The sequence below is a fragment of the Myotis yumanensis genome, unplaced genomic scaffold (assembly GCF_028538775.1).
Source record: "Myotis yumanensis isolate MYYU_CA2020_CCGP unplaced genomic scaffold, mMyoYum1.0.hap1 SCAF_3, whole genome shotgun sequence".
NCBI classification, from domain to species: domain Eukaryota; kingdom Metazoa; phylum Chordata; class Mammalia; order Chiroptera; family Vespertilionidae; genus Myotis; species Myotis yumanensis.
The window spans coordinates 190,618,136-190,689,695 of NW_027223754.1; the positions used below are offsets into that span (position 1 = coordinate 190,618,136).

Here is a 71,560-nt window from a genome sequence, read left to right on the forward strand (position 1 = left end):
TGGGGAAGTAGAGTGGGAGGTTACATAATATAGAGCTTCTACCAGTTCATCTGGCTTTTATTAATCAATTATGACATAAACGATGGGGAGAACAATTGACTGATGAGACTTCATCATTTAAAAAAAATTGAGGCAAAATTTATATAACAGAAAAGTAACCAATCACCATGTTAATTGTACAATTCAATGACATTTAGAACAGTTCATCCCGTTTTAAAAGAGCTTTAACTGAAATAAATATTTTGACAGAGAAGACTAGAGGACTGAAGTACCTGAGTCTCTACATACTCCCCATTACGGTGTACCCTAACTCTTTCTCTTCTAGTGGATGCTCCTTTCTGCTTGGTATGCTATCAATGCTGAATCAAGTTACCAATGACCTGTATTTCTTAAATTGAACTTGTTTTAGGTGTTAATATCTAACTTGGAATGCCTTCTTCTTTTTTTTTTTTTCTTTAGTGTTTCCTGTGATGGTAAATTCTATGTGGGCAGGTAACGTAACTACCGTGCTCACCTCTGCATCCCCTCGTACGGAGAGTTTTTCAAAAGCATATGTTAATGACGAGTTACCTAATTCTGGGATTTTTATTTCCAGTTATTCCTCATCGATTCCCTCATGCCATAGCAGTGGTCAGACTATTTGGTACACCCAGCAAAAACTCGGTTGCGATTGTCCCCGATGGGCCTAATCGAGCTGAACCTCAAATCCTGACCATTTTCAGCACCTACGAAGGCAGCTGCGTTGGGGGCGGACTTGCGGTGGCACTGTTGCGCTTTATCAGGATTTAGCAGTTTCACGTGGACGGAGGTTTGCTTTTATACCTATCAGTCAATCAAAGGGAAGGAAATGCGTCTGGAGGTCAGCAACAAGGCCAGCTTTCACAGTTTGAGCAGAGGTGTCCCGCAGGCTGGTGTGTGGTGAGCCCCAGAAGCCGCAGTGCCCACAGACTTCCCTCGTGGGAAGCCCGCCCAAACTCCATCCTTCGCCGGCAGCCACGCCCCACGGGGAAGGAGGGACTGAAAAGCATTTCCTTGAGGCTGGCACACCTTGCCCTACCCAAACCGGTCATGTTCTTTTTCTTTCTTTCTTCCTGGCTGGGCCAGTTCATCTGAAACCAGAGTGACCGGAGGAGGGACACGGTAGAGAATAGGGGTTGGGGGGTACAAGGGTGGGGGGTGGAGGAAGCAGTGATGCAGGTAGGGGTGGACTTTGGCATTCGGAAAGAAAAAGAGGGAGGAGGCCAGAGTGGGATGGTTGTGAGCGGCTGCATTGCATGTGAGCAAACAATAATCACCAGGTGAATGAATCTGTATTTCTTTGGGACAAGCATCTTGCGGGTTTTGCTTTCAATGTTTTTATGACAAGAGACTAAACTTGCCTTAGCGATTTTGGCAAAGAGCAGCAGCAGCCAGAAAGCCCAGTGATGAGGGGCCTCCGTGTATTCCTGGAGAGGGGGAGTCAGAAAGGGGAGGTAGAAAGAAGCAGGGCATGGGAATTACTTGTCACAGGACTATATAGCCACTCAAGTGTGGCCTTGGGCAAACCGCTCTCAGCTTCAGCTTTCTCATGTAAAGTAGGGTCATTGTGATGATTACTGTGAGATAATACCTCTGCAGTGTGATAGGCTGTTCCCTGTTGACTGAATTTCTGTTTTCTCTTCATCTTCCTTCTCTTTCTCTATCTCTTTCCTTTTTCATCACCAGTCCTTCAACCTCAGCCCCATTTTGTCTCCTTTCTTCCCCTTTAATTTCTTTGATTGTGGCCTCTTTCTGCTGCGAATCCTTTCCCCATCAGAGTTTCTCCTATATTTCAGCCCACGCTTCCTTCCCACTAAGTGAGAGCCATCAGGGGTTGTGCAAATAAAGGCTACAGTAACGTGTAGCACACCGACCCTGCAGCTGGAAACAGGGCTCTGTGCTGCCCCCCTCATTCACCCTCAGTACAGCAGGCTCTCCACTCACTGCCAGCGAGGGGCCATCCCAGTCTTTCAAAGAGACCTGACAAAGTATTTGCTTCAGTGAGCATCATATACTCTGTTGAGCCGCTTAAACAATGGAAATTTATCTCACAGTTATAGAGGCGAGAAGCCCTTGATCAAGGTTTTGTCAGGGTTGTGAGGGAAGGATCTGCCTCAGGCCTCTTTCATTAGTTTGTTGAGGACTATTTTTATGTTCAGCTGGTATGTGTCTATCTTCGTATTTCCCCCCCTTTTCAAGGACACCAGTCATATTAGATGAAGGCCCACCCTGATGAAGTAGTTATGATGACCTCCATTATCTCCCAATTAACAACGAGGTCCCATTCGGAGGTACTGGAAGCTAGGACTTCCAACATATGAATTTTGGGTCAGCACGTTTCAACCCATAACAATGCCTCGTTCTCTAATTATGCTCATGCTGAAAGTTAGTTGAACATCACATCGATTTGAGTTTTCTTCTGCAGAAACTTGGTTTTCCCACCTTTTGCAACTCTTCCCAACCAGCTGCTGCCAGTACGTGCTCCAAACTCCTACCGGGAGTTACATGATTCTGCAGCTCTGTTTTACTCTAACCCGAGGGAGCTATTTTCCTGTTCTTGCGTTAACAAATTACCACAAACGTGATGGCTTCCAACAATACCGATTTTGTCTTACATTTCCGGAGGTCAGAAGTCTGAGAGGGGTAGGCAGGTCTGTGTTCCTTCTGGAGGCTGGAGGGGAGAATCTGAAGCTGCCTGCATTCCTTGGTTCATGATTCCCTTCCTCCATCTTCAAGCCACATCAAGTCTTTCTCACATCCCTATGCTGACACCAACACTTCTGCCTTCTTCCGCATTTCAGGATCCTTGTGGTGACATTGGACTCAATGGGGAATCCAGGATAACCTTCCTATTTTAAGGCCAGTTCATGAATCCATCTGCAATCTGAATTTCCCGGTGCTAGTTTAACACTATTAAAAACTAATGGATTCACAGTTCTGAAGATTTGGACATCTTTGGGGGCCATTATCTGCCTGTCACACGGAGCTGTCAATGACTAGGTTTTCTTTGTTGGGTTTATTGTTCCGTTTTCACTCTGAGGAGTCACTATTTTGCTTGCTATATGTAGTAAAAAACTTTATATTCTTTTTATAGAGAAAAATAGCATCCGGCCTAATGGTAGAACTAAAAATGTTTCCCCACTGAGCAGAAACCTGGGTCCATGATCTTCCCATGTAACACTTCAAAATTACTCCCCAACCCCACTTGTACTTTTAGCAATACCTAATGAATTTGTATACGTTATTTTCTGATAAAATTTATTTTATTTTTTATTTATTTAATTTTTTGAGGACAACTAAGCAGTTTAAGCTGAAATATTGAGGAAGGAGGAAAAATCTAAAGATTAGAACAGTAAAATTCTTTTTTTCCTAACTTCTTTTTTTCTTTATTAAGGCATTACATATATGTCCTTATCCCCTCATTGCCCCCCCCCATCATGCCCTCATCCTCACCCCCTGTTGTCTGTGTCCATTGGTTATACTTATATGCAATGCATATAAGTCCTTTGGTTGATCTCTCCCCCTTACCCCCACCCTCCCCTACCTTCCCTCTGAGGTTTGAGCATCTGATTGATGTTTCTATGTCTCTGGATCTATTTTTGTTCATCAGTTTATGTTGTCCATTATAATCCACAAATGAGTGAGATCATGTGATATTTGTCTTTCTCTGACGGACTTATTTCACTTAGCATAATGCTCTCCAGCTCCATCTATGCTGTTGCAAATGGTTATTTTAGATCCAATGCTATTTTATAGGTGAATTTAGTGATTTATTTATTGAACAAGCATATGAATATTTTTAAAAAATATGTTTTTATTGATTTCAGAGAGGTAGGGAGAGGGAGAGAGAGGTAGAAACATCAATGACGAAAGAGAATCTTTGATTGGCTGTCTCCTGCACGCCCCCTACTGGGGATCGAGCCCTGACCAGGAATCCAACCAGGACCTCCTGGTTCATAGGTCGATGCTCAACCACTGAGGCACACAGGCCAGGTAAGCGTATGAATCTTGATATGTGCCTGACACTAGTCACCCTAGGTGCTAGGGGATATAGCAATGAGTAAAGAATACAGTGATGAAGAAAATAGCCTAAGTCCCTAAATTCTTTTTTTTTTTAAGTTCCTAAATTCTTGTTGTCATGAAGGTTTCATGCTTTTTCTTCTAACTCTGTCACTTCATTTTGTTTACCCTACCAACCTAGATTGAGTGGTTTAGTTTCCCAAAATGCCATGACTTTAGATGTGGCAATTGCTCTATGCCTACTTCTTGGCTCTGCTCATAAAGAACCTAAAGAAGCTGACTGGGCAAAAGGAAATTACTGTCTGGTTGGGAAGAAACAGATAATAAAAGACAAACTAATTAAGTGCAGATTAAATAGGCTGGGTATTCAATGATTACCCTAGCATATCATTTCTTGGGCAAAGTTCCTAACTGGGGAAAATGAAAGTTGAAGGGAATGAATGTACACAAAGAAAAAACAGCTAATTGCACAGACATCGGTGTAGAGTGAAAGAGTCCTGTCTTGAGTCCAAGGGCCCGCATTCTGTTTTAAGCTCTGACTCTTTCTATGAGCAAAGAACAAGGCACTTACCTCAGTGTTCTGAGTTTTGTTTTTTTAAAAACGTGTTTTTATTGATTTTAGAGAGGAAAAGAGGGAGGGAGGGAGGGAGGGAGGGAGGGAGGGAGGGAGGGGGAGAGAGAGAAACATCATCAATGAGAGAGTAGCGTTGATTATGCCCCTATTGGGAATGAGCCCACTACCTGGGCATGTTCCCTGACCAGGAATTTAACCAGTGACCTCTTGGTGCATGGCAATCCACTTGATGCTCAATCCACTAGTCACACCAGCTGGGCCTGAGTTAGTTTATTCTTATTATTTTCTTCTCTCAGAAAATGAAGGGTTGAGGTAGATTGGGAAATCTCAGGGGGTTCTTTCAGGCTTAAGAAAGACACAAAAAAATTCTTTTAATTTTTAACTTCTCATAATGTCTCTGAATTTCCTAAGCAGAATAGTCGTGAGGAGATAGGTTAGAGTTTAATCACTTCTGGATATGGGAAGGGAAAATGGGGTGGAGTGAAGGAGTTCCTGTCCATCCCTTGACTTGAGCTTTTCCTGAATTTACTCTTACCCTCTTAGCTCACTATCCATCTCCACTACTTTCCCTTCCTGTAACTCCAGCTGAATTGGGCAGTGCAGATTCCAGCTTTATTATGCTGTGAATACCACTCCCTAAGGCAGTGGTTCTCAACCTTCCTAATGCCACGACCGCTTTAATACAGTTCCTCATGTTGTGGTGATCCCCAACCATAAAATTATTTTTGTTGCTACTTCATAACTATAATTTTGCTACTGTTATGAATCATAATGTAAATATCTGATATGCAGGATATATTTTCATTGTTACAAATTGAACATAATTAAAGCATAGTGATTAATCACAAAAACAATATGTAATTATATATGTGTTTTCTGATGGTCTTAGGCGACCCCTGTGGAAGGGTCATTCAACCCCCCAAAGGGGTCGCGACCCACAGGTTGGCGACCCACAGGTTGAGAACCGCTGCCCTAAGGGTTAGTCTTCAGGCAACAGAATGATTTCCTGATGTTTCCACTTTCTGTAGCCCTCAGCTACATCTCAGCTTCTAAGCATTGTCTGCCTTTCAACTCAACCTGTTTTCTCATGTATAATAATAAGCCTTCTAGCCACTGCAGTAGCAAGGTATATGGACAGCCAATTGCTAACAATGCCATGGTCAAAGCAACTTGAAAATAATGATTGCTTTTTTTTTTTTAATCCTCATCCAAGGATATTTTTCCATTCATTTTTAGAATCAATTGGTTGCCTCCTGCACGAGCCCTGACCAGGACCTGGGCCAGAGAGAAGCTTGCAAATGAGGTACGTGCCCTTGACTGGAATCGAACCCGGGACCCTTCGGGTCAGCAGGTCGACGCTCTATCCACTGAGCTAAACCAGCTATGGTGTGATTGCATTTTTCAGTCTTTCTCTTTCATGCTTTTGTGGACTAAATTACTGGCAAGTATTATAAATGAAAAGGAAACCCATTTTAATGTTTCATTCTACAGCAGTTAACATGTTATAGCCTCAGCTACAGTAAACAGGCCCATCTTTATATATTTAACAGTGATTCTTGAAGTTGTCTGGTAACAAAATACATAGAAATATGGTGCTATTTTTAGAACACTGATCTAAATGAAAATTATCATATGTATACACTAGTAACTTTAGGCTGTGTGAGAATTCTACTAAGAACAAATTGTAGCAGATGCTAAAGGTTAAGGGGAAACATATGTGTTTCAAAAGGTACATTGTGGCCACAAGAAAATCTCAATAATACACATATAATACTCAGAATTTAAGCCAGGTAGCTTTCTGGAGAAAGCTTCAAAATTATTAGTTTTTGTCTTATAATCAGTTGTTGAATGATTTAACCAGATATACTATATTATTAGGTAAATGCAGGGTATTATGTTGAGTGACTCCAGGAGATATAATTTATGTTATATTCATATGCTAGCAACTGAATGACGAAAAATATTTGCCCAAGATGATAATTTGGAGTTCAGAGAAGATGATCCTACGCACCTTTTTTTTCTGATAATAATCAGCTATGAGAACCAAATGTATGTTGAAGCCATGCCTAGAGAAGTGTGTGTCATTAGAATCAACTTCTTCAGAGTCCCTTTTAAGGCAGCTGGGCCTGGCGGGGCCCAGACAGGAAAGCTCCTGTTGATCCTTGTCTCAGTGCTCACTGATGCCCCTTCCACCGGGCTCCAAATTAGTGCTGCCTCTGGCCAGTTAGAGGGAAGGACTTGCTTATCTGAATCGTGGAAGTCACAGGCTTGACTTATTTCAAGGAAGGAGAGGGATGGCGGTGGGGGGATGAAGGGAATGCTGACAGTCTATCTGGCCTATCTGGTTTTCCTTCAGATTTATAAGCAGATGCAGCAAATCTAGTCAGTTTGATCTGAACCTGCCCTGCCTCTTACATCTGTGATTTTTCCGTCTATCTCACTGACAGACCCCTTTAGTGTTCTTTGGGGATGATATCTGACTATGAGTCAAAATGAGTTCTGATGGAGGAAGAAGAATGAAGCAGAGTAGTCACTCGAATATTCTTAAAGCCCTGCAATGCCACCAGTGAATATACAACTGGAATGTATACTAGTAGTCTCTGGTCTTCAACCCTGGAGGTATGTGGGGAAGATTTCCAGAGGCTAGTCCAGACGCATTTACAGCCCAAAGGCCCGGCAGGCAGAAGAAGCTATGAAAATCTATGCACATGAGAAATTTCAAGAGCTGGGGTCTTCCTCCTTATCCTCACACCCACAAAACGTAACTGAATAAAAAGAAATCAAATATCCAGTCAAATATCCTGAGTGATGGAAAATGATAGTGAAAGAGCATAAGATGGCCATTCAAGACACACAATACTAGTCTCAGCTTAGGTGCTAATTAGCTGTTGGAAGACACCTAAATTCTGTGGCCGTTGTCTCAGTAGGTTATGGAGGTTAGGTATTTTGGTTGCTTTCAAAGGGCTCTCTGGTTGTGCACATTCAGAATTCTATGGAATCTGTGGAACACGCATTGCATTCCATAGTGTGCCTGCCAGGCAGAATAAGAAATGGAGCCAGGGTTGCTGTTTTTATTGTTTCTTTAGCAGGGAGATATGACTACAGTGGCACAGAAGATATAGCTACTTCATATAGAGTGTGGGGAAAAAAATTGATTTTTTTTCTGGAAGGCCATTAACTTTATTGATCTAAAAAACTTTATATGGACAGTGACTGTTTTGCCAAAAGAGAAGCCAAATGTCATTAAACAGACCAGAGGTGAGAGTGGGGGTGAGGGAAGGGGCCAGAAATCCATTCAGAAAAGCTGTTTATTGGCCTGAACCTGGCAGGGGAAAGAGAAAGGGAGATGCATGCAAGAGTGAGAATTCCAAAAAAGTTGAAATGGTGAGGGGAGAGAACTCCCCCCAAAGACCCAGAGGACACTGGTGGTGAGTAGACAGCAATCATTTCCTTTGTAGAGGACAAGGGAGTAGCCCCCACTCAGCTGCAAACTCTGAGGACTCAAGGCTGGCGTTAGGGATGGGGGTTCCCCAGGGAGCATCACAAGAAGGCGTCACACCTCTCTCAAAGGCACCCAAAGCAGTCCTGGGATTGCTTGGCATTGGGGCCACATGTGTTCTTTAGCCATTCCTGGAAGAGTTCTTTGTCTTTCTTCAGCACCAGAAACTGGCCAAGGACCACATAAGCCTTGTCAAAGCCCCTTTCCTCCAGCTTCTTGCCCAGGACGTCACCAATCCCGGCCAGGCTCCCCACTGGCTTTCCCCCCATGGGCTCTGCCACGAAGTCTCCGTGCTTTTGGGAGGTTGTCATCTTGATCAGGATTAATCGGCAGTTCCAGCTCCCATAATGGCCCCTTCAAACAATGGCTTTTTGACACTAAGTTGAACTTGCTGTCTTTGCATGCCTTCTTGGAGCCCAAGCAGTTTCCATAATGCCAAGTGTCCTCAATTTCACTCCCTCTCTTTCATGTCCTCACCCATGTTCTACTCTTAAGATGAATGGATTCATAATCAGGAGGTCCCACATCTGATTAGATCTCTGATTTATTTTCCTGACCCAAGGCCCAGTCACCTTTTCACTTAGATCTTAGTTTCACATGCAATATGAGGTTGTTAAAGCAGTCATCAATTATTCTGAAGTGGCTTTCTATTATAAATTTGAAGATACCAGTAGCTTTGAAGGCTAATTCAATTTTTGTGGGATTAAGAAAAAAAGAAATGTAAATGAACCAAATGTGATTTTATTTTATTTTTTCAAAAGTGATTTCATAATGATCTGTAAATCACCTCCTCTTCACCATCACCACTTTTATCTTTCTAAGTCTACTCTTCATGGGCTGATATTAAAATTGATTATTTTTGATTCACTGAGTTAACATTGATTGAGAAACAGAGATACACTGACTTAAAAATGAAAGTATGAGCTTAGGTTATCTACAAACTGATTAGCAATAAAGATTTGATAATATCAGCAAGGCCACAGGTTGTGAGTTCATAGATATTCAGATCATGTGTGAGATAAATCACTCACAAAAAGAAGTTCAGTGAACCCTGGATAGATCTGTCTGTGCCAGCTGGAAATCCCCATATCTTCATATCTGAGTTACGGGGTTCAAAAATGATATTGGGGACTGCACCTTTATGGCTTTTATTTAAACCTCAATCAAACATATTTTGGGTACCCAGAGAGCAGTGTTCTCTGAAGGTTAGATATGTAGAAGCATTTATGTTGATAGGAATTTAGAGATGTGATAATTTGGATATTCTCTCTAGTTCCACCATTTCATGGCAACCTGAGATATGTAGACCAACTCAAGGCTATCAAAGTAAATAAACTAGGTCTGACAGTCAGAGCTACAAAATGTAGGGCTCTGTGTACTTAATCGGATATGAGAAGATCAGTGGTGGCCTTATATTATGCCGTGGTGCTAGATAAAGATGGCATGTCTGGCCAGTAATTAGGAAGCATGTGCTGCCCAATCTGATCTAGAACTGATTTTCTTGGAGACAGGACAGTCCTTGGTATCACCAAATTGCACACAAATTCTTGTTTAATCTTTAGAGGACATGGAACTGTAAATGTTATCATCAACAACAAATGAGACTTGTACACTTGAAACTGCAAACTATCATGGAAAAAAATTAAAGAAAATCTAAATAACTGGAAAGGCAATCTGTGTTCTTATGTAGAAAGACAATATTTGTAAGATGGCAGTACTCCCAGAATTTATATATATATATAACTGCCAAAATTCCAGATGGATTTTTTTTTTCTGGGAAAGGTCAAGCTGATTATAACATTCACATAGGGAACAAAAGGGACTTAGGCTATCTAAAACAGTCTTCAAAAAGAGAACAAAGTTGGAAGACTTATACTGAACGATTTTAAAACTTACTGCAAGCTCAGTAATTAAGGCTGTGCTCTTGGCATAAGGATACACATATGGACCAACAGAATAGAATTGAGAGTCCTGAAATAAACCCATACGCCTATGGCTGTTTGATTTTTGACAGGGTGCCAAAATAATTCATTAGGGGAAGAAGTGTCTTTTGACAAACTGTGCTAAAACAACTGGATATCCACATGCAAAAGAATGATGGTGAATCCCTGCCTCACACCATATGCAGAAATTAAGTCAAAATTGATCAAAGACCTACATCTATAAGTTTCTTAAGAAAACATAGGTATAAATCTTCATGATTTAAGTTAAGCAAGTTTCTTAGCTATGACACCAAAAGCACAAGCAACCCCCCAAAAACAGATAAATTGGACTTTATCAAAATTAGAAATTATTGTGCTTCAAAGGACACTATCAAAAGTAAACAAACAAACCCAAAACACACAAACAGACAAAATGGGAGAAAATATTGCAAATCATATATCACATAATGGTTTAGTATTCAGAATATATAAAGAACACTTACAGCTCAACAATAATAGACAAATAGCCCAATTTAATAATGGGCAAAGGATTTGAATAGACATTTCTCCAAAGTATATATATAAATGGCCAATGAGTACATTAAAGGATGCTCAGTATTATTAATCATCAGGGAAATGCAAATCAAAACCACAGTGAGATACCCATTTCACATCAGTTAGGGTGGCTATTATAAAAAAGAAGTTTTAAATAGGACAAAAAGGCAACCTGTGATGTCCATCTTTAAAATATATATCTATATATCTATATATCTATGTGTCTATATGTCTATATATCTACATATCTATATACCTATATATCTATAGCTATATATCTATATCTAACTATCTATTATATATATATATATATATATATATATATATATAGAGAGAGAGAGAGAGAGAGAGAGAGAGAGGCTTTAGAGAAGAAGGGAGAGGGGGAGAGAGAGATAGAAACATCAATGATGAGAGAGAATTATTGATGGATTGCCTCCTGCACTCCCCACACTGGAAATCAAGCCCACAACCTATGTATATGCCCTGACTGGGAATTGAACTGTGGCCTCCTGGTTCATAGGTTGACACTTTACCACTGAGCCTTGCTGGCCAAGTGTGATGTCCATCTTTATTTCCGTCTAACATTGGAGCCCCTGTTTCTTTGACCTTCTGACTTTAGGACTTAAATAGTCACCCCTGGTTCTCAGACCTTCAACCTCGGACTGAATTATGCCACCTGTTTTCTTGGTTTGGCAGATAATGGGACATCTTGGCCTCCAGAAACTTATGAGCCAATCCCTATGTATATCCTATTGGTTGGGTTTCTCTAGAGAACCCTTACTAACACAATAGATGAATCTTGAAAACAGGTGAATGTGAAAGAAGATATAAAAGGCCACAAATTATGTGATTCAATTTATATGAAATGTCCAAAATAGGCAAATCCATAAAGACAGAAAATAAAGTAGTGATTGCCAGAGGTTGGGCATTGGGGAGTGATTGCTATTGGTACTAGTTTCTTTTTGGGGCTGAAGAAAATATTCTAAAATTAGATAGGAGTGATGGTTAAAAAACTTTGTGAATATACTACAAATCACCAAATTGTACATTTTAAAAGGGTGAATTAAAGATAATTCTAATTAAAAAGAAAAGTTTATGAGAATCTACCTGGGAAGCAGATTTTAAAGCTACAGGACCTGGTTGAAGATCCGAATCCCTGTTTACTAGCTCTAGGATCTGGAGCAAGTTACTTCTCTGTGACCCAGTTTCTTATATGTGAAGTGCTTAGAACAGTGCCTAACACATGGTGAGTGTTATATAAATGGTTGTCACTTTAACTATATGCCATAAAATGTGCTAAACCATAGTGGAAAGCAAAATCCAGTATCAAGGAAGCAGGGCTGGGCATAAATGTCAGTTAAGGAGGAGCAGAGCAAGGGTGGAGCTTAACACTCCATTTGATTTATTGCCTGAACTCTGCCCCATCTGACGCATGGAATAACAGTTGCAGTTTCTTTTATGTATTTAAAATTTCGTGGAGGTGGAGGAAGACAAATCAGGGATTAGTTTATAGGATAGTTAATAAGACTATGTTCTCTCTTGAGTGTGGTTATTTCAATAGTGTATTAACTCAGATGCATAGAAACAATGGACAAAGCTTGCTTAAGGCAAAGATAAACTTTTTTACTAAAGAAGTTATGTGCCTGGGCATGCATGACTACCTACCATTACTTGACTAGTTAGGGATTATGATCAGATTACCCTGTGAGGTTACTTTCCATAGAACTGCCCCACCCCCAACCACCACTTTTTTTCATTCAGTTCCATTTTTTTTTTTGGTCATAAATCAACCTAAAGGATGCATTTAAATTCAAAAACTCTGAAGTAATTTATTGAAAAAAGAACAGGGTAGTTGAAAATTTAAGATTTGAAAGAAGCAGATACTTTACAGAGGCAAATGAGAAAATTACAGTAGAAGCCCAGGTAAGATTTACTATAAGGATGCATTAATCTTAGATCTCAGGAAATAACTATCTTATTCCTATGTGATATGCAGACATATGAGTATCTTAATTATGGTATTATGTCATCATATTTATGCTGCATAGTATGAAGTTCTTATCCAAAAAAAAGGAGAGGTCATTTGAAGATGTCATAATTAGAAAAGGGATAATAATAATTATTACAGGAATATTTTTATTCCTATACTTATAGAAATAATTACTATGCACTAGCTATTGTTCTAAGTATCATTTACTTTTTACACCAACTCTTCATGAGATAATATTGTAAACCCAGTTGAACGGATGAGAAAACTGAGGTTTAGGAGAGCTGAATTTGCTCAAGAGTACACAGCTAATTAGTAGTAGAGATGGGTTTACTGGATTTCAGAAATGGACTGGGCTATGCTTCTGAAACTGGTAATAAAAATGAAAGTGAACTGGGTCCTACAAATATGCCCTTTGGCCTTTATTGTGGAAGATGTACTAGTAAAAAGACCGTAAGGAAAGAAGTGCCTGAAAACAGCATCTTATGCATACACTAGTAAGCTCAGGAGCAGAGAAGTAGGGATTAAGGCAGATGGCTGAGGGTGGCAGCTGTTGGGCTGCAGTGTGGTTAATAAAAGTGTAACATGCAAATTTACCAAACGGCCAAACAGCAGAATGACCTTCCAGATGACCTTATGGACGAAGCTGAGGCTGCGAGGGCCTACCCTTACACAAATTTGGTGCATTGGCCTCTAGTATGAAGATAAGAAGTCAGTTATAGTAGAATTGCAATTTTCTACTTAAGAAAATACCTGCTTACACACCTCACACACCCACATCCACATCCATGCACATTCACACTGGCTCTGAACTTTTAGCTCATTGAATTTGTTTTCCAACTATTCTCTCAATATTTAGCTAGTCCTTTGGCACTTTCATTGCATTACACCAATATTAAGAGGCAAGAGATTTTACCCACATTTATGCCAATGCTTTGCTGGAAAGCCACATCCCCCCGGAGACCATTGTGGTGGGGCAGTCATAGTTAAAGTTAGAGAACCTCCAGTACAACATAATATTCAGAAACACTAAGGTGAAACCTTTGGTCTGAAAAGTAATTATGGTACACTAATGAATTCTTTCTAGAATAGAGATATGTAACTGTTAGCACTGAAAAATACACTTACTTTCTCATTAATTCTCAATAGAATCCTTTCAGGTAAGTGAGCATAATTATCTTAGTTGTAAAAATTAGGAAACTAAGGCTTTACAAGATTAAGATACATCCATCCCACATCTCTGACACTGGTCCCTATGTTTTCTCTACCACAGTTTCCTGGAGGTGATACACTAACTTTGTTCCTGGAAGTTCCAACTTGGCTCTTTCCCAGGTAGGAAGGATAATGCCTTTATCAAGCAACAGGAAGAACTTAACTCCAGGTCTTCACCTTGACTTTAGGACAACAGAGCCTTCTAAGAAGCCACAAATCTTGATTTAGTGCTTCTCCCTCATCTTTAATTCTGATCACTAGGTCTTTGGGAAGATTCCCTCCCCGACCTTCTGTGTTTTCTGTCACCCTCAGCCAATTTTCTTCTTTGATGTCTCTACTTTCAAACACTGAGTTGGAGCCCTTGGTCTGAAAAGTAATTAGGGTACACAAATGAATCTTGCTAGAACAGAAACATGTTCCTGTTCTGCCTTCCAGCCTTTCTACCTTCCCATTTCATTATTATGAAATAATTAAGACTTAATTCAACCATTCCTGACTGGTACAGCTATATGACTGCCTCTCAGTATAGGGAGATAGGTGAAGAAGGGAGGGAGGATGGGAGAGACTGGTGCATATTGATTGTAATGGGCCTGGCACTGTGTTAGGTACTTTACATGAATTATCCTATATAACTTTTGTAGATTAAAAAAAGGGGGGTGTTCTATGCAAAGCAACCTTACAGGGTGATTTGATCATAAATTCCTGACTGAGCAGGTCATGAGGAGTAATTATGCCCCAGGTAAAACTTTTTAGTAAAAGGTTTATCTTTGCCTCAATCAAGCCCTCTCCATTGTTTTTGTGGATCTAGGTTAACACACTTTTGAAATAACCTCCCGCAGGAGAGCCCATAATCTTAACTATTTTGTAATCCAACCCCTGCTTTGCTTTCTCCCTTCTCCTTCATTTCAAATGCATAAAAGAAACGGCAAAACTGTTATTTCCTGGAGCGTGTTAGACCTTGCTCCCTGGCATGGGACCCATATAAGCTCATAACAGTTCTCTATAGGTTTGGACTTTTTTTACGTCAACACCTTTAACAGTCTTGGATGGTGGATTTTTTGTTGTTGTTAATCCTCACATGAGGATCTTTTTATCATTGCCTTTCAGAGAGAGTGGAAGGGAGAGAGGGGGAGAGAAACAGAAATGTGAGAGACACATTGACTGGTTGCCTCCCACAGGCGCCCCAACTAAAGGCGGGAAGCAAACCCATAGCAAAGGTACGTGCCCTTAACCAGGAGTCAAACCTGCGACCCTTTGAGCAACACTCTAACCACTAAGCTACACTTGCCAGGGCTTGAATGGTAGATATTCTTGTCTCCACTTTACAGAGGCTCAGACAGTTAGAATACCTCGTACACAGTCATGATGGCTGGTAGAACTCAGCTTTCAAATAGAAGCCCAACTCCAGAGCTCCTTCTCTTACCACTACCCCTACAGTGGTTCTCAACCTTCTGGCCCTTTAATTACAGTTTCTCATGTTGTGACCCAACCATAAAATTATTTTCGTTGCTACTTCATAACTGTAATGTTGCTACTGTTATGAATCGTAATGTCAATATCTGATAGGCAGGATGGTCTTAGGCGACCCCTGTGAAAGGGTCGTTCGACCATCAAAGGGGTCGTGACCCACAGGTTGGGAACCGCTGCAAATTATAGGCAGAGTAGGAATAGGAACAAAAACTTGTGAGATTCTGGGGCTGCCATGACATGGATAGGAAGATGAGGAATTTGAGAGCAGCAAGGTGGAATAACTGGTTGAGGGGCCTTGTTGGTTGGCCAGCCCTGTTCGGTGTGATTCACTTCCTGCTGCCCTCTGATGCTTCCTCACTGCCCGCAGGAGTGCCCTGGTCGTTAAACTAGGAAGGGAAGGAATGGCGAGGTCAGGCCTCCAGACATTCAATGAATTACTTACCAAACCAGAACTAGAACTCTGAACCTCCGACTCGGTTATCTTAGCACCAGGTCAGCTCCCAGAGGCACCCAGCTCTGAAGCAAGCACACCCACTCCCGAGAGGGCATCAGCTGTTTGTTCCTGGCTGTGCAGAATGAGCTGGTTAAGTGTTCCCAGAAGTGTCTTTTTTTTTATCTTACCAGGTATTTGTTTTTGTTTACCTGGGATTACATTTCATGTTTGGAATCTTTACAGTGACACACCCTGTTTGACACCAGACTGAGTTAAACAGCAGCTGAGTGGATTTCCTCATTGTGAAATCCCCTGGCCATTTGTGCCTCTGCCTGCCTGGGTCTGGGATGCATTTATCAGAGAATGAGAAACTGTGTGCACGCACTGTGGGACACGTGCCTGTGAGTGTGTGTAAGTGTGAGTGTGAGTGTGTGTGTGTGAGTGTGTGTGTGTGTGTGTGTGTGTGTTCCTGAAATCATTTGCAGGCTGTCTTCCCTCCTCCTCAGCTGGGGCCTCCTCTCTGCCAGAGGGCAGTGTGCTAGAACAGGCTGGAGTAGAGGCCAGAAAACAGAATTGGTCTCCTTACTTAAGAGGGGAAACACCAAAAGATTTCGAATGTACCAGAAATCCTCCTTTTAGGAGGAAAAGCCGAGCGGGATGCGTTGCAAAGAGGGAGGCTGATCCCTGAAAATACAATGTGACCGACAACGGTAGGAACAAGGTGTCTGAAAGAAACCAGGAGAGCAGCACATGCAGGTGTCTTCTGGAGAGTTATTCAGGTAGGAGGAAGGAGACACAGATGGGTCAGGGGCAAATCTTTGTTTAGAGGGGGGTGCTCTTTGTGTGTTCTTGACTTTTCCCTCTTTTTAAAAAAAATATTTTTATTAATTTCAGAGAGGGAGGGAGAGGGAGAGGGAGAAATAGAAAAATCAATGATGAGAGAGAATCATTATCAGCTGCCTCCTGATCATGCCCCACACTGGAGGATCGAGCTGCAACCCGGGCATGTGCCCTGACTGGGAGTCAAACCATGACCTCTTGGTTCATAGGACGATACTCAACCACTGAACCACACCTGTCGGGCTTCCCTCTTCTTTCTTTAAATTTATTTTTATTGTTGAGAGTATTACAGGTGTCCCCCTTTTCCTCCCCTTTGCTCCCCTCCACCTGGCTCCTACCTCACCCCAGGCCTTCACCTCACTATTGTACGTGCCCATGGGCTATGCATACGTGTATATAGGTTCTTTGGTTAATCTCTTCCTGTTGCCTCTCCCACCTTCCCTCTGAGATCTGTCAGTTCCATGTTTCTATGTCTCTGGATCTATTTTGTTTGTCAGTTTATTTTATTCTTTAGATTCCACATATAAGTGAGATCAAGTGATAGTTGTCTTTCTCTGACTGGCTTATTTCGCTTAGAATAATACTCTCCAGGTCCATCCATGAGGTCTCAAGGAGATCCTTCATTTTTGCAGCTGCATAGTATTCCACAGTATAAATGTACCACAGCTTTTTTATCCACTCATCTACTGAAGAGTACTTGGGCTCTTTCCAGATCTTAGATATTGTAAATAATGCTGCTATGAACATATGGGTGCATATATTCTTTCTGATTGGTATTTGGGATTCTTAAGATATATTCACAGAAGTGGAATCACTGGCTCAAAAGGCAGTTCCATTTTTAATTTTTTTTAGAAACTCCATACTGTTCTCCCCACCCCCCACTGTGGCTGCACCAGTCTGCATTCCCAACAGCAGTACATTAGGGTTTCCTTTTCTTCATATCCTCTCCAGCCCTTGTTATGTGTTGGTTTATTGACGGTAGTCATTCTGGCAGGTGCTGAGCATTTTTTTCATATGTCTATTGTCTATCTATATGTCATCTTTGGAGAAGTGTCCATTTTTTAAAAATTGGATTGTTTGTCTTCTTCTTGTTGAGTTGTACGAGTTCTTTATATTTTTTTAAATTAACCCTTATTAGGTGTATCATTGACAAATATGTTTTCCCACACCTGGATTCCCTTCGCATTTTAAGGATGGTTTCTTTTGCTGTGGAGAAGCTTTTTGACTTTTTCTTCTTCTGGACATCCCTTATTCTGGGCTGGGGAAATTGCTATAGATTAGTAATCCTAGGAATAGAAAATAATCAGAGGGCAAATGTCTAATTTAAGATATATTATTTCTGAGTCAGAGAAAGACAAATCCCATCTGATTTCCTTATATGCAGAATCTAAGAAAACAAAATAAAAGAACATAATACCTGGCATATATATATATATTGTAGTTGTTCAGTATATGTTTGTTGGATCTGAAAAAAGGAAGGCCAGCTGACCTTCAGAATGTTGGAGATAATTCTGGAATCCTCTAGATCTGAGCAGTTCTCTATTTTCCCCCCAATTTAATATGTTCATTCCACTAGAGTTTTTCGCTTGTTGTTTCTTTTGCTAGATAGCTCACGGGTAGGGATGAAAAGGGGAGGAAAAGAGAAGACGGAGTGACTGAGCTAGAAGGCAGACTCTTAGTCTGGGGGCTGCTATCTCCATATATTTTACCTCCCCTCACTTTAGGTCTTTGTGTCCTTTGCCCCATAGCCCATAGCTATTAACACTCTGGTGTGGGGTGAATTTCCCGCCAAAATATAAGATGGCGCGGGCAATTATTTAGGTTTCCCGCGCAAAATCAGGGATTTTTATGATACCTATTACCCCAATGGGTATGAAACGGTTCGCATACGCAGGTAGGTATCTTTGTGAACGGCAAACAAACAAATATTTGGTAATACGCAGTTACAATCGGCCCGAGTTTACACGTTTCCCGCACTCCACCGCAAATCTATATGAACCGAGTTAAGACGGCTCCCGCGGAGTACGCGCAATTCACGCGAGCCGACTTAACTCGTTTCCCCCACTCCAAGTGTTAATAACTACCTTAACCCAGGGTGGCATCCATCCAGAAAGGTCAGCCACTTATCTAGGTAAAAAGATATGGCTGGCAGATCTACTTGTGTGGATATGCAGGCAGTAAGGTTGAGGGTGAGGTCAGCATAACAGATTTAATCACACATTATGGGGAGGCGACCCGATGTTATACAGTGGTCAGTCAAGGGATTTCTCACAACACATAGGCAGATAGTGTACAGGAGAATGGATCATTTTTTAAAGTTTTATCTGTAGGTATATTTTGGTAAGAAGAATTTCTTCTGGACACTCATGAGTAAACTGTTGATTATGTCTGGGAGACTGGATGTGCTAACTGAGGAGAAATGTCACTATGAGAATTGTGTTATAGTTGCAGATAAAAAACGCTCTGTGTATGTAAAACAAGATAGAGATGCATTGTAGCATTGTGCTGGCATTGTGAGCAGGTGTAAGAGTTTGGAGAGTTAATATTACTATTTAGCTCAATTCTAGTTATAATTATTAACTTCTATGGTCTCCAGACTATATGTTTGCAAAGATTTGGGGTGAATTTCACTTCCCATTTTACTCTTATTCTCTTCTTATTAAATTTATCTTAGTAAATTTTGAGTTAGCCAGGGTTAAGAAAAAAAGCAAGTAAATGGCAGAGCAAGGTTCCATATTCTTAAAAAATATATATTTTTTGATTTTTTTACATAGAGGAAGGGAGAGGGATAGAGAGTTAGAAACATGGATCAGCTGCCTCCTGCACACTCCTTATTGGGTATGTGCCTGCAACCAAGGTACATGCCCTTGGCCGGAATTGAACCTGGGACCCTTGAGTCCACAGGCTGATGCTCTATCTACTGAGCCAAATTAGTTAGGGTGCAAGGTTTCATATTCCAGTCATTTAACTACAAACCCAATACTCCCTAAACTACTACACACACGTCCTTGTCACTCAGATGGACAAGATCAGTAGTGTCAGAAAGAATTTGTGTCAGAATCCAAAAGAACCATGGAAACCATAATGTTGAAACCAAACTTCATCAATGAAAATGCCATAAATTGGAAAGAACAGATGAGTCAAGTCTGCCTGCAAGTCATAGGGGGGCAGATGATGTCTGCATGTCTGCCTTCAAAATGTATTCTGAAGATAAGGGTGGAATCAGAAATTTTCCCCAGTACTCACTAGATTATGGAATCTCACATCATTTTCTTCACTCACTTCCCTGGTTCTGATGCCAATTCTATTTCTAACTTCTGCTTTTTGAAGGGAAAAGCCTCGTTTCTAGGACTAGCAATGTTTTGCTGTGAGCCTGAAGGGTGGGAAGGGGCCAGAACACCTGGAGGATGAAGCATTGGCCTAAGAATCAGGGTCTCCATGCTGGATCACACAGTGGCCCAGGCTCAACCTTCCCAAGGAAGCAAACTTGTGAGACGAAGAATGAATGGAAGAGCACTCAGAAGAGGTGACCTTCTTTAAATCCAGAGAATCAGACTTGTGTAGATAACTTGCTTTATGCCTGGTGATATCTCCTATTTGCATGAGGCAAAAAGGGAGGTGATGCCGAAACCGGTTTGGCTCAGTGGATAGAGCGTCGGCCTGCGGACTGAGGGGTCCCGGGTTCGATTCCGGTCAAGGGCATGTACCTGGGTTGCGGGCACATCCCCAGTGGGAGATGTGCAGGAGGCAGCTGATTGATGTTTCTCTCCCATCGATGTTTCTAACTATCTATCTCTCTCCCTTCCTCTCTGTAAAAAGTCAATAAAATATATTTAAAAAAAAAAAAAAAAAGGGAGGTGATTACCCAGAGTGATTGTTCTAATCTCCACCCTCCCCTATTTTCCCAGGGACCCCAGCCCTGAAATGCGCTTTGAACAGGTTGGAAAACAAGCTCTCCCATGGTGGTTGGAATCCTGACGCTGTTCAAAGAGATCTTTTGACACTAAGACTGAGCGTCATCATCTTTTCTTGCTTCTTATTGTTAGCTGTCTGCAGGCTTTCCTGAAGCAAAGGTGATATACAGGACAGATGAGGAAGACTAATTTGTATCTTGGTTCCTCCTGAAAAGTTGGGTCTGTAAAGGAGCAGAGTGATTGCAAGACACGCAGGCCCCATAACATAAAAGTGCAGTGCCCACGAATGCTACAAGTCACCTACGATTTTAAGTATGATCACATAGATGAACACACTTTATTTCCTTTGAAGTGTTACACAAATTTAAGACACGTATTTGTTTTTAAGCATATTTTTATTGATTTCAGAGAGGAAGGGAGAAGAAGAGAGAGACAGAAACATCAATGATGAGAGATAATCATTGTCAGGCCACCTCCTGCACACCGCACACTGAGGATCGGGCTTTTGACATAGACCAGCAAGGAAAAAAAAAAAAAGTCCAAACTACTAGGGGAGACTAGCATAGGGTCTCTGGCGGGGTCCTTAGAATGAACAGATCCAACTGTAAACTGCAGGGACCTGGCAGGTGGGGGTGGGTGGGCTAGCTTCAGATCCTAGACCAGTGATGGCGAACCTTTTGAGCTCGGTGTGTCAGCATTTTGAAAAACCCTAACTTAACTCTGGTGCCGTGTCACATACAGAAATTTTTTGATATTTGCAACCATAGTAAAACAAAGACTTATATTTTTGATATTTATTTTATATATTTAAATGCCATTTAACAAAGAAAAATCAACCAAAAAAATGAGTTCGTGTGTCACCTCTGACACGCGTGTCATAGATTCACCATCACTGTCCTAGACCTATGCCCCCAGTCTCCCAAGCTCTATCTCTGGCAAAGTATGAACTACAGCTTGGTTTGACTATTACCTATTGGATGCTGCTATGTTGCTAATATCGTGTGTCTCCTTGGCTGTGATTTTGATGGCTTGTTGAGGAATCTCTTTTCAGTATAGTTTTTGGCTAAAGCATTTTGTCAATAACCACAGCCTTTGCATTGCTCCTTTGGTGGATGTTCTATGAGGAAGATGCTGATGTTCCGCTCTCTGTAATTGTGAAATCTGAACCTAACCTCTGGATTAGAATACCAGTTGTCAAGTTTAAATACTGGAATTGTAGCTAAGTATGTGGTGACTGGGCTGCTTTTCTGGATCATACAAACATCATTCTGGAAATTAAAGAAATTTAACCACAAATTTTTTTTTTAAAAAGGACTAACCTCTTTAAACTACCTATGCACAAACAAAAGGGAGGTTGAGAATGTTTTTCAGTAAATGCATATTGTATCCAAAGGTGGGTGCTCTGTAATGAGTGTGCTCCAGGTGCAGGGGTAGAAACATTCGTGTGAGACTTTGGGTGTAGGTATGTTGGGCCATGTGCCTGTAGTTGAGGGTGGCCCACCATGAGCAGTTCCATGTGGAGATGTGTGTGCACACTGGGCTTTAAATAACTTCCTTCAGTATGTGTTAGTGGGTGTGTAGTTTGGTTTCTGGGCAGAGTACATGAGTTTGAACTGGCTGCTGACTGACCTATCTTTCGCTTGTACTCGGGTAAGGCAGATTATGCTCACAAAAGCTATTCCTCAGAGAGCCAGACTCACTAAACTGGCTGCTCCCTGAATGAAAATAATTACTTTTGATAATGCACTGAAAAGGAAGTAAGAGGCAAGGGAAATAAGAATGAGAATGGCAGTGAGAAATTTTCAAATAGCTTTTGAATTCTCCTGGTTGAACATGTTCATTTTTAAGACCTTTTTCATTTCATCCTCACAAGGCTCTCTATTTTTTGCCCTATTTTTAAAAATATATATTTTATTGATATTTTACAGAGAGGAAGGGAGAGGAATAGAGAGCTAGAAACATCGATAAGAGAGAAACATCAATCAGCTGCCTCTTGCACACCCCCTACTGGGGATGTGCCCGCAACCAAGGTACATGCCCTCAACCGGAATCGAACCTGGGACCCTTCAGTCCGCAGGCTGACGCTCCATCCACTGAGCCAAACCAGTTTCAGCATTTTGCCCTATTTTTTATATTTTTCTTTCCATGTGGTCTTAAGGAATTGTGGAAACTTTCTCAACTACCTTTCACCTTGCCTTTTTGGCTTACAGACTCAATGAGATGGACTTTGCTGTCTTATTACTCATTGACTTCACAGATCCCTTGTTATGTACAAACCCACAGATAAGAATTTACTTTTCTTCTCTGCCAATTTTCTTCTGTGGGTTACTCCTCTGTTTACCTGGGCTTCTGTCAACCAGCTACACACCTGTCTGTCTTATAAGTTATAAGGAAATTGTTTAACTGTCATCCCCCCATACAAGGTCACGGGGCTGCAGGAATAGTGAAAAGGTGGTTTGGCTGGAGCTGAGAAACTTCTTTACCTAAAAGACTGCCTCAGTAGATAGCACTGTGGTTATTAATATCAATAATAAAACACAACATGTAATTAGGCTAATGTAACATGTATCATATCATATAAGCTACAATTCTAGTTTTTTAAAAATATATTTTATTGATTTTTTACAGAGAAGAGGGGAGAGGGATAGAGAGTTAGAAACATCGATGAGAGAGAAACATCGATCAGCTGCCTCCTGCACACCCCCCACTGGGGATGTGCCCACAACCAAGGTACATGCCCTTGACCGGAATCGAACCTGGGACCCTTCAGTCCGCAGGCCAACACTCTATCCACTGAGCCAAACCAGTTAGGGCTACAATTCTAGTTTTTAAAATTCTGCCTTGTTATCAAATGACTATAAAAGTAGACCACACACTTAGGATTACCTAAACAGTGGAAAATAAGCATATTTTCTTTCAGATCAATCAGAATTAAATAAGTAGGCTTTGCCGACCATAGAGCCAGGGGAGATTCTTGTTAATAAAAATAAAGTTTGTAGATATATGGAAGGGTGGTAACTGCCAGTTCTTTTCAGAAAGAAAGATCCAGGATACTGGAGGAGTCATTTCAAATACATACTTGTTATACAGAATTAAAAAGTGATTCAAATGAAGAATCTCTATTGTAACTACAATGTACTTGAAGGAGAACTGCGAACTGTACAAATGGAGAAGGATGAGTTGAGAGAAAGATTTTTATGTTATATTATTTTATATTTTTACTTTTGAACAATTGAGATATATTTCCTTTTTGTTTAAAAGGGAGGGAGAGAAAGAGAAGTTGGCTTCGTACTGACACTCTCTTGAATCTATATACGGGTAAGAATGAGTGTCTGTGTTTATCTGTATATGGTGGGCAGGGGAAGCTCTTTGGAGCTTGGAGAGTTGCAGAATTGAATAGCTTTTATTGATAAATGCTGATTGTTCATTGGTTGTGAAGGAAAGCAAATGCACAACTCTTCTCTCTTGAAACCTGCTAACTTTTTATTCATTGCCTTCATTAGCATTGTATAAAAATGAAGTGAAATACAGGGTGGGGCAAAGGTAGGTTTACAGTTTTGAGTACACAAAACACAGTTTATTCTTATACTGTTATTTATTAATTATTGTATCATTTTCCATATGAACAATTGTAAACCTACTTTTGCCACACCCTGTATTTTATTTTAAAATTAAATGAAAAAGAACATTAGACCTGCTTGAGGACTATAGAGGAGGTATATCTTCCCCTCATAACTCATGTACTTGAGCACTGGAGCAGGGTCTTGGGTAGGAAGGGAGCCTTCAAAAATATTTTGAGAAACAATGACATGAAAAGGTAAGAGATCAGTGTTGTACTTGGTATATAAAAGAGAAAAATGCTAGGAAAAGAATAAAATTCTTGCCCTGGCTGGATAGCTCAGTTGGTTAGAGTGTTGTCCCTATATGCTAAGGTTGAGGTCCCTGGGCACACAAGAATCAACCAATAAATGCACAAATAAGTGGAACGTCAAATCAATGTCTCCTCTCTCTCTCTCTCTCTCTCTCTCTCTCTCTCTCTCTTCATCTGTATAAAAATAAATAAATAAAATAAAAGAATAAAATTCTTCCTGCTTGAATATCAGGGACATTGACAGAGATGAATGGATGGCTCAGAGAGTTCCAGATAGCCATGCATTTGATATCTAGTGATCTGTAGATGTGTTTTAAAGTTCTCTGTGTGCTCCATTTTATTTCTTTCAGAACGACTCAATCCTTGTGAATTATTCTCAGCCATGTTCTGTGCATTCTCTGTGGATCAAGCGTAAGAGTGGACAGCTGCGTGGCAATGGGAGAGGAGAAGGCCATGACACAAATGCTAAAGGAATGCAGTCTCAGTGACAAATTGTGTAGTAAGTACACATGTTTATATTCTTCTCTTAGAATAATGAAGACTAAAGTCTGGATAGATTCTAGGAGGAGAATAATTTGATTTGTAGTAGACATGAAGACGGTATTGATAAAGAAATGGACAATAGAGGCCATTGTTTTCAAAAAATGGCGAGTGCCAATCAGAGATGCAGATGCTGCCTTCTTCATCTCAGTAGGAAAAATAAGAGAAGAGACACAGAGCGCACTTGCTGGGCTAAGAAAGAGGGACATGGGCGGTTCTGATGAGAGAGTTGCTCCCAATAGGGTTTCCACTGAATGAAAGTGGAGTGGAAGAAAGAAGAGATGACCATTTATGTCTGATGAGCTGAGGACTGGTGGGTGGGGGAACTTGTGTAGACATCAGGCTTGGCTTCTTCTTTAATCTCTTCTCTTTCTGTTTAATTTCCTACCCAGTTGTCTGGCACCAGCAGTATGAAATCATCATCATCCCAGCCTTTCTGGTTGGTGCCACCCTCATCATTCTTGGGGTCATCCTGTGGCTTTTTATCAGAGAAAAAAGAGCTCAACAGCAGTCTCCTGGACTCCAAGGTAAAGCTCAAACTGGGGCTGGACAGAAGCTCCGGGAAGATCGAGATTGCAGAAAAATAAAACCCAAGTCTCAATGGGTCCAAGTCTAGAGGTGTAGGTTCCTGCAATGGAAAAGGAGGCCGGTCCCCTCCTGTGGAGTTGAGAGACAGGAGGAAGTAGAGGACTCATGAGTAGAAACTCCACATATGCTTGTTAGCTGAAAGCAGAACAGGCAAGAGAGGCCTCGTGTGACCTGTTTCTGTCCTCTTGGTCTTATTGCACTATCAAATGACCGCATGAATGCCTAAGGATCTGGGAGAAAAACCTAGTAGGTTTTGTTACCAGCTTTGAAGGATGACATCTTACTCTCTAATACATTCCAGCCCTACTCTGTGCCCTTGGAATATATGATGAAAGGGGTAGCTTTCATAATAGTCTTTGAAGTGCTAGGTAGGAGATGATATCATGCTGTTCTGAGTACCACTGAGCATATAATGAAAAATAATCAGCTAGTACATGAAACTAAGAGTAAAAATAAGGGGAAAATCTGACAGTAATATGAAACTTCATAGTGGCTGATCCCTAATCCCGCTCCAAATTTTATCCCAAGTCTCTTATAATTCATTCTTGTAGAAAACCTTTTCAAAGAAATTATTTGAGTTCACTCTCGAGAAGGCCAGTTACCCTTTAATTCCCAGTCAGGGCACATGCCCAGTTTGCGGGCTCAATCCCCAATAGGGGGCCTACAGGAGGCAGCTGCAAAATGATTCTCTCTCTCATCATTGATGTTTCTCTCTCTCTGTGAAATCAATAGAAAACATACAAAAAACCCTACCATATATTGCCCTGGCTGTTGCTGCTCAGTGGATAGAGTGTCAGCCCGCACACCAAAGGGTTGTGAGTTTGATTCCTCGTCAAGGACATATAGCTGGGCTGCAGGTTCAATCCCTGGCCCCAGTCAGGGTGCATGTGGGAGGCAACCAATCGATGTGTGTCTCTCTTACATTGATGTTTCTCTCTCCCCCCATCTACCTCCAAACCTCCTTTTTCTCTAAAAATCAATGGGAAAAATATCCTTGGGTGAGGATATTTTAACCAAAAATAAAACAAAAAAACCTAAACTCACTCTCATTAACACTTATTGCATTCTCTTTTGAATATACTAAAATATGACTTTCAACCACACCACTTCACCAAAACAACTTTTTCCAAGATCACCAGTGACTGCTGTGTTGAGTTCTCATCTTATTTGACCTGCTGAAAACATTTGAAACAATTTTGTACTCCTGTCTTCTTGAAACACTTTTTTTCTTTAAATCTCCAGTCACTTTCTAAATGATCTAATTTTAAGTCTATAGATTCAAATGCTTTCTCTATTTAATTATAGTACCCCTTGAATTCCAGATTCGTATATCAAATCACCCATTTTGCAGTTGGACTCTAATACCCTTCTCAGATGTAATATGTCCAAAGCAAAGGTTCTGAAATTCCCTCACAAAATATCCTCTGCCAATAGTCTTCCCCTATCTTAGTAAAAGGCAATCCCAGATTTCTACGATTTCAGTCTAAAATATTAAAGGTTTTCATCCAGTCCATTAGTAAATCCTTTAACTCTATCTTCAAAATAACTTATACCACTCTCACCTCTCATAGACCATTGTAATACATGCCTAACTGGTTTCCTTGCTTCTAATCCTATCCCTTTATGGTGTATTCTCCTCAGAGTAGCAGAATGATTCTTTTACAGTGTAAGTCAGTCCGGTCAACTCTCTGCTTGGAAACTCTCCAATAGCTTCCCATCTTAGAATGAAAAAAGACAAAATTCTTTCAATAGTCCTACATGATCTGAGCCCTCTCTGGCCTTTTCTCCTATAATTCTCCAGTTATTCCACTTGATTCCACTGCACTGACTTCATTACTCTTCCTCCAGTATGCCATCTGCTCCTTCTTCAATATCTTTGTACTTCTTGATCCCTTTGTCTATAATACCCTTCCTGATACTGGGATATAGTTTACTCTCTTATTGCTTCCAGGTTATTTCACATACATCATCACAAAGACCTTTTCTGACCTTTAAACATGAAATAGACTCGTTGATGCTCTGTTTCCTCCATAGCACTCAAAACCTGGTATGCTATTATCTGCTTCCTCTCTCCTACCACTAGAAAATAATATTCATAAGAATCTGGACTTTACCCCAAAGCTACAACAGTGCTTGGCATGTTGGAGGTGATATTTGTTGAATAAATGAATGAATGAGTGAATGAATGAAGATTTAATACAAAGAATGTATCTCTCTATTCCAATAGAGAAAAGTTGACTAAGGAAGGGAGAAAGTACCAGAATACTTTTTGAATAAAACTAAGAAGTATGGAATAACATGACCCTGGGCACAATATGAAAGTGGAAGAATAGCCATAGCTTAGAGTTAAGTAGTTATTCATACCTCCCCTTTACCTTTGGGAGCCATTTGATTGACTTTAATGATATTCCCCACTGGCAGTTACCACCACCTTTAGGTATCTGTGGTTTTAAATATGTTTTTTATTGATTTCAGAGAGAGGAAGGGAGAGGGAGAGAGAGATAAAAACATCAATTGATAATCATCAATTGGCTACCTCCAGCATGCCTCACACTGGGGATGGAACTTGCAACTGGGGCAGGTGCCCTGACTGGGAATCGAATGGTGACCTCCTGGTTCATGGATTGATGCTTAACCACTGAGCAACACCAGCTGGGTTAGGTATCTGTGGTTTTAATACCTATGCAGGAACTTCCTCAATTGTCTCCATATGACATTTATATTGAACTATGATCCTGAGAAACACAGAAAAGAAATGCCATTACCACTTTCAAGAGGACATCTTGAGTTGTCTTAGAAGTAATGGAATTACTATAAAAGTTCTAAAGGTTGATATTGATGCTGGTTCACAGAGAAGCATCAGAAAATATCCCCACAATGGGTGGCAAAAAAATTATTAAAGGAACTTTCCAGTTTGTTCCAAGCTCTGCTTACCTGGAGTTTGGAGGGTAGGAAAAAGCTGGTTGGTATCATCTCTTTGTCCTAGGCATTGCTCCTGAGCCTCCATTTAGGGGCCAAAACGGGGAAGCAGGAGGACATGAAGGAAGTGTATTTGTGCCACTTAAGGAGACATCGGTGGAAAGCCTTCTACAAACATCCACACATGCCCTGGCTAAGCTGCAGATACCCCGGGAGCAACTCTCTGAAGTTCTGGAGTGGATCTACAATGGTAGTTGTGGGGCCATCTATCGAACCAAGATGTACCCTGGGAACCCAGCTAAGTCCAAGGACATTGTCCTCAAGGTTTTAAAAGGTAAGAGGAGAAGTGTTAGACTTCTTATTTCCCTTTTTAACTTTCTCCTGTGAGCACCCCTAACAGTAAATGTTAATGGGCTTTGCAGACATTAAGATGTTAATCAATAGATAGTTGTAATCACAATTGTGTGCAGAATAAGAAGAGCTGAGTTGAGAAGAAATTCAGCTTTTAAGCTTTTGTACCTCAAACTCAAGAACGGATTAGAAAGTGAAAACTCAAGACAGATGTTTTCTTGGGGCCTTTCTTTCCCATAGCTCAACCTTGCCTATCAAGACTGTTACTTGGATGAGGATGTTGAGGTTGATTCTTCATTTTTCTCCACTATATCTCTTACCCTGACAGCACTGTACTTATTTTCTTTACTCCTTTTTTTCCCCTGATGCTCATAATATAGACACGTAATGGTGGATGCATAGAACAAGGATAGAATAAACAAAATTATTAATCCAAAGGCCTAGACTGTGATAACATTTTAATGTGAACACACTTGCCCATTTAGGCAGATGAAAGCCTACCTAGTTGTAATACCTGTAATTCTGTTACCTTCGACAAAAGATCAGTGAGAATTATCATCTAATTGGTCCCTTTCTGTTTACTTTTTGTCTATAGTCACTCCCCTTTAGAGCCTTGAGAATTATCATCTCAGGTTGCTTCCTGCCGCAAACTTCCCATTTTCTCTGAAATGTTCTGACCACTGCCCATGGCTCTTCTGTTCTCCACAGAACCAGCTAGGCTCCATGAGATACAGGATTTCTTAGGGCGAATCCAATTCTATCAGTACCTGGGGAAGCACCAAAACCTGGTACAGCTGGAAGGCTGCTGCACAGAAAGAGAGCCGCTCTATATGGTGTTGGAGGATGTCGCCCAGGGGGACCTGCTCAGCTTTCTCTGGACCTGTCGCCGGGTGAGCGGTAGGGTAGATGTGTTAGAGAGGAAAGGCTTTACCTGGCTGATTAGCTGTCCACATGGCAATGAGCCTGACATGTGACAAAGTAAAGAGACATTATTATTATAACAGCGTGATTGAGTATCACCATCCAATGGAACGTTTTATGATAGCAATGTTTTATTTCAAGTATGTGAAATAACCTGTCCAATATGGTAGCCCCTAATCACGTGTGGCTATGGAACACTTAAAATGTGACTGATGTGACTGAGAAACTGAATTTTTAGTTTTATTTAATTTAAAATGATACACATGTAAATAGCCACAGGTGTCCAATGGCTACCATATTGGGCAGTGCAGATTTAGAGTATGGACTTCAGGTTCCACTTCCTACTAGCTGAGTGAATTTGGGCAAGCCACCTCTCTCAGCCTGAGTTTTCTGAATCTGTAACATGGGAGTAATAATAAAAGAAATTATGTATGTAAAAACACAGCAGTGATTGGTATATAGCAAACACTCAAAATGGTAGCTGTTAATAGTGATAATTGCATAACAACATAACTATCTAGTACTGATTGTAATTTTGTTGTTGTTATTGTTAAGTGTGTTTTTAGTGACATTCCATAACATCATCCTAGTATGCCAGGGTTGAGTTGAGGAGAAATTCAGCTTGTAAGTTTTTGTACCTCAAACTCATATTTTAAAAAATTAATTTCCAGACTAAAGTGCAAATCATTTTCTTTAGTTTTCTTACTTGTCTATGCATTCCTCTTTCTCAAGCACTATATGTTTCCATGGTTAGTTCTTTACTTGCCAATGAGCAAGTTCAATATGCTCCTCAATATGCTTATTTTACTACTAAATGTGTAAGAAAAAGGACCCTGGTGGCATCTTCCATCCAGTGAATACAAATAGGACAATGTGCAGGTCTCTAGGTATTTAAAACCATTTAAAGAACTTATCCAAATGTAACTTGTTTTATGCTCTAACCTCACTAGCTCTTTTCTGTTTTTCAAAATTGCTCCGCTTCTCTATTTTAGATCACCTCCCATGCTTTTCTCATTACACCAAACTTCTCCCTTCTTTACATAGTCAATGGCCACTCATCCTTCAGATTTCATAAAAAAATGTCCTTGTCCCCCAACTGAATCAGCTCTCTTTCCCCCACCATCATATGCTTTCTTTTATATTTCCTTCATGGTGCTTATAGATATGTAATTACACATTTATATATGATTATTTTATTCTGATTCATGTGTGTTTGCCATGCTATAAACTCCAGAAGGCAACAGACATGTTTATTTTGTTCACTCTTATATTCTGTGTTCCTAAGATGAAATCTGGCGCATAGTAGGCATTCAATAAAAATGTGTTGAGTTAATATGCTTAATTAATCACACACACACACACACACACACACACACACACACGAAAATTGATGCTTTACCCAGTGGATAAAGCATATACTTGTCTTTCTTACCTGCTATTCTGTTCGTCCTTTATTCTTCTATTTATCTACATTCTTTATTATTTTTTCTAGTCCAATAAATCATTGTAATTCTCTTCATATTTGAGAATCTCTAATATCATTCTATCCTTAAATCTTACAGTTCTATGTTTGTTTTCTTAGCTTTGCTATATGCATTTAAGAAAATCTCTGCCCATGTTTTTTTTTTCAAATCTGTTCATGTCATTTTTTAAATTTTTATTGCTAAAAGTATTACAAAGGGTATTGCATATGTGTCTTTTTTTCCCCTGCCTTTGACAATCCCCTGGCCTCCCCTACCCGCCAGTGTCTTATGTCCATTGGTTATGCTTATATGCATGCATACAAGTCCTTCGGTTGATCTCTTACCCCCCTCCCTCCTGCCCCCCAAACCTCCCCGGCCTTCCCGCTGCAGTTTGACAATCTGTTTGAGGCAGCTCTGCCTCTGTATCTATTATTGTTCAAAAGTTTATAATGGTCTCTATTATCCATGAATGAGTGAGATCATGTGGTATTTTTCCTTCATTGACTGGCTTATTTCACTTAGCATAATGCTCTCCAGTTCCACCCATGCCGTTGCAAAAGGTAAGAGTTCCTTCTTTTTTACAGCAGCATAGTATTCCATCGTGTAGATGTACCACAATTTTCTAATCCATTCATCTACTGACGGGCACTTAGGCTGTTTCCAGATCTTAGCTATGGTGAATTTGCTGCTGTGAACATATGGGTGCATAGATCCTTTCTGATTGGTGTTTCTGGTTTCTTGGGATATATTCCTAGAAGTGGGATCACAGGGTCAAATGGGAGTTCCATTTTTAGTTTTTTGAGGAAACTCCATACTGTCTTCCATAGTGGTTGCACCAGTCTGCATTCCCACCAGCAGTGCACGAGTGTTCCTTTTTCTCCACATCCTCTCCAGCACATGTTGTTTGTTGATTTGTTGATGATAGCCATTCTGACAGGTGTGAGATGGTACCTCATTGTTGTTTTGATTTGCATCTCTCGGATGATTAGTGAGTGTCATTTTGATACAATGCTTTTTTTCTGTCTCTGTAGGATGTGATGACCATGGATGGCCTTCTCTATGATCTCACTGAAAAACAAGTGTATCACATTGGGAAGCAGGTTCTCTTGGCTTTGGTAAGCTGAGCAAAATGATAACAGATAGTAGGGATTTTCTTGTTAACTTGGTATTTGATGTCATATTTTTTAATATTTACATTTCTAAAGCGTATACATTATAAAGAAAATCAGATGGAAGTTAGGGGGCAGAAACTCAAGCACTGAAAAATTATTTTCAGTTCTTTATGAAAGAATTTAGATTATATACTACAGGACTGGTAATTCTGGGCAGAAATTAGTCAATTTAGGGTTTTTAAACATAACAATAAGGGTTTTAAAGGGTTTCTCAGAATTCAAAAGCCAGGGCTAAGAGCTTTATGTCCGCTTGCTATTTAATACTTTTACTTCCCCCTATATACTAATATTAATAGATGTAAAAGGGGAAAATAGGGAAGCAAATTGGGAGAAGAAATGAGAAGATTAAACTGAATGGGTAAAAGGCTACAGAACCAGAAAGAAGTATACCATTTTATACCTGAAAAACAAGAAATACTAGTTCAGAACATGTTTTGTTGGAGACTTGCTTTGATACTGAATGTGATAGGAAATACATATACTTTAAAAAGAAGGAACAAGTGGAAGAGGAGGAATAAGAAGGGGCACTAGTGAGATCATTCCTTTATTTTAAACCAACTCAAAGAGGTGAGACAATAAATATTTTAAAAATTAATACATAATAATAAAGAATTAAAAAAAGAGGTAAGAGAAAGAACTCAGGGTTTAAGAGAAAAAAATTATCTTTACCATAATTACTCAGGGAAATTTAGATGACTATGTCTATGATATTATTTATTTAGATAATTTTATTTAAAATAGCATTTGTTATAGAAAACCAGGCTCTGTGAACCTTCCACTTTCAGGTTTTTTTTTTTTTTTTTAATGTATCTTGCCATCCGGATGTGTGGCAAGGAAAAGCTTAGAAAAAAAGTAGTGAGATAAAAAAAGAGCAGAGTTAAAATTGAAGTTCCTATGGGGCAGGGGAGAGAGAACATCACATTAATGAATATTATCTCTGGTTTTAGAGGGCCTAGTTGGTATAGTTCCTTGATAAAATTAGGTTGTCAGGATACAGCCTACCTTGTATTCTAAGCCATAATTGCAGAGGTGCTGTCTTAGGTTGGAAAGGCTGTCCCTGAAGAAAACCATTATGCAAATTCAGTTATCTCTGGTCAATTATTTGTACCTGATAGCTTTAAAATAAAGTCCCTTTGGTCATAGTCATCAAAGGCTTGCTGGTTGTTTTCAACTGTAAAAAACTGTCTGGAAAAAGACAGTAGGAAAGAGCAGGGTCATGATAATGCTGTGAGGCTGGGCTGTGCAACCACCTGAGAGCACACAGCAGTTTGCTTTAAAAAAAATCCCACAATCAGGGTCCTGTATAATTTCAAATCAAATTCCTCCTTGTCCTTGAACTACCCAAAATATCACTGCACCAGATCCTCATTTTTAAAGTGAGGTATATGTCCTCAGAGTCATGCACCATCTCGGAGTGGGGGGAGGGGGGGTGCGGGGACAAAAACCCTAGGTCGTGATTTATTAGCAACATTAATTGCTTTTTACCACACTGAAATGAAGGTATAGTCCATCTGTGCTGTTGTGAAATTCAAAGGTGATTCAGAAGTAGGACAGTTATTGCTCCATTAGGATAGAAGCCAAAAATGACTTTTCAGAAACCAGGGCTGTCTTCTGCAGACCCCAGCCAGACTCTGGGCTGCTCTGGGGGATGCAGGCCAAGGGCAGCCTGCCAGCTAGATTCACAGTGATTCTGGTTTGTCTGTTTCTGTGAGCAGCCACATGTGGGGCGGCGGGTGGCACACCTACACCTTGTCATTGAGACCAGGGTTCATCTTGGTGACATCTCCTAGGTGATTTCAGTGGTGGCCCTGTAGTTGACCAGGAAAAGGCAGGCCTTCTCCAGGCACTCCTCCTCCCTCATGTCTGGCCCTTGGCGAGCACTTTCAGGAAGTCGGACTTATGGGGTGTTGCATACAGTGCTGCCTGGAAGATCTTCTGCAAGATCCAGCTGTGATGCTTCTTGAGGGCCATCTCCTAGGCTTTGGTGGCATTGATGTGGATGAGGTTGGGGTGGTTCTTGGCCCACTCCCCATCACAGATCTGGAGGAAGATCTGGATGAAGCGGAGGCCTCTTCAGACACATCAGCACCAGCCTAGCCACACTTTGGGCCACTCTGCTCCATACATTTCCTTCTTTGCCCTCAGGATATTCTATATGGTCCAGAACTTGGCCAGTCAGTGTCATTCACAGTTTAATTTTCATAATGTTGGCACTTAGGTCTGCCTTGATGGATGTAAACACTGTGGACTCAAGGCAATCAAAGAAGGGTGGCAGGTGGGACAGCACCTAGAGGAAGGGCCCCATCTCAATCTGCTTGTCTGCCGGAAGCCGGTCCATCCTTGCTGCTTGACACAGTCGCTGCAGGAAAGAAACATCTGCACAGCATATGTTTCAATGGACCTGGCGTATATAGCATACTGTTCTTAATATGTTTGCTCCCCTTAGCGCCATGTGTTTTAACCAAGGTCACCTCTCCGAGAAAGGTTGTTTCCCCAGGTGGGGATTTTTCCCTGAGGTTAGGGAGGAGATACAACCCCTTAATTAAGTGCCAGGTGGGTAGTTAAGCTACATAATCTTTACTCCCTGGAATGGAGATAAGAAACGCCCTAACCTTTGTAATAGAAATTGACAGGATTAAAATTGGCTGGTATAAATACGGATGTAACAAGACAATAAACATCAGATCCTAACCAGAACCTAGCCAGAGAACATGACAAAAGATCCTGGAGAGAACCTGGCTACAGAACCTGGTTATGATGATCAACTGAAGGCTGCCTCCACGTCATTCCTTCTTCGCCGACTCCATCCACACCTTTGGGGACCCCTGGACCCGCTGGGATTGGACCCCAGCACTTGTCCTTGGCCAGTGGCTTCAGCCAGGTGCTCAGCCAGCAGCACAATTCAGGGTCAAAGCCAGTGGTGATGCCACAGCCAGTGCCATGGGTTTCCATGCCCCCACCCCACCCCCCCCTCCCCCGGCTATCACTGTCAACGCTGGGGACGTCACTGCTGCCTCCACCCAGAGACTCTGGGGATGCCCTCAAGTGAAGCCAATGCTAAATAATTTTATACCTAAAAACCAAGAAATATTAGTTTAGAACATGTTTGGTTGGACTTGCAAAATGTCTGATCCATTATCATGACTGGGAAGTGATATGACAATATTAGAGAGACTTGCTTGGAATAGAAAATGTCCTTATCTTTTTGATGATCCCTAGCACTGCTTCTCCTTGGGTGTGATCCAAGCCGTGACCTCAGACAGCTGATCTACCTTTGATCTTAAATTGATAGGAATTTCTTCAGGATAAACATCTGTTCCATGGGGATGTGGCAGCCAGAAATATTCTGATCCAATGTGACCTTACCGCTAAGCTCTGTGGACTGGGCCTGGCTTATGAAGTCCACACCCAAGGGGCTATCACCTCTACTTGCACTGTGCCCCTCAAGTGGCTTGCCCCAGAAAGACTACTGCTGAAACCAGCTGGCATCAGAGGAGACATGTACGGTTTGTTCCTGCCCTTGGGATTTCTTCCCTTCTTGACCTGAGTGTCCTCTCGTCCCTGACCATGACAGCGTCTGTTGTCAATTATGTCTACTTAGAAGTCAGACAGACTCTCAAGCAGAAATATGTATTATGTGACAGAGCTCGTATTTGGCATCTGGCTGCAATCTTTTTTAATGCCTTTCGAATTACTCCTTCGGTATTAGATTAGCAACCTTAATTAGAAAAGCAAAAGGAAAAATGAAAAGATTGTTTATACTGATATCTAGTAGAGTCCTTTTAATTTGAAGGACATGGGTCCACTTAATCAAAAGTTCACTTAAACCAGGAATTATTAAAGTAAAAAGAAATATACATATATGCCTCAAATAATTTATTTTAACTAAAACATAAAATGGATATATATTGATTGATCTTTTGGAGGAGGGTCAATACCTTTTTCATGGGGATGGACCTGCTCAATGATGTTACATGTTGTTTCTTGTATGAATAGTATCCGTCATAAATTATTTTTGAGTTTTAGTTTAAATTCTGAGTGAGAAACTTGAAAAACAGTTGTGAAACAATTTGACCGCAGACATTTATTGTTATTTTTCCTAATTTTTTTACATTTGTGTCACCCACACAATTTGATACCACTTTCTTTTTAGCAGCTATTTTTATAGAATATTTTCAAAGCATTCAGCCTACTTTTCAGGGAGCTAATATTTTTTTGCATTCATATTTAGTTAGCTTGCATAATATTTAATTGATTACATAATTACAGCTACATGTATGATTGGTATAAATAGGACTGTAAAGAATCACAATTGAATTTTGATAACCATATAACTCAACTGCTTGGAGAAGTAGATAGGTGTAAGATGGACTATCTTATTAACCATGAATGTCATGAACAGCAGAGAAAATGTAGAATGTCAGTTCATATGGTAAGTCAATTAAGAGACTTCCATTGCTGCTTCACTGACATCGGCTTCTCAATAGAAGTCTGGGAGCAATACACTGAACTGGGAAACATTACTCATTGAATGATGGTGTTATAGAATAGTGAAACATACATCTCTCAAATTATGTTGCATGGGGAAATATGTATTCCGACTATGTATAAAGCTCGTTCTGTTAATACTTTTCCTAGGTTTGGTCAATTAGATATACTGAGGAAAGAGTAGATAAATGGTAACCCTCATTTGGTTTTGTGCTAAAAATAAAGGCTGGAATTTCAGCAGGAAGGAATGGAAAGGATGAAAAATATGCTGAGGGGAATTTCTTTATGTTTGGGTGAGAATGTGTTTGCGTAAACACACCCATAATTTAGCCAATAAGAGTAAATATCTGTTAATATGAAATACAGAAAAAAAGTTGACATGAATCCAGTCCTCAAAGGGATTACACTCTAAAGAGATTGGATAGAAATGCTTTCAAATTGCACTCTTACTTGGCTTATTTTATCAGACACTCGCTGTTCCTTTACTTTGTCTTCTTTATTTAATATCTGAAGGCCTCCGATGTTTAAGTGAGTTCTCTTTAGGAAAGGAAAAACAGAGATTAATTAAATGACTTTGTTTCTTTTATAGCTGGTCCTTTGGTATCCTGCTTTATGAGATGGTGACTCTAGGTATGTACCTGTATGCAAGTAGGTTTGAGTGATGGATGACATATTCTATGAGAAGGGGTTTCAGTTGAATCTCTGAGGTTTAAACTGGGATGACCTGAAATCCTTCTACTCCTTTTAATTTTTTTTTTGCTTTTTTTCTCTTTTCCTCAACACTTTACAAATTCCAAGGATATTTTAAAATCCAAAGGATAAAGGATAATTCCAAGAGTGATCTTGCATAAACATAAAATGTTGTCTTCAGATTTATAGTTCGTATTTTAGAGGACCTAACGTTCTCTTGCTACTCTCATGCTTTCCCTACCAACAGGGGCACCACCATATCCTGAAGTCCCTCCTATCAGCATTCTACAGCATCTGCAAAGAGGGAAGATCATGAAGAGACCCAGTAGCTGCACACAAACCATGTAAGTGGCTTTTAAGGCCTACTCTTCTCTCATTCCAAATCTTTTATTGCTCCCTATTAATCATGCCCTTTTCAGAGATCATCCCCAGCTGTCCTTTATGTGCTAATGTACATTGCTATATCAAACTTAGGCAGTGAAACATATCTGCTCATATGTCATATATATCATATGTACATATGTATGTGTGTCTGTACACACGCACACACCATGTTGAGGCAACCACTGAGAACTCTGTTAGGAATCCAAGTTTGGTTTAGTTCCTCTAAGCTTCCAAAATAGGTACGAAGAAGACCAAATACAGTGCAAGTACAGTAGTGTTTTACTTGTCTAAATGTCAGTCTCAGTCAGAAACTGCCAGCCTTAGTCCTAATATAGCTGTCATAAATCCATTGCACCAGAATTATTCATTGGCTCTTATTTAGTATTTAACTTTTAAAAATTATTGACTATTTGTTTTTCCAGCTCTGAGTACATTAGAAGTCAACCAGTAGAAGGAGGTAGGAGGAAATTTTAAAGACAGGAGAAAGAGGATCCAATATTGCCAGCAGAATGGGATAGCTGGTGAACCATGTAGGTGGGAAAAAAAAAGGAAAAAATAAAAGTTAAACTCAGAATCTTATGACTAATAAAGTACAAAAAGGGATAGTTATAGAACATACAAAAAGGTTAAATTATTTATAAGAAGGCAGGAAAGAATATAATATACTAACATACATTTCCATGACAATTTTTGCTATTTTGTAAAATCTTCAGCACTAAATGGTAAATTCCAAGAAATCATTTACTGTAACAAGCAGATTATAAATGTTAACTATCATAACTATAAATATCCACAGTATTGTGATACTGGCTGGATATACTAGAATAAAATTGCTGATAAATATTTCTTGCAGGCTTTCTATGTATAAAAGGCTCTCTTTGATACTGGGGGAGACACTTAACTGATAAGATCACTACTTGAAGAATTTAACATTGGATGAGGAGATATCTGAAACCAAAAGCTCAGATTCATCTCAGAGTCAAAAAGACATAAGTTCAGTGCTAATCCTGCTACTTTACTATATATTGTTTACTTATTCTGAGATAGGTATAATGATAATCCTACCTCAAAGTTATTGTGAGGCTAAAATGAAACAATGCATGCTAAGTTTTACTCCAATGTCTTATATAAGTCAGCTCTTGCTAAATGTTAGCAGTATTATTAAAGTAGCATCTTTTACAAAGTCTCATGGTTCAACATTAACAAGTGTGGGAAATACAGAGGGCGCTGAGGTTTATAAGGGAAAGCTTCACAGAGGAATTGAGATTTAAAACCAACCCATAGGGCCGAAACCGGTTTGGCTCAGTGGATAGAGCGTCGGCCTGCGGACTCAAGGGTCCCGGGTTCGATTCCGGTCAAGGGCATGTACCTGGGTTGCAGGCACATCCCCAGTGGGAGATGTGCAGGAGGCAGCTGATCGATGTTTCTCTCTCATCGATGTTTCTAACTCTCTATCTCTCTCCCTTCCTCTCTCTGTAAAAAATCAATAAAAAATATATTTAAAAAAAAAAAATAAAAAAAAAAATAAAACCAACCCATAGGAAATGATGACCACAGAGAGCATATTCAAGGAGTTGGGCACAGCATGAGCAAAGACAGAGCTGGGTGTTGATAACCACATCTATGGCATAGCGAGACACTGACTTGGCTGGAGGAGCGGGCTTCAGTTAGGCAAGGCCTATGTGGTAGAGAAGCTAGGGGCTAGGATGTCTACTTCATATGGTAGGTAGTGGGAAACCACTGTAGGTTCTTCAGCGGGGATGGGACCTGATGAAAGTGTTTGAAAACAGACAGCATTATACATTCTCTCAACTGGATTGAAGAAAAGATAGATGAAAGGTGGTAAATACTTTTCTAGATTAAGGCAATTATAAAGGGGGGAAATGATCTGGATTCATGGAAGGAAAAACCCAATTACACTTTCCAAAATTAGGATGAATAATATTATTTCATAACTTCTTATATATATTTTTATAATTTTTTAATTTTTCAATTACAGTTGACATACAATATATTAGTTTCAGGTGTACAATAGTGATTGAACATCTATATAACTTATGAAGTGATCACCTTGATAAGTCTAGTACCCATTTGGAGTCATACATAGTTATGACAATACTAGTGGCCCAGTGTACGAAATTTGTGCACCAGGTTGGGGAGAGGTTCCCTCAGCCCAGCCTGCACCCTCTCCAGTCGGGGACCTCTTGAGGGATGTCCGACTCACAATCTGGGACCACTGGCTCCTAATCGCTCACCTGTCTGCTTGCCTGCCTGATTGCCCCTAATGCCTCTGCCTGCCTGCCTGATCTCGCCCAACTGCCCTCCCCTGCTGGCCTGATCATCCCTAACTGCCTCTGCCTCTGCCTCGGCTCCCACCACCATGGCTTTGTCCGGAAGGAAGTTGACATTCAGAAGATGGCCGGTTGACCCAGTCTAATTAGCATATTACCCTTTTATTAGTATAGATTATTGACTATACTCCCTATACTGTATCATGACTTCTTATTTTTCTGGCTGTGATATACCTTTTATTGGTAGATAAGTGTTACCAATGGTTTGGAATGCTGCAAGTTAGTAGTATCTAAAGATGAGAACACAACTTCTGAAAGAGCTTTTGGCAACAGAATGGAGGTGGGGTGGGGACTGTTCTGTCATACTGATTGTACCCTGAGAAATCTTCAGTCATTCCTATTAAAAGGGCCCTATTGAGAAGATGATATTAAGAGATTTACATTAAGAGCAGAAGAGAATGTTAATCTCTGGGAAGAATATAAGAGTGAGGACAATAAGAAGTAGATTAAAGAATTTCAGGGTTGTTGTTTTTGTTAAGATTTGTTAGGTGCGGAGACATGTTCCTCAGACATTTGCCTTGCCAAGGAAGCCAGTTTCTCTGATTTCCCTTTCAGGTACAGTCTTATGAAATCCTGTTGGCGCTGGAAAGAGGACAAGCGCCCTTCAGTTAGAGAATTATGCTCACGCCTAGAAACTGCCTCTCGAACTGCAGATGACAAAGCTGTGTTGCAGGTACCAGAGTTGGTGGTACCTGAACTGTATGCAGCTGTGGCGGGCATCGGCGTAAAGAACCTCTCCTACAGCTACAGCGTCCTTTGAAGATCCTGGGGCAAGAAACATTTATGTGTGATCATATACCCTTGGAATTCCTCTAAGAAGAGAGGATGGACTTTCTAGTGGGACATAAAGGAAGAAGTAGGACATGGAGCTGGATCTCCCCCTACATATTTTCCTAGATATGTGAAATGATGCTGGGTGAGACTCTCCACACCAGAGCAGAGAAAAACAGTTTCATTTATGTTGTCCCAATCCTAAAGAGTCAGGGTAGAAGTGGTAGATAATGTCACTGCAAAGGAGGTTTTATAAATCTGAAAAAAAATTGTTTTGCAGGGGGGCATGGTACAAATAAGCTGGTACATCCTACCACTGGCTAATTTCCTCCTGAAACATGCTTTTATCTAGACTATTATAAGGTCCAGAGAAATTAGAATCAAATGAGGAAATAGCCCCAAAAGGAATTGATGAGAAAGAAAATTAAAGGTTCTATTTGCTCAGGGATATAGATGTGAACCAAGGTCATCCTTCAAAGAGAAGGTGGAGGGAAGACATAAAGTTCCACAGTAATGATCCCTTCATGCAGGGCTAGAGGAGAACCATGAAGGAAGATGTCCGAGTTTCCCCTGGGTACAGGTAAGAGAAAGATGGTCCCTTTTATCTAATTCTGAGGCAAGTGAACTCTGTTTATACTATTTTTAACCAGAAGATGGAGAGGTCATTTTACGATTAAGAACATTCAATATATATTGTTGATCAGGCTTGCTTCCTGGTCCCTATAAGATTAAGGAGACTGAGCCTAGAGTCAGTTAGGAACATGAATGATATACTGTGTGTGTTTAATAAATATGAAAGGTGGAAACCAAGGAAGAATCCTTAGTAGGCCAGGTCTTTATCAAGGCCTCGCAAAGTATATCCAAGACAGAAGGATAATAGTTTCTGATTTCAATTATCCATTGATTCTGTGAAATTTATTCTATTAATATTTATTGAGTGAAAGTAGGCTCTTCAGATATATAACTGCCAGAATCTCTATAGTAGGAAGGATAAAAGTGAATGGAAGATAGAAAAATTAAATAGATAATCTACATTGTCTGAAAAAGGATGAAATGGGTATAATACTTACCTCACAGGGTTGTTGTGAGGACTGAAGGAGAATAAGTATTTGTATGATATCTGGCACATAATGTATGCTCAATAAATGTTAGTTTCCTTTCTTTCCCCTTCCTATTCTGGAATCTTTCATATCTTTTTGTTTTAAGATCTACTGTAGCCAAGAAGAAAACCTTGGTCATCAGTCATGCTGATGTAGGACACGTGGTCAACTACCACATGACTAAAATGTTGAAGTCATCATTTTTGTGTGAACTTCTGGATGATAATAGTAATCTCCTACTCTGCAAAATAATGAAAACATCACGATGATAACAATTCAGTTGAACATGTGATCTGTGATTTTAAAGAATGCTCACTCTCGCCCTAGCCGGCTTGGCTCAGTGGATAGAGTGTCAGCCTATGGACTGAAGGGTCCCAGGTTCGATTCCAGCCAAGGGCACATGCCTGGGTTGCGGGCTCGATCCCCAGTAGGGGGTGTGCAGGAGGCAGCCAATCAATGATTCTCTCTCATCATTGATGTTTCTCTCTCTCTCTCCTTCTCCCTTCCTCTCTGAAATCAATAAAGAAATATATATATATTTTTAAAAAGAATGCTCACTCTGGGTACTCTGGAAAGGACATCTAAGGCTGTTGTAGGAAAGATGACTGGCTGTAGAAAATTTTGTAGAAGTTAGAATCCTGATGGAGTCATCATGAATCATCAAACTAAATAATGATTCTTGCATATGTAGGAATACCACAATGACTAGTCAGAATTTAAATTAAGTGGCACTAGAGAGAAGGAAGGTTGAGTGGCTTGGTACTAAATAATAAAGTCTTATGGAAACTCATCATTGCCTCTAGGTTCTTCATTTAAGTCAAATTTACACAAGATTTCTTTAATCATTCAAATATATGTAAATGTTTTAAGTTGAATGTTAAGGACAACAATGCTAAAACATGGTGCTAGGTGATGAATAAAAGAAAGAGAGAGCTTTCGATTACAGTCTGGAAAGTAAGATACATTATATACATATTTGTGTGAGAATTCTTAAATTACACATTGTGGTAAGTGCTACGAAGAAACAGAGGCCCAGCCTGTGTGGCTCAGTTGGTTGAGCATTGGCCCATGCACTGGAAGTCACCAATTCTATTCTGGGCAGATCACAGGTCTGGGTTACCAGCTCAGGTGTGCAGGAGGAAGCCGATTCCCATTGATGTTTCTCTCTTCCTCTCTCTGAAATCAATAAAAACATTTTTTTTAAAGAAACAAATAGGATAGAGGGCAATATAAAATGGGGAGCTCCCTGAAGATATGCCGTTAAAATTGAGACCTTATTTTCCATCATCGTATTTGATCCTCTCAATAGTTCTGTGACCTTGGCAAGGTCGACTGCAGTATAATCATTTGGTTTATGAACAAACAGGCTTAGAGACAGTGACTTAACCGAGGTTAGGTAGAGGGAAGTGTTGGGAATGAATCTCAGGTCTTCTGTCGCTCATTTTACTAAATCCTTCTGAAAGTCAAAGGTCATCAGTAGACAGGATTACTCTGTGTGTTGGTAAGAGAAAGATGATCAATATTGTTTGAAATATAGATTGTAAAGTTCATCCTGTCTTTCCCCAATCCTTCAAAGCCCATCCCACACTAAGTCACTGCCACAGCTCCCCAGGCCGCTAAAGATGAGCCCTTGCTGAATGGAGTTTTCCTATTAAAAGGAACTGTTTTCATACTATGTCGGGATTTTTAGTTTCAATGTGCTTTCAAATTTTCAGACCCTGTGTTTGAGACCTGCCTGCCTGCCTGCCTGATCGCCCCTAACTGCTGCGATTTTGGGATTCTTTGTCTCTACTATTTACAGGCTTCAAGTTGCCCGATGACTCGCGTTGTCCAAAGGGAGAGCCCTGTTTTAGGTAGGAATGCAGCAGGAAAGGGGTCGTATCCAGGTCTTACAATCCGATTTCGGGCTTTAGCTTTACTCATCCCACCAGTTAACGGGGAAAGGCCACGCCCCACTCACAAAACGCCCCAGGACCCGACAAGGAAATGCGACGTGCGATCCTTCGTCCCCGGCCCATAAAAATGCTGTCATTTGCTCACCCTTCTGTGCTTTGGCCAGTATAATGTGATTCACGTAATTTTGAAAATAACATGACTCTGTCTCCACTAACGCGAAGCTGAGCTACCCGCTCCGGTGCGGTGAGGTCCCTCCCGCGCTGGCAGCCCGGACCCCGGAACCCGGAGGCCGGCGAGGCGCGCCCGCAGTGACGCGTTATCCTGGGCGCTGACGTCACTGCCAGGCGCCCGGCGGCACGTTGGCCGAGGCTACGGCGGGCTTTCTGCGAGGAAAATGGCTATGGCCAGCGACTTCTACCTGCGCTACTATGTAGGGCACAAGGGCAAGTTCGGACACGAGTTTCTGGAGTTCGAGTTCCGGCCGGACGGTGAGCGGACGAGCGGCCGCCCCCGCGGCCCCCTGCGCAGCGCTGGGCCCGGGAAGCGGGCGGGGAGCCCGCGGGGAGGCGGGGCGGGGCGGGGCGGGTGTGCGAGCGAACGCGGGGGCTGGGCCCGTGTCGTAGGAGCTGGGGAATACGGGAGACATACATTGGTTTTGAGATAACAGACAATTAATCGGTGTGAACTCATCCGGAAAGGCTAGTCCCGGACGAGGCGACCTGCAGTTGAACCTACGGTAATGGGCATCCGGAGTCCGCTCGCCGGGAAGGGCCTCCGGGGCATCTGGTTTGTCCACCTCATGCGTGAGCATTTGTAAGAACATCCCCGGCGTGCGGTGGTCCCGTGGATGCTTCAGATGCTCCGTTGGCTAGTAATCTTTGGGCGACCCATTCATTCATCTTATTCATTCCGGCGCCATGAGTGCGTGTCTAGGAAAAAAGAATGAGCCCCGCCCTGAAGGGGAGGAGCCCAGCCTGTGGAAAGATGAGAGTAATGACGCGTTTTTGGAGTCTTTCACATAGGATGCATTCAGAGTGCAAAAAAAGGGGAGTGGTTAGTTCCACCAGAAGGAGTAAGGAAAGCTTCCCAGAGAAGGTGACAGCTGAAATGACTCTTGAAATAGGTGTTTTCTTAGCTTCTGCAGGGGGGAGGGGGAGGGGGAGGGGGAGAGGGAGAGGGAGAGGGGAAGGCAGGGCTGCATGAGCGAAGGCCGAGGTAAGACTGCCTATGCCCATAAGGCATGCAGCACATCTTACCTTTTGACGTCTCTGATTCTTTTTAGAGAGTGTTATTGTATATTGAACCCTTCTTCTTGCAACAAGGACAGTCCAGCTGCATAGACTTCTCTTTTTTGAATGCCTATTATGTGTTGGGCAGCATGTAAATACAAAAATGAGGGTACAGTAATGAACAAGACTCTTTCATTTCCCGCGAGGAATTATGTCTTGGGGGGCGGGACAGACATGACTCAGGCCATACATCAGTATGGATGTTAAGTGCTCATGTTTTGGACAAAGTTCCGTGAGGGTAGGAAAGACAAATTAGGGGAGGATCACATATTAGGAAAGGGGAAGAGGGTCAGGCCCTTTAGGCAGAACTCATGGTCAGGACAACCCTGCAATGATTTAGGAACTGTAATCACCTTATTCTCCCTATGTTTCTTCTACATTTAGCAAAGGAACCAATTTATATGAATTCTCGATCCTTTTTTTTATGTGATACTGTTTCCAGTGCCTTTGCCTATGAGTAGTTTTCAGCTTGTCCATATCTCTTTTAGTCAGTCACATAAATTAAGTAGTCTAATGTTATTAGGGAAATTTCATGCCAGAATAGTGGTTCTCATCTATTTATCTACCACCACAACATCCACACACTTCCATCAAAAAGAGTGAGTCACAAAGCAGTGATTCCTACGGGGCTCACCTCATTAGGTTTACCTAGCATTTTATTTTAATTGTACCTATCACTGTATTTTATTTTTATTTATTTATTAAATATATTTTTATTGATTTCAGAGAGGAAAGGAGAAGAAGAGAGATAGAAACATCAATGATGAGAGAATCATCATTGATTGGCTGCCTCCTGCACTGCCCTCTACTGGGGATCAGCCGAACCTGGGCAGGTGCCCTGTCAGGGTATCCAACCATGACCTCCTAGTTCAGTGGTTGGCAAACTCATTAGTCAACAGAGCCAAATATCAACAGTACAATGATTGAAATTTCTTTTGAGAGCCAGATTTTTTAAACTTAAACTATATAAGTAGGTACATTGTTATTAACTTAATTAGGGTACTCCTAAGCTGGCCTTTGCTAAAAACGTCCTCAATCTGATTGAGGTAAGTTCGCTGAGGTCGACCCCTTCCAACTCTCCCATCCACACTCGTCTTGTAGCCAGTCTCACTCAACTCGTGCATGAACCGCGAGTGCCTCCCCCGCGCTGCGTATCCCGCGGCCCGCCTGCGCCACGTCTCCCGTGCCCGACCTACTGACACCCCCCACTTCTGACGCCACTTCTTCAAAATAGACTCGCCCAGGCCGAAAACCAACTTCTGTGCATGGGCCATGAAGTTTCCATCGCACTGTACGTGCGTGCCCACACGTGGTATTTTGTGGAAGAGCCACACTCAAGGGGCCAAAGAGCCGCATGTGGCTGGGGAGCCGCAGTTTGCCGACCACTGGCCTAGTTCATAGGTCCACGCTCAACCACAGAGCGGCACCTGCCGGGCTTTACCTTTCATTTTAAAGGATCAGGACCACATTACATGTTTACCTGGGTAACTGACTAGCCATGAGGAGAAGCATGCATCAGGGGGTACAAGTCATGATGGATTAAAATTAAATATAGATCAGCTAACAAACCGACGGACTTTTATCGAGGAGCAGCACATAGTTTGTGTGCTTCCTAATCACAATTCTAAAATATTAACGTCATTATGCATACATTAATGAAGGAAAATGATTAAAAGAACATTTTGGAGTAATGGGGAAAGCATGAGTATTGGAAGAAGGTAGAACTAGATCTGAATCTTGTGTGGCCCTCAGCAAGTTACTCAACTAGGAGTATGTGGGAGAATAAAACCTACCTTTTAAGGTTGTTTTACTGGTTAGATTAAATGCTCTGGGCTAATCAGCACCAATACAGACATAAAAATAAACTTTAAAAGAAATGTTTGTTTCTTTGTCTATGTCTAGATCAAGACATAGCTTAAAAAAATGGGCCCTAAAATGGCCTTCCCATTATATTGAAGGCATCAAATATTAAAAATTATATTGAATATTTAAAAAATGATATTGGGTATTTAAAAATTATATAAAAGGCATGGAATATTTAAAAAATTGACTAGCTTCAACTGCAGCGAACTTACCAGCAGTTTTTGAATGTTTACATTCTAGCATTGGTCTTATGCTAGGATGGAAGAAATATTAATAAAAGTAGTAGTATAAAATGGTGTTTATCTTCAAAATTGCTTACGGTGTCATTTCTTTATTTTTTTAGCAGTTTTTGCTGTTATAGATTGAATTTTTTTCCACTCCCCACAGGAAAGCTTAGATATGCCAACAATAGCAATTACAAAAATGATGTCATGATCAGAAAAGAGGTAAGTTCTTTTGGAATGTCTAATTGTTACAGTTAGCCATTTTCCTTATGTCTGTTGAATTTACAAAAGTATATATAAGGCTGTATTGTAAAGAAGAAGCCAATTTATGTGTTGAAAAGGAATTCTGCTTAAATTAGATATAATTGTAGCATCCGTAACAATAAAAGAAGCAATCTGAATATATTAAGCTGTAGTCCCACATTTGAACATATCATTTAATTCATTTTATAATTAATTTGTCTTTTTACTCACTATTTAAAATGATAATCATAATTTAAGCACACTAAGAATTTTAAATGAAAGGCTTAAAAGTTAGGGATAAGAAAAAGTTCAGTCACTATGGTGTGTACTTTGTCTCTGTTCAACTTATAGATTTTTTTGTTGTCACCATTAACCACTTGGAGAGATTTGAGTCCCATGTCACCAGGACAGAATACAGGTTTTAAAAGGGGGCTAAGTGATGTGAAGAGTGAAAAGAAAGGGAAGAGAGTGAAGAAACATGATAAGAAGGATGAATGATTCTAGCTGATGTTATACTTTGGAATCAGAATTAAATTTTTCTTGGATATTCTCTTCTAATAGTTAGGGTTTGTAACTCCATTTTATCATTTCCTTCTGAGTCGTGGGAAGAAATAGAGAGGCATCATGAAATTTTATTACAACTTATTTTCAGGCTTATGTACACAAGAGTGTAATGGAAGAACTGAAGAGAATTATTGATGACAGCGAAATCACAAAAGAAGATGATGCTTTGTGGCCTCCCCCTGACAGGGTTGGCCGACAGGTTTGTATATAATGATTCTTTAAATGCATAAATATTAAGATTGATAATATCATTGTTATGTTTCTCCTTATTTATTTATATTAGCCACTCATTGATTCCTTAGTTTTCTATTTTAGACTACTTTTCCAACTGGTAAATTTTCTTTTTCTTTTCTTCATTTTCTGTGCTACCTCCTAGTAGTAAAGGAGTTGATATATAGCTCTAAATTTAGGCATCTTTCTGAACAGTCTTCTATAGCCACCCCTAGGATGTTTTCACACTCTTGTGAGTAATTTCTATTACATGTTAATTACTTTTTTTTAGGAATAGGTATAGGTATGTGTTAAATTTGGGATTTAAGTTTTTCATTGACTATGTAACATTTCCTTTATAACTTTGAAAACTCTTACTTTCATCTCTTGCCGCAGAGAGGGATTTGATTGGTTTCTTTGTTCAAGCTGACCACTGCCTTTGCCTCTCATACTCTCTTCAGAGTAATTGATGTATCTCAGAGGGCTTCTGAAGAGTTCTGAAGGCTGATTTCACTCAGTAGAAAGATAGTTTGATTCCTAAATTGGGCTTTTCAACGCTTGGAGAAAAGAGATAATGACCCTTGGAGGAAGAAACATTTAATTTCACTTTTGTTTGTAACACCTTCGACTAGAAGAAAATGTGGAGAAATCTTAACAGATGTTGACCCTCTGAAGTAGTAATTTAACTCTTCTATTTAAAGAAACATTATTTAGGAAGCAAACATAATAGTTAATAGTATTTATGCATTGCAAACACTTTTAAAAAATAAATTTAGATCTGTTTTATGCATATGTGCATATGTACAAAAAACAGAAACAATAAGTAATAAACTGTATATCTCTTTTATACTCAGGGAGAATCTAGTTTACCTACCCACTTGAGGATGTGGTTTTGTGTTTTGGTCATTGGGGAGGATTAGACATGCTTCAGAAATTGTCTGTCGGTCTTTAAGTCTTCTGATCAGCCTTCAACAGCATCTGTTATTTAACTTGAAAATGACCACAGATATAGTCTCTTATTTGTTGGTTTTAGGTTTGCAGATAAAATATAGGAAACAAATTATACAATAATTATAGCACACTGGGAACATCTACATTATGTTATGTTTAATTTAATAGTTTTTAATTTTGATGTTTTGTGAAGTCAAAGTGGATCAATCTTTCAGTCTTACAGTTCACGATTCAAATATCCTATATAATAAAAGCCTAATATGCAAATCGACCAAACAGTGGAATGACCAGTGGAACGACCGGTCACTATGATGCACACTGACCACCAGGGGGCGGATGCTCAATGCAGGAGCTGCCTCCAACCTGCAGGCCCCAGGCCAGCCAAGGCAGGTTACAGCAGGGGCCCTAAATTTCCCTGCCGGTCGCCCTGCAGAGGGAGGCAACTGGCAGTGGTGGCGGGAGGTGGAGCCAGCGAGCAGGCGGCACCAGGTCGGCCAAAGCAGGTGCCAGTGGGGGCCCCCCATCACCCTACTGGTTACCGCTCAGATCGGCCCTGATTGCTGGCCAGGCCTAGGGAGCCTACTCATGCACGAATTTCATGCATCGGGCCTCTAGTCAGTTTATAAACAAGTTTTTTCCTATGACTTCTGAGTCTTGGATTTCATAGTTGGAAAAGTAGTCTAATAAAGCCTATTTCATAGGCGTATTTTAGAGATCACTGGTAATATTAAAGTAGTACTATTATTACTATTATGCATTTTATTTTTAGAGCCTGGTAAAAAGGGTAAATGTGTTTTTATTTATTATATTATAAGTAAGCGTAAAACCGTATTATTTTTACAACATTGTGCTCCAAAGTGATGCCTTTAATGTTTACTTGATGTAAGAAATAATTGTGTGTCACTTTTAAGTATGTCATTCATTTTTTAGTATATTTATTAGATCTCTGCAGAGTAATTTTGGTAGTCATAATACTGGGGGACTCCTGTGCAGGTGTTGAAGTTCTTATTGTTTTATTTTATAGACACAGTTTATGTCTAACAGATTATGTCCCACCTGCCCTTCTCTATTATTGTTAGAAAACTTGCAGCTAAAATTGGGACCCCCTTAGTATCAAGAATATAGATATCTCTGGGATGGATTTCTATATGTAATTATATTTCTTTATTTTCTTCAGGAGCTTGAAATTGTAATTGGAGATGAGCACATTTCTTTTACTACATCAAAAATAGGTTCTCTTATTGATGTAAATCAGTCAAAGTGAGTATGTTAAAGCATTTTCACTAATTGATAAAATTTATTAGAGAGGTTCATTTTAGAACTATAGCAAGTTTGCTAAGATTATTTCATTGGCACCCTGTCTGTTTATTATACAGATGAAATTCTGATTTTTATGTCATTAAAGACTTGCTGTCAAAGAAGGTAGCAGTGTATTTATTGATTTATACAAAAAAATCTTAATCTGATAACTATGAATAATAATGCTCAAATTTTATTACCTACTTTGTAAAAAAATCTGGACACTCACAAAATTTAAAAGAAATTGTTATTGCATATCAGTCTCCTTCGCTCCACATCACATCATTCTCCTCCTTGGATTTAATCTTCAGATGAATAAAAAAAAAATCCAGTATAGCTTAATGGCTTTAGCTAGGTATGTCTTCCCAAGTTGTGTTTCCCTGCCTGTTTTTGCCTGAAAAATCCCTCTGCATTTATTTCTTTCCACTCTTTACCTTTAATTTAATTTTATTTTTTTCACTCTTTACCTTTAAAATGTCCTCCTGGTGTCTTTTTTTTCCTATCACTCTAAATTGTAATAACTTATTTGTTTGCTTTACTGGTTTGTGTGTAAACTCCATGAGAACCTTGTGTATTTCCAAAATTAGCACAGTGCCTGGCACATAATAGAGACTTTATGAATATTTATTAGAGGAGAGAGGAATGAATGCCTAATTACTATTGGGTATAAAAGGCTATGTTCATAAAGACTGACCAGATACTTTTATTTTATTTTATTTTATTTTATTTTATCTTATTTATTTATTTATTTATATATTTTATTGATTTTTTACAGAGAGGAAGGGAGAGAGATAGAGAGTTAGAAACATCGATGAGAGAGAAACATCGACCAGCTGCCTCCTGCACATCTCCTACTGGGGATGTGCCCGCAACCAAGGTACATGCCCTTGACCGGAATCGAACCCGGGACCCTTCAGTCCGCAGGCCGACGCTCCATCCACTGAGCCAAACCGGTTTCGGCGACCAGATACTTTTAAATTATCAAATTTATTTTCCCATAGTTGGTGAGGGTATGGCATTCATATCCTACTGGGATTATAAATTGGTACATGTTTTTTAGAAAGCAATTTGATAATTTGCTACAAAAGCCATCAATATTTTGTTAAATTTTCACCCATCTTCACAGTAGTAATTTCATTTCTGAGTGTCTATTCTGCGAAAATATTCTCAAACTAGAAGCTCAGTGCAAGAAATTCATGCAATCAGTGGCGGGGGCGGGGGGTGGTCCCTCAGCCTGGCCTGCACCCTCTCACAGTCTGGGACCCCTTGGGGGATGTCTGCCTGCCGGCTTAGGCCCGCTCCCCATGGGGATTGGGCCTAAGCTGGCAGTCAGACATCCCTCTTGCAGTCTGGGGCTCTTGCAGTCCAGGACCCCTTGCTCCTTACTGCCCACCTGCAGTGGAGTGCACTGACCACCAGGGGGCAGCTTCTGCATTGAGTGTCTGACCCCTGGTGGTCAGTGCGCATCATAGCGACCGGTTGTTCCGTCATTTGGTCAATTTGCATATTAGGGTTTTATATAGGATAATGAAAAAGCTTTATTATTCATAAAGATGGTCATTGAACCCTTATTTATAATTGGAAAAATGTCCAAATGTCTAATAAGGAGAGAACTGTTAAATTGATTAAAAATTATTTGTGAGTTCTTTTTAATGTAATGGAGAAAGTAATGTTAAAAAGGGCACAGGGAATAATTTTCCCTAGCTTGTTTAGCTCATTGGATAGAGCTTTGGCCTATGGACTGAGGGTACAGGGTTTGATTCTGATCGAGGACACGTACCTTGGTTGCAGGCTTAATCCCTGGCCTTGGTCAGGCATGAGTGGGAGCCTCTCTCTCACATCCATGTTTCTCTCTGTCTCTCCCCATCCTTCCATTCTCTAAAAATCAATGGAAAAATATCCTCAGGTGAGGATTAACAACAATAAAAAAGGGCACAGGGATTATTTTAATTAGTAAAGAAAATAGAGAAACACCAAAATGTTTATAGTTATTCTGTGAAAAGTGACATTATATAGTATTATGAACATTATTTTTTCTATCTTTATAATTTTATCTGCTTTATACATTTTTGTGATGCATTGCTATTATAAGAAAATAAACACTTTAAATATGAAATACTGGTAAAGAACATTTTTTATTTTTTCTCTTACAGAAAAGATGCATTCCTTTAAGTTGTTTTAGATTTTTGTTTTGTTTTAGGAATTAATTTATAGAATTATGTTGTTGCATTTTAGGAACAAAAAAGTAACTTTTATCTCTTTCAATTTTAGGGATCCTGAAGGCCTTCGAGTATTTTACTATTTGGTACAGGACCTGAAATGTTTAGTTTTTAGTCTTATTGGATTACATTTCAAGATTAAACCTATCTGAATTATGCTTTTTGTAGCTATTTTTATATTTAATTAAGGGATGAGTAAGGGAGGGTTTATTTGTCATTTATAATATTGGGATTTCTATGAATGTGAAGCAAACAGATTTTTTTAAAATGCAAACTGAAAATAAGAAAATACATAAGCAGGCTTAATGCTTATTTTTACTTGTGTCCAAGAGGGTTGGACAGTCCCCACACGCATTGAATTCTGTAAATAAAAGCCACCTTTTGTTGAAATTTTGCTTCAATAAAACTTACCAAACCTGGATGGAGAGTGCTTTCTTTCAGGAGACTGTGTCTCTTGCCATTTAAAGATAATAAAAATTGTTGTAGGAGGTACATGTGTTGGCAGAAATTCTTTCAGGTTGGAATATGTATCCAGAATAAAGGTATCAGGCACATTATAGGCAAAAAATTAAAAAAAAAAGATAAAGGCAATTGTAGATCTTCCCTTAGTTCTTCCATACCTGATGGGATTTAAGGTTTTGGTAATTATAGAGGTTGTTCACAGAAGGCTCTGGGTTTTTGTTTGTTTGTTTTTTTACGTTTATCACAGATTCTTAGGGATTATTCACATGTAAATGTTTTTGGTATAAGCAGTGATTTCCTCAAGGATTACAAAGGTAAAGTCAGTATCCCAAGTTATCTTGTATTATGCTCTTAATTCCTTATTTCACAAATACATATTTTGTATCTCTGTTGGAACTAAATGAGTTCTTAGCTTAAAAATTATTAAAAATTTAGACTTAAATGTGTACCTATATATTTATATTTTAACTCCCAATGAGCACAGCTCCCACTCATATTTCCCAGTTCTCTTCAACCTTTGCCTGATAGACTTGACCTTTCATTTCTTCTCCTGTCAGTAACCATGCCCTAGTATTCTGTTACTCTTTAAAAATGTGTAGTCCTGTTAGTATGAACCATCTGCCCCAGGGACCAGTCGGGCCTGACCTTAAGGTGAAGAATTAGTCTCAGCAGTCTTGCCTGGGCTCCTGAGCAGCTAGACGAGAGCAACTCTGTCCAGTAAACTTCTTTGAGATTATAGAAATATTCTGTGACTGTACAGTACGTTAGTGGCCACTAGCTACTACATGTGGCTACTGAGCACTTGAGATTTGTCTAGTGTAACTGAGTTTATTAGAAGACATTTTTTCCAACATTGTGTTATGAAAATTTTCAGACGATTATAAAATGAACATTCATATGCCAATCTAGAATCTATAATTGAGTTTTTTGAACTGTAATAAGTCTTATAATAAATCATATCCTGTTGCTGATTTTTTCACTTAAGGGTAGAATACCTGGTATAATTGGTGCCAATAGACGACTTTTCTTTAGTGCTATTTAATGTTGGTTAAATTTAGATAGTCACATGTGGCTTGAAGCTACCCTTTGGACAGTAGCTCTAGAGCATGGCTTGGTAGCCTGTTTGCCATGGAGTGCTCTCTGGTCCTTTACATTGCATGAAGATGCATGGCCATCTTCACAGTTGCCATGGAAAGTCACCTGATCTCCACTGTGTAAGACCACTTTATCACCTTTAGGTTCCTTATGTGAAAATAAACATTTCTGCTCAAGATGTAGACCTCCAGACTTCGAAAGAGCCTCCCCCTGGCATCTCGGCCACCAACATGCCATCCAGACTGAGGAAGACCTGGGAACTTGGGGGCTACGTGAGCCATGGCCAGAGCTGCATTGGCAAGCACAGGAAGCACCCCGGGGGCCGAGGTAATGCTGGTGGCTTGCATCATCACAGGATCAACTTCGACAAATACCACCCAGGCTACTGTGGGAAACTTGGTATGAAGCATTACCACTTAAAGAGGAACTAGAGTTTCTGCCCAACTGTCAACCTAGATAAACTAAGGACCTTGGTCAGTGAGCAAACTCGGTAAATGCCAAAAACAAGACTGGAGCTGCTCCTATCATTGATGTAGTGCGACTGGGCTACTTCAAAGTTCTGGGGAAGGGAAAACTCCCAAAGCAGCCTGTCATTGTGAAGGCTAAATTCTTTAGCAGAAGAGCTGAGGAGAAGATTAAGGGTGTTGGTGAGGCCTGTGTCCAGGTAGCTTGAAGCTACATGGAGAGAAGTTCATTAAAATGTCCACAAGTGAAAAAAAAAAAAGATGTAGACCTTGATGGATATGCAGTATAATGCCGGGAGCCGGTCCATCCTTGCTGTTTCAAGGGGCCTGGCATATATGGCATACTGTTCTTAATATGTTTGCTCACCTTCTTGGCGCTATGTGTTTTAACCAAGGTCACCTCTCCAAGAAAGGTTGTTTCCCAAGGTGGGGATTTTTCCCTGAGGTTAGGGAGGGGATACAACCCCTTAATTAAGTGCCAGGCGGGTAGTTAAGCTACATAATCTTTACTCCCTGGAATGGAGATAAGAAACTCCCTAACCTTTGTAATAGAAATTGACAGGATTAAAATCGGCTGGTATAAATACGGATGTAACAAGACAATAATGATCAGATCCACATCAGCTCCTCATCAGCTCCTCATCAGAACCTCATCAGATCCTAACCAGAGCCTAGCCAGAGAACATGGCAAAAGATCCTGGACAGAACCTGGCTACAGAACTTCACTGGAGAACCTAGACAGAACATGGCAAAAGAACCTGGAAAGAACCTGGCGACCGAACCTGGCTGGAGAATTTGGAAACCCTGGCTGGAGAACCTAGCAAGAGAACATGGCTACAGAACTTGGCTGGAGATCCTGGCTAGAGAACCCAACTCTGCTGATGAACTGAACACTGCCTTCATGTCATTCCTTCTTCGCCGACTCCGTCCACACCTTGGGGAACCCCTGGACCCGCTGGGGTTGGACCCCAGCAGTATAAAATCATTTTATAATTCTCATAACACTTAGCTGTCAGAAAAAGGGAGAAACAATCACCCTTTGAGCCTCATATAGGCCCACAATTTTTGGTTGCTCCTCAAAATAATCTTTATTCTGTGGCTCCAGTTGAATAAGATGATCCATTCAAGACTAAGCAAAGTTGGGGAGAAATAGTTCTTAATTAAAAAAATCTTTAACATATTAACACTTTGTCCCCATTCTCTAACTTCCCTGTAGTGCTGATTTATTTATACTCTATCCCCACTGCCTACTAAATTCTTATATTCAAACCAAAATTGGTCATTAGGATAAGTGTTTTATATTGTCTCTGATTTTCTTATACCTCTTTGAACTGGCTCTTGATTGTAAGTTGCTGGTAGACAATGATCATTAAAAATTGAATTTTGTGCAACATTAGTTTTATGAGAAACAATTTTTATAGTACTTGTGTCAGCAGAGCTTTGTCCCCACCCCAATGTCCCATAATAAAGGAGTACTTTGCAATAAGCAAACATCTATTCTAAGTGTTGGTACAGCCACCCCTTCCTCCTTTTGCCCCTTCATGTCACTACTCAGCATTTAGCACAGTCTTTCCCACATAGTAGGTGCTTTGTAAAAGTTATTGAACTGGTTGTCTTACTGCCTTCAGACTATTTTTCTTTATAACAATCTGAGATGGGAGATTTTAATTTCTATTGCTATGGAAACCTTTCGATTACCATGAATTTTGCATATGTGCATACTTACACCATATATTCAAACACACTGAATAAGGTTGTTTCTTGAATGTGGCCTAACTGTGATACTGATTTCTCATATATAGTGTGAGTAGAACAGTTTTTAACCTTGATCAACCAAAGCAACAAATACAGCACAGCAAAGAGGACTGGTGAGAAACAAGATTATCTGGCAGGCTTTACGCTTCTATTTTATTTGTTTATATATTTTTATTTTGAGTTTCTGGGTTTTGTGCCTCTGCTTTTTTTTTTTTTTTAATGTATTTTATTGATTTTTTTACAGAGAGGAAGGGAGAGGGATAGAGAGTTAGAAACATCGATCAGCTGCCTCCTGCATACCGCCTACTGGGGATGTGCCTGCAACCAAGGTACACGCCCTTGACCGGAATCGAACCTGGGACCCTTCAGTCCGCAGGCCAATGCTCTATCCACTGAGCCAAACTGGTTAGGGCAGTGCCTCTGCTTCTTAAAACTAAGAGTGTAGCCAGACATTTCAAGTTCATTCACATGGACATTTTAAATATGAATATAAATGATAGCTGAGATTATCTTATATAATAAAAGGCTAATATGCAAATTGGCCAATGGGGAATGACTGGTTGCTATGATGCACACTGACCACCAGGGGGCAGATGATCAATTCAGGAGCAGCCCCCTGGTGGTCAGTGCACTCCCACAGGGGGAATGCTGCTCAGCTAGAAGCCCTGAGCCGGGCTCATGGCTGGCGAGCACAGTGGTGGTGGCGGGAGCCTCTCCTGCCTCCGCGGCAGTGCTACGGATGTCTGACTGCTCAGGGGAGTGGGCCTAAGCCATCAGTCGGACATCCCCCGAAGGTTCCCGGACTGCGAGAGGGTGCAGGCCAGGCTGAGGCGCCCCCCACCCCCGATTGCATGAATTCATGCACCTGGCCTCTGGTTTTATATAACCTATTAGACTACTTTATTTTGATTTGAAATGTATGAGACTGTGAACATAGGTTATGCTATAAGTTCAACCTCTGATCTGTATGATTTTTTTAAAAGACTTTTACTTAGAGAAGTTTTAGCTTCACAGCAAAATTGAGAGGAAGGTACAGAGATTTCCCATATACGCCTTCTCCTCCACACATACACAGTCTTCCCCATTATCAACATCTCCCACCAGACTGGTACATTTGTTACAGTTGGTGAACCTTCACTGACACATAATGATCACCCCAAACCCACAGATTACACTAAAGTTCATTCTGGTGTATATTCTATGGGTTTGGACAAATGTATAATGACATGTATCTTCCATTATAGTATCATACAGTGTTTTCACTGCTCTAAAGTCTTCTGTGTGACGCCTATTCATTTCTCCCTACTGTCAGCCCCTGGCGACCACTGATCTTTTTACTGTCTTCATAGTTTTATCTTTTCCATGATGTTATTTAGTTGGAATTATATGGTATGTAGCATATTCAGATGGACTTTTCACTTAGTAATTTATATATATAAAAGCCTAAACCGAATGACTGGTCGACCGGTTGCTAACACACGCACTGACCACCAGGGGACAGATGCTCAATGCACAAGATCGGGCTCCCTCCTGTCTGGATTGGGGCTGTGGGGATCGGGCCCAAACCAGCTATCTGACATTCCCTGAGGGGTCCCAGATTGTAAGAGGGTGCAGGCCAGGCCGAGTGACCCCACTGGTGGATGAATCCATGCACCAGGCCTCTAGTACACATATAAGTTTCCTCATGCCCTATGGCTTGATAGCTCATTTCTTCTTAGTGCTAAATAATATTCTGTTGTCTGGATTTATCACACTTTATCCCTCCACCTATGAAAGGACATTTTAGTTGCATGGTTGCTTCCAAATTTTGGCAATTGTGAGTAAAACTGCTATACACATGTGAGTAAAACTGCTATACAAAATTTTAAGTTTATTGACTATTTTAATAATCTGTTTTCTAGCATTGCGTGGTAATGAGTTGAAATAGAACACCCCCCGCCCCCCCAAAAAAAATTAATAAAAATAAACAGGAAAGGTAAATGAGTGCTTTGAGGGTGAGGTTAGTGTCTGAACTATGTGATACTTTGACAAGAATATTGAAGAATCAAAATTCTTAATTATTGCACTGCTTCACAGAACTATTTTCTCTTTTAACCTGTGAATAGACTCTATTCTATTCACAAAATCCAAATAGTCATCTGAAAATCCCTTTGGTCTTTGTTATTATTATTTTTTGTTAACTCCCACTCAAGGATATTTTTTCATTTTTAGAGAGAGTGGAAGGGAGGGGGAGAAAAGAGAGAGAAACATCGATATGAGAGAGATACATCGATTGGTTGCCTCCCGATACCCTGACCAGGGATCGAGCTTGCAACTGAGGTACATGCTCTTAATGGGAATTGAAGCTGGGACCCTTCAGTTCTCAAGCCAATGCTCTACCCACTGAGCCAAACTAGGTAGGGCTGGCCATTATTTTTTCATACTTATTTCTTGAGGTTGCACTCTCATTTAGCTACTTAGAGATTGAAGGAAAGCTGGTTACTGTTTGACTGCTAAGGCCAGGTAGGACAATTTAGAGGATTTTTACTCTCCAGGAGTAAAATAGCATTTATTTATTTATTTATTTATTTATTATTTTTAATTTTTATTTATTGAATTAATTGGAGCTGACATTGATTAACAAAATGATATAGGTTTCAGGTGCACAATTCTATAGTACATCTTATGTATATTGTGTGTTCACCACCCAAATCAAGTCTCCATTATTTATCCCCTCTTTACCTCTACCTCCCCCAACCTTTTCTTCTGGTAATCACCATATTTGTTGTCTGTATCTATGAGGGTTTTTTTTGTTTGTTTGTTTAATCCCTTCAAAGATAGGAAGGACAAAGGAAGTAGCTAATTATGGGGACAGGAAACCTCAAACAAGAGATCTTTTGAGGTTTTAGAGCCAGGAAATATAGTATTGCTCAGTGACATAAAGGTTAGGTATTAGTATTGCTCAGCGGCATAATGATTAGAGCCAGGAAATTGAATATCGCTCAGTGACATAAAGGTCTCACCATGGAAGTGAGAAACTGGCCAGGTGAGGAGACTGCTCCCAATAGAATGATGTAGACCATCTTTCCCGAGGAGCTGGTGTTTACTCTAGACATCATTTACTTCGGCCTAGGACAGGAAGAATAGCATGATGCTGTGAAATGATAAGCCACTGAGGTTTGAAGGTGTGATCAGAAAGCTTAAAGATACCACTAGAAGCTATGTGCATTTGAAGTTAACATCATCAGGAGCAAATGTGTAAAACATGTGGCTTCCCAAGTGAAGAAGAATCTTTACAGTAAAGCAGCCATTAAATAAATAAATAAATGCTTTCTATATTCATGTTATGTTTACGTAAGCGTGTTTTGCACAAAAGTGAATTTGGAAGACAAAGTATAAGAACATTTAAAATATTCTTGCCCAACCAGCATGGCTCAGTGGTTGAGCATTGACCTATGAACTAGGAACTCATGCTTCGATTCTGGTCAGGGCACATGCCTAGGGTTGTGGGCTCAATCCCCATTAGGGGACATGCAGGAGACAGCTGATCAGTGGGTCTTTCTCATCATTGATAGTTCTCCTCCTCTCTCTCCTCCCTTTCTCTCTGAAATCAATTAAAAACTATAAAATAAAATATTATTAAAATTCTTCATCTTTCTGTTTTATTAACAGGTGATTGTGATGAAGTTTTGTGCTAACAGTGGTTGTGATGAAGTTTGGTGCTTCCAATTTTGTGCGTTTAATGAAAGGGCCATACTAGGAGTTTCAGTTCAGTCTGAAGTTACTCCTATTTTCTTCTGATGCTGGTTGTCTTCTCATTTAGGAAGAAATCTGTCTTTTTTTATTTTGGTTTTTTCAGAATCAGAGTTTAGGAAAACAAACAAATGAACAAACAAACAAATTGACCCAGAACAACAAACAACTAGAGCTTAGAGGTAGCTGCTACACAGTTTGGGTTTTTGATTATTAATCTCATTTTATATCTCTCTAAAACTATGAACAATCTAGATTGTGTAGTAAGTTTCTCTTCACTTGAACCGCCTTGCTTATCAAGTGCATGTGTAGGCATCGTATCTCTTCTATGTGCTGCAGTGACAATAATGAACAAGATGATGTGGTACCCACCCTACGGAGTTTATATGGAGGGGCCAGACAACCACGTACATGTAAAAATGTGTTCCACACCAGTGGTTCTGTGGAGCACACTGTGCCCTTCCCCATCCCCTTCCCCTGGCACGCTTTCCTTGCCTCTCTCTCCGAAGCTCCAAGGGCCCTTCTTTTACCTCTGTAACTTTTATCCTTAGTTCATGTCTTTTATGACTCACTTCTTCTACCTCTGTGACTTCCTAAATAAACTTTCTCTTATAGTTTTGGAGGGAAAAAAGTGTTCCCCCCACCTGTGTGGTCTCCATCATGAGACCTACCCATTCTCTCAGCAGCTCTAAGGTTGTAAATTAAAATAGAAGAAAGGCTCATCCTGGCCAGTGTGGCTCAGTGGGTTGGGAAGGGTTACTGTAGGGGGCCTGCAGGAGGCACTCTTACATAGATGTTTCTATCTCTCTCTTCCTCTCCATTTCCCTCTGTCTAAAAATCAATAAAAATCAAACAAAAGAAAAACAAAGGAAAGGCTCAACAACATCAATGTTTCCAAGGGCAGTAATATATAAATAACCAGGTCTGAGGTCATAGAATTTTTTTTTTTTTTTAGAGATAAGCAGTATGCTGCTACATGTTTCCCAGATCCTAAATCATATTAATGTGTCCTCCCCAAACCCCTTTCCCCAACACACAATCTTTATTTCAAGCACCTGCACCCTAAACCTGCCACGTTAGGGTAGAGAAACTAGCTCAGTGTCAGGATTTCTGGAGTGTAGTCCTGCCTTGGGAGAGATAGAAAAGAAGAGCATCCTAATATATAAAAAGCCAAGGGCTGTCATGACCTAAATGACTGGACAGATGACCAAACAGCAGGCTGCGTGGGGCGACCAGGCCGGCAGGGGGGGCAGTGAGGGGGTAGCCAGGCTGGCGATGGGGGGGGCAGTTGGGGGCGACCAGGTCGACAGGGGGGTAGTTAGGATAAATTTGATGGGTCTCGGCGTGGCGGCGGGAGGGAGCTCTGGGCCCCGGCCAGCGTGTGGCAGTGGGAGGGAGCTCTGGGCCCTGGCTGGGGTGTGGTGGAACTCTGGGTCTTGAGTGTTCAGGGGCATGGACGGCCTTCAAACTGGACCCTGACAGGAAGGAGCCTCATTCCTCACAGAATCGGCTGTTGGTCAGCTTGCTGTCAGCGGCCTGCCAACCAGGAATCCCATTCCCCTGCACCCGGACCCTGACAGGAGGGAGGAGGAAGCCCCATTCCCTTTTAATGTGCACAAATTTCATGCACCGGGCCACTAGTTTACTTATATTAAGGTCTAAGAAATCTTATATGTAATGCTAATCTCATTGAATTTTTCCAAGTCTGTGAAGTGAGTACTACTCTTATTAAACATACCAGAGGGCCAGTGGATGAATTTGTGCACGGGCGGGGTCCCTAGGGGTGGCCTGAGGAGATCGGGCCCCAACTTGCGACCCTAGCCTCACAGCCCCAGCTCGTGCCCCCAGACTCGCAACCCTGCAGCCCGGCCTGGCACCCTACCTTGGCCTGATGCCACCCCCTCACCTGCTCCACTATCCCACCTGCAGGGCGATTGATTAGGGCTGGGCCTGGGAGCTGGGCGGTGGCCCCACCCCCACTGCCACCACTGGTCACCATCTGCAGGGTGACCGGGGGGGGGGGGGGGGTGATTGGGCCCCTGCTTGCACTCACCTTGGACTGGCTCCTCCTGCTCACTGCTCCACCATCTCACCGCGGTTCTGCTCTTGTCAGGGCCCATCAGGGCCAGCAGCACCTCCACTGACTCCCACTGCCAGCACTGTATTGACAACACCCACCATGTTCTGTGCTGCCCCTGGTGATCAGCGCATGTCATAGCGAGTGGTCCAACTCCTGGTTGAATTCCTGGTCGAACAACTGTCCGAAGGGGACAATTTGCATATTAGGCTTTTATTATATAGGATGATAGTGACCCAGTTCACGGATTTGTGCACATTGAAAGGAAATTAATTGGAAGGTGGCTGGCAGGGCGGGACTGGGTGAGACAGGCTGGACACACCCTGGAGTTAACCTCTTGCAGTCCCTCCCCTGCATCTGAGGAGTGAGCCGGGTTCCCTCAGCAGGTGGGGTCCCTTGGACTGACCTGTGGGGATCAGGCCAAAACTGGCTCTCAGACATCCCCCAAGGGGTCCTGGAGTGCGAGAGGGCACTCTACAAAGTTGCTGTCATACAGGGTGTGGAACGCAAATGCAAGTGGGCAGTGAACCAGATTCGGGGCTGACAGTGCCCCAGCAACAACATATCTCATGGCTGAAGGTGGAATCATGTGGCCCTGCAAGGAATTGGGCTCCCTTCTCTTTGGTTTTGGGGTGCATCAACCAAGAACCTCCTCTGCCAAGTCACTACAGCTTGGTAGCTCCTGCATTGAGCGTCTGCCCCCTGGTGGTCAGTGCACATCATAGCGACAGATCGAATGTAGGAAGGACACCTTTTATATATATAGATGAGAAAACTGAGATTTGGAGTGACTTGTTGAAAATTTTATAGCTAGGCAGGATTTGAATATTGGGTTTCAAATACTAACATTTCACACTGAATGAGAGCCTGCTATATATTTTCCAGGTCTACTTATCTCATTTTATCCCCACAGTATCCTTGGAAGGCACATATCACTGCTTCACTGGTGAATTTGAAGGTTTAGAGAAGTAAGTGACTTGTCGCAAGTCACACATAGAAGCTAGTACTGGCATTTTAAGCCAGATATTTCTGTTTCCAGAATTCATGCTTTGTGGCAAAATGTTTGTTAAAAGAATCCGTAGTCTGTAAAGTCCATAGCCCTGCTAAATTCATCGTCTGCATTCTAGTCAGTCAGGCCTGATGGAACATGGGTCAAGAACTAGCAATAACCTGTTCTTTGGCAAGTCAGTCAGCCTCTTATGATTTGTTTCTTCATTTGTAAAACGGGTGCAATAAGAAATAGCTGTCAGCCCTAGGTGGTTTGGCCCTAGACAATTCCGGTCAAGGGTACATGCCTGGATTGCGGGCTTGATCCCAGGTGTGGGGCATGCAGGAGGCAGCCGATCAATGATTCTCTCTCATCATCAATGTTTCTATCTTTCTCTACCTCTCCCTTCCTCTCTGAAATCAATTATATCTATATCTATATCTATATCTATATCTATATCTATATCTATATCTATATCTATACCTATATCTATATCTATCTATCATCTATCTATCTATCTATCTATCTATCTATCTATCTATTATCTATCTATGAAATAGCTGTCAGCTGTCAATATGCTTCTATACACAATATGTTTGACATGCTTATATACACAGTAGGTTCTCCAATAAATGATAGCATCTCTCTCTGCCACCTTTCCACAACCATTACTGCTTCTTCCACTCTAACTCCCTATCTTTCCTCAGTAGAACTTCCTTTCCTCCCTCCCTCCCTCCCTCCCTCCCTCCCTCCCTCCCTCCCTCCCTCCCTCCTTCCCTCCCTCCCTCCCTCTCTCCCTGCCTTTCTTCCTTTTCCCTCTTATTTATTAGTATTTATGGCATTAGGATAGAGGGTCAGGGATCTTTTTTCTCTGTTTTGAGATTGACAAGGCCAAGGTTAGGGTAAAGGGAGAAGAAAATGCCCAGCAGCGAGTATTCCTGTAATGTCCAGGCTCTGCCCATACATTTTTGCTTACATTATGGAATGAAATTCATGTCTGGGAGGTATTTCAGCTGACTGCTGCACATGATGACAGTGGCAGGCCTTGGTAGTGATTCAGAGATTAATGATTGCACTGGAGGACAGAAGTTGAGGATCAAACCCTGGGCAGCATAACCTAAAATGGGCCTTTACATTCAGTAGGCGGTGTTTATAATTAGTTTGGAGGGGAGGGGAGGGGCCTGAGCAAACAAGAGCGGGGAGGTCATCTCAAGCATGATGTTTGCTGGTGGCTAGAGGTTGGTAAGGAAAGAAAAGAAGAAGCAAGGCATTGGGTCAGAGCCTGTTGAAATAGGGGTGGGTGTGTTTCTGCATAATTAATTTCCCCTTTTTGTTCCCCACCTCACTCCTCTTCCCCACACTCCATATTAACTACTATCAGCCGATTTGAGAAGCAACTTAAATTGGTTTCATAGAACTGTATGCCAGAAGATTGACAAGGCCTATATGAAATGAAAGAGAATATCTGGCTCATAGAAACAGAGAAATGTATTTCTTTTAGCTGGTAGGTTGTCGATATCTATGAAGTAAGGTTTGTGGACAAAACTCAAGTATAGAAATAACTTATCAGCATCTCTTCTTAAATAATCAAATATGAACCTTTTCACACACAGGTTGTAGCGTATAAATGGAACAACTTTTCTGGAGAGCATGTGGTAATACGTGTCAAATTATTTAATGTATATGCACTTTGACCCCCTAATTTCATGTTTAAAAATTTTCCTAAGAAAATATTCAAAGGTACAAGCCAACTATTTTTTTATACTAGCAAAAAAATGGGAACAACCTAAATTTCCCACAGTGGAGAATTGACTAAATTATGATATAGTCCATGTGGGTAATAATTATACAGCTTTTAAAATGACACATATTTTCCAAATAGTAATAAGAGAAAGTTTCTGACAGATGGGCCATACAGGGTATCCCCCAAAATGTATATACATTTTAACAGTTGATAGCTCAGTTTTGAAAATGAAATGTATTTTAATAAGCACTACCTTTATAATTATTCAAAGTATGTGTATACATTTTTGGGGATACCCTATATTTTAGGCATATTTTTTAAAATGAGAAAACATCCTATCTAATAATAGACAAACATGGTAATTAACCGTAACTTTGCTACCCTTCCCATTGGCTAATCAGGGAGATATGCAAATTAACTGCCAACCTAGATGGCAGCCAGAAGCCAGGCAGCTGAAGTGAACAGGAGGCTTGCTTGCTCCAGTGACGGAGGAAGCCAAGGTTCCCCACCTGCTGCAGCCCAGCTCTGAGCTCCAGATGCAACAATGTTGCAATTATAGAAGCTAAACAAACCCAGAAACCTGCTTTCAGCCACCAGCGGGCTCAGAGCTTAGAGCGCCAGTGATGGCAACAGAGTTTCAATTATAGAAGCTAAACAAACTCAGATACCTGCTTTCAGCCAGCCACAGCCTCAGAGCTGGAGCCAGCTCTCAGCTCCAGTGACAGCTATAGAAGGTAAATAAATCCCAGAATTAAAAAAAAAAAGGAAAAAAAAAGAGACTGGGAGCTTCAGTCACTTGCCAGCCTGAAAACGGCCCTCAGCCCCTCACCCAGACTGGCCAGGCACCCCAGTGGTGACCCCCACCCTGAAGGGGGTGTGACCAGCTGCAAACAGCCATCATCCCCTCATCCAGGCTGGCCAGGCACCCAAGCGGGACCCCCACCCTGATCTGGATCACACTTCAGGGCAAACCAGCCAGCCTCCACCTATGCACCAGGCCTCTACCCTATATAGTAAAAAGGTAATATGCAAACTGACCCTAACAGCAGAAAGACTGGGAATGACTGGTCACTATGACACACACTGACCACCAGGGGGCAGATGCTCAATGCAGGAGCTGCCCTCTAACGGTCAGTCACTCTCACAGTGGGGAGCTCTGCTCAGCAACAAGTGAGGCTGATGGCTGCCAGTACAGCGGTGGTGGTGGGAGCCTCTCCTGCCTCCTCAGCAGCGCTAAGGATGTCCGACTGCAGCTTAGGTCTGCTCCCTGCTGACAAGTGGGCATCCCCCGAGGGCTGCCGGGCTGCCAGAGGGATGTCTGATTGCCAGCTTAGGCCCAATCCCCCGGGGAGCGGGCCTAAGCCAGCAAGTGGTCACCCCCGAGGGGTCCCAGACTGCGAGAGGGCACTGGCTGGGCTGAGGGACCCGCTACCCCCGAGTGCACAAATTTTTGTGCACCAGGCCTCTAGTCTATACTAATAAAAGGGCAATATGCTAATTAGACCGGACATCTTCCAGACATCCTTCCGACATCCTTCCGGACAATGCCATGGTGGCAAGGGCTGAGGCAGCAGATGTGGTGAGTGGTGATCAGGCTGGCAGGGAGAGTAGTTAGGGGCGATCAGGCAGGTGAGCGGTTAGGAGCCAGCAGTCCCGGATTGCAAGAGGAATGTCCAGCTGACGGTTTAGGCCCTAAATCAGCAGTTGGACATCCCTCAAGGGGATCCCTGATTGGAGAGGGTGCAGACCAGGCTGAGGATCCCCCCCACCCCTATGCACAGGGCCTCTAGTGTATGAGATAATAATAGATCAAAAATATTGTGTAAAGTGACATCAACACTGATAGTAAATGAATAAAACATACATTTTGAATCCAGCTAGCATGGCTCAGTGATTGAATGTTGATCTATTAACCAGGAGGTCATGGTTTGGTTCCCCATCAGGGCACATGCCCAGTTTGTAGGCTCAATCCCTGTGTGTGTGTGTGTGTGTGTGTGTGCAAGAGGCAACTGATCAATGATTCTCTGTCATCATTGATGTTTCCTTCTCTCTTCCTCTCTGAAATAAAAAAGATATTAAAAAAACCATACGTTTCGATAATGTATGGATAAAATGTTAGAATTACACCAAATATTTTATAGTGAAATTATGAAGAAAGTTTCTGATTGATGGGCTATTTAAGTCATGATACTTCTTATATTTATGTATACAGACATATCTATACATTTACATTTTAATTATTTATTTTTACTAGTAGTATCTTTTAAGTAGGCTAGTTTTTGTTAAAAATATTGGTATTTGTTTTTTTGAATGCTGTGTCCCTTTATATTTTTAGTCCTCGAATGTTGCTTTTTAAATGCAATCTTGCAGATAATAAGTAGTTGGTTAGTTGAGATGAAGGAACATGTAGCTCGTGACCATCTTTCCTTCGCATCAACACCAGCTTTCATCATACAATTTCCTTTCGTCACTTTGGTCAAGAGGAGGGGCAGAAAATTTTGAGTTAGAGTATTATTCAGAGATGATTCACTTCTGCCTTCTAGCTTACAGCCCCTCATGCAGTCAACGATCTAGAGTTGGAAACGCTAACATCTTCCACCTCATTTTTGGATCAGCTTTCTCCATCTGCATCACTACATCCACAGATACAGGTAACGTTTACTATTAATCTCTCAGTCTTTGTACTTGAGTATCCTATTAGTCCTCCTTATAAAGAAGAAAAATCTAGGAAACAAGAATTTTAGGAATATGTTATTTTATCAATTACAAACGACTAGGCATGAGTATGGGATTGATTAGGAAAGCAATCTCAATTGCATTAAAACGACATCATCACTGAAGGGAATGTGAAAACTAGTTCAGCATTCACATTTAATGTGGACTTAATGATTTGCATGGTATCTATTCTATCTTGAAAGATTCTGTAATGGAAAATACCCCCTTTCCTTAGGAAATTGGAGAAAATGTGAATAGTGAAGTCTAGAAAATTTTGTAAATTAAAATAAAAATGTAAAAGAACAGAGTTACATATGCAATTTGTTTTCCATACTATCTGTTTCTTGTATATCATCTTTTCACATGGTTTAATGCAAGAAGCAAGGTACATTTTAAATACTTATTATTTAATAATTCCTTTTTAATATTGACATTCATTAATAAATTAAATTCTTTATGGATATTACCTAATGACTGCCTTAAAAAAATTTTATTTTACATAGACCTCTCAGGCAGCCTCATACACAGGAAGATTATTTCTAGAATTTTAATGTACATGCAGTAATTTGGGATTAAAAATGCAGGTGTTTGGCTCCAACCTGCGATTTTTATTCAGCATATCTTGCCTGGGGCGTGGAATCTGAAATGTTAACCAATCTGCAAGGTTGATTCTCAAATAATTATTTTGCAGATGGTTTATGGGGTACACTTTGATCGAGTTATGTTATGATTGAATGGAACAAGTGAACCTTTTAACAATTTATATGCAGAGTTGAACAGTGGATATTGTTTTTTAAAGTCAAGATATTTATATCTTCAGAATTTCAAAATGTAGAATTTTGGTGTTTTAAATTGATAATTTTAAAGGTGTTTCAGTCATTTGGGATGGTACCAATTTTGGCTAACAACTGTATGTTTATGTTGAACATTTAGAGCTAGATTGGCTAGGTGAATAGAACCCAGCCTATTCAATCTATTGATAAGTATTAATTTTTTTCATATTTTCTAATAATCATGGGTGTAATATTATATAAATTTCTTATATAAATCAGTCTCAGTTTATGTGCTTTAGGCATTCCAATTAGTTAATGAACATACATTGATATCACAGGCAGAGATAAACACATACCTCTCATTTCTGGCATGCTCCTACAGATTAACATTTTACACTTTCTTTACACAGAAACCATCCTGATGCAAGGTTTTAATGCAAAACATTTTTCTCTTTGTACTCTAGAGATGAGCGATCAGGAAATAATTTATTCAACCCCTGCATTTCTTCAGAATCCTTCAGAACTACAAAATACATTAAGGCCTGGTGGTACTCAAAGGCCTGGGAAAATTGATGGCAAAGGTATATGTTTTAAGCATCTGGATTTACCTATTCTTATAGCTTGTCAAATGCTTGAAGCTTGAAAAAATGTTTTTATCTGCACTTTAGGTTCCCAGATGGTAATACAAAACCATAAGTTTTGTAGTAGTAGAACAATCTTTTTTTCTTTTTATTACATATGTGAGAGTGGAAAAATTAGTGAATTCTTTAAATTTGAGGAGCTAATAGAATATTTTCATTCAAATTTGGTCAAGGAATTTTTGAGGCCTTTAACCCCTGGCTCAGTGCCTCAGTTGGAGTGTTGTCCCGTATACCAAAAGGTTTTGGACTCTATTTACAGTGGACCGTGTACAGGAGACAACCAATCAATGTTTTTCTCTCCTCTCTCTCAAATAAAAAAATAAAAAATATACTCAGTGAGGATAAAAAAAAAAGGTAAATTATAGACTAGTATCTCAAGAAAACATTGCATTTCCTAGACAAATAAAAGTCTAAGAAACATTTAAGAGATGAAAGATATGATTTTATTCAGACAAAAGATATTTTAGGTGCTTTAAATATTTACGAAACCTTGATGGCAATAAAGCTGCAAATATGTTAAAATCAAAAGGCGCATACTAATTTTCCTATTCTCTCTATCAAATATTGTCACAATTAAACTTTAAATTGAGAATAACTTTTGCTATTTTAATATAGTGATGATAAGAGATACAGCTTACAGATATTGAGGACACAAATGTAGGAGGCTAAAAATAGCATTGTCTCGTGAAAAATAAAGTTGATGAGAAAGAAAGGAAAGTTGATTTCTAAAAATATCTTTAAGAATGGATCCTAATCACATTTGCAGCTTCAGAATATCCACTATTGGCTACCAATTTCTCAAGAATATTGACTGTGCCCGGCCGGTGTGACTCAGTGGTTAAGCATTGGCCCATGAACCAGGAAGTCATGGTTCAATTCCCCGTCTGGGCACATGCCTGGGGTGCGGGCTCTATCCCCATTAGGGGGCTTGCCAATTGATGTTTCTTTTTTATCCGTGTTTCTATCTCTCCCTCTCCCTTCTGCTCTCTAAAATAAAAATATATATATATTTAAAAAAGAATATTGACTGCTTTCCTTTCTTCTTCATGATAAGTTGTGATCACGGCAAGGAGTACACACACTAGTGTGGCTACTCATAAATGTGTGCTGTGTCTACTGTCACCTGTACCTTTGAAATCCTATAGAACTGTTTTTGTGTGTAGGATTTCTACCATGGGTGTGTGCCAGTCAGAAATCTGAAATTTTAAAACTGTGACTACTAGATTCCAGATTTAGATCAATTTGTATGATATCATTTTATAAAATTTGTAGAAAACATTTATCCCTTTGTTGCAAATGGCGTCCCAGTAAAGGTTAGTCATGGGCCAAGCTCTACTCCTGGTGATTTTTTTTTTAATTTTAAAAATTTTTATTTAATGGTCTTAAATGTATGGTTTATCCTGGACCATACAAGTGGATTATGACTTATCTTAAATTACATGTAGATTAAATTATATTTTATCACACATGCAATATATATATATATATATATATATATATATATATATATATATATAAAATTCTGTTAAATATATCCTTCTATCCTGATGATTACTTTTCTTATTTATTTAAAGAGTTTTCAGGACCCTCACGTCTCATTGCAGTGGCTCTTGGGATCCTCTGTTTACTTCTAATCATGACAATCATAGTTTTGGGAACAATGCGTAAGTAACTGAAATACATCCTTTGAGTCTGAGTAATAGCACTAATCACCAATGTTGCAGTTATTAACAATCAGTTGTTCCCCGGATATCATAAGGGAATGTTTCAGATGGCTTTTTCTTGGTGATTTTTTCCTAGACACAGCACAGCATTATTTTCACTTCACTTACCCATTTCAATGACTGTGCAGCCTCATTCTTTATCATACAGGTAATATTCCTTGTGATATAGGACTTAGTAATATTCTACATTCTGAGTTAAACATTCTTTAAGAAACAACTGTTTGAAATAAATTATGACTTTCTTTTATTTTTCTATGATTTCATTTATATGTGGACTGTGATGAACAAACTAAACTGATGAACAAAATAGAAACAGAGGCATGGATACATGGAACAGACTAACAGTTATCAGAGGGGTGGGAGGATTAGGGTGGTGGATGAAAGAAGGTGAAGAGATTAGCCAAAGAACATATATGCATAACCCATAGACACAGACAACAGTGTGGCGATAGCCAGAGGGAAGGGGGGTGGTTGCTGGGTAGAGGTGGACAAAGAGGTGGGGGGGGGGGCGGGGAGGGGGAGGTGAGGGGACATTTATAATAGTGTAAACAACAAAAATAAAGCTAAAAAAGAATACAA

The 71,560-nt window shown here is 40.5% G+C and overlaps 3 protein-coding genes and 3 pseudogenes across 10 annotated transcripts in view; 4 read left to right on the top strand and 2 right to left on the bottom strand.

Annotated features, from left to right (window-relative positions):
* The first annotated feature begins 1,066 nt into the window (after positions 1–1,066).
* On the top strand, positions 1,067–42,113 carry STYK1 (serine/threonine/tyrosine kinase 1). Of its 4 annotated transcripts, XM_070410689.1 has the most exons (13): positions 1,080–1,140; positions 5,849–5,915; positions 13,849–13,907; positions 23,706–23,762; positions 24,666–24,814; positions 25,248–25,382; positions 28,430–28,696; positions 29,422–29,603; positions 32,129–32,212; positions 35,562–35,770; positions 37,347–37,387; positions 37,695–37,791; positions 40,738–42,113. In XM_070410689.1, the coding sequence occupies exons 5-13, from the start codon at positions 24,751–24,753 to the stop codon at positions 40,940–40,942; spliced, it is 1,284 nt and encodes a 427-aa protein (XP_070266790.1). In that variant the 5' UTR covers positions 1,080–1,140; positions 5,849–5,915; positions 13,849–13,907; positions 23,706–23,762; positions 24,666–24,750; the 3' UTR covers positions 40,943–42,113. The 4 variants fall into 4 exon arrangements, with proteins under 4 accessions (XP_070266793.1, XP_070266790.1, XP_070266791.1 ...); XM_070410690.1 differs by lacking the exon at positions 23,706–23,762; XM_070410692.1 differs by lacking the exons at positions 5,849–5,915; positions 13,849–13,907; positions 23,706–23,762 and having other exon boundaries at positions 1,067–1,140.
* Positions 8,177–8,453, bottom strand: LOC139005660 (barrier-to-autointegration factor pseudogene; annotated as a pseudogene).
* On the bottom strand, positions 34,012–34,607 carry LOC139005374 (glycolipid transfer protein-like; annotated as a pseudogene).
* A 2,158-nt stretch (positions 42,114–44,271) lies between the features above and the next one.
* MAGOHB (mago homolog B, exon junction complex subunit) lies at positions 44,272–53,232 on the top strand. Of its 4 annotated transcripts, none has more exons than XM_070407862.1 (5): positions 44,272–44,437; positions 47,489–47,547; positions 48,221–48,331; positions 50,471–50,553; positions 52,864–53,232. In XM_070407862.1, the coding sequence occupies exons 1-5, from the start codon at positions 44,344–44,346 to the stop codon at positions 52,961–52,963; spliced, it is 447 nt and encodes a 148-aa protein (XP_070263963.1). In that variant the 5' UTR covers positions 44,272–44,343; the 3' UTR covers positions 52,964–53,232. The 4 variants fall into 4 exon arrangements, with proteins under 4 accessions (XP_070263963.1, XP_070263965.1, XP_070263966.1 ...); XM_070407864.1 differs by having other exon boundaries at positions 44,354–44,437; positions 47,445–47,547; XM_070407865.1 differs by lacking the exon at positions 44,272–44,437 and adding an exon at positions 44,564–44,685 and having other exon boundaries at positions 47,445–47,547.
* Positions 53,233–54,497: 1,265 nt separating this feature from the next.
* Positions 54,498–55,041, top strand: LOC139005663 (large ribosomal subunit protein uL15-like; annotated as a pseudogene).
* Positions 55,042–67,696: 12,655 nt separating this feature from the next.
* Positions 67,697–71,560, top strand: part of LOC139005664 (killer cell lectin-like receptor 2) — a 15,543-nt gene continuing 11,679 nt past the window's right edge. For both annotated transcript variants that reach the window (XM_070407867.1, XM_070407866.1), the window contains exons 1-3: positions 67,697–67,779; positions 69,081–69,197; positions 70,832–70,921. In XM_070407867.1, the coding sequence (XP_070263968.1) occupies positions 69,083–69,197; positions 70,832–70,921 (205 nt within the window). In that variant the 5' untranslated portion in view covers positions 67,697–67,779; positions 69,081–69,082. The remainder of the gene's footprint in view (positions 67,780–69,080; positions 69,198–70,831; positions 70,922–71,560) is intronic.

Bases quoted from the DNA above. Each gene is read 5' to 3' on its own strand.
- MAGOHB (XM_070407862.1), top strand. From the start codon at position 44,344: ATGGCTATGGCCAGCGACTTCTACCTGCGCTACTATGTAGGGCACAAG. The intron at 44,438-47,488 runs GTGAGCGGACGA...CACTCCCCACAG, and splicing joins GTTCGAGTTCCGGCCGGACG to GAAAGCTTAGATATGCCAAC. The intron at 48,332-50,470 runs GTTTGTATATAA...TATTTTCTTCAG, and splicing joins CTGACAGGGTTGGCCGACAG to GAGCTTGAAATTGTAATTGG.
- STYK1 (XM_070410692.1), top strand. From the start codon at position 24,751: ATGGGAGAGGAGAAGGCCATGACACAAATGCTAAAGGAATGCAGTCTC. The intron at 35,771-37,346 runs GTACGGTTTGTT...TTTCTTTTATAG, and splicing joins GCTGGCATCAGAGGAGACAT to CTGGTCCTTTGGTATCCTGC. The intron at 37,388-37,694 runs GTATGTACCTGT...CCCTACCAACAG, and splicing joins TTATGAGATGGTGACTCTAG to GGGCACCACCATATCCTGAA.